The sequence below is a fragment of the Brienomyrus brachyistius genome, unplaced genomic scaffold (assembly GCF_023856365.1).
Source record: "Brienomyrus brachyistius isolate T26 unplaced genomic scaffold, BBRACH_0.4 scaffold123, whole genome shotgun sequence".
NCBI lineage: Eukaryota > Metazoa > Chordata > Actinopteri > Osteoglossiformes > Mormyridae > Brienomyrus > Brienomyrus brachyistius.
In genome coordinates, this window is record NW_026042398.1 from 31119 (window position 1) to 102389 (window position 71271).

General features: G+C 44.5%; 5 protein-coding genes across 7 annotated transcripts in view; all 5 read left to right on the forward strand.

Annotated features, from left to right (window-relative positions):
- Window positions 1-21533: 21533 nt before the first annotated feature.
- Window positions 21534-24039, forward strand: LOC125727869 (odorant receptor 131-2-like). 2 transcript variants are annotated; one of them, XM_049004852.1, is made up of 3 exons: window positions 21534-21606; window positions 21964-22131; window positions 22406-24039. In XM_049004852.1, the coding sequence occupies exon 3, from the start codon at window positions 22416-22418 to the stop codon at window positions 23400-23402; it is 987 nt and encodes a 328-aa protein (XP_048860809.1). In that variant the 5' UTR covers window positions 21534-21606; window positions 21964-22131; window positions 22406-22415; the 3' UTR covers window positions 23403-24039. The 2 variants fall into 2 exon arrangements, with proteins under 2 accessions (XP_048860809.1, XP_048860810.1); XM_049004853.1 differs by lacking the exon at window positions 21964-22131 and having other exon boundaries at window positions 21572-21606.
- A 6059-nt stretch (window positions 24040-30098) lies between these two features.
- LOC125727870 (odorant receptor 131-2-like) lies at window positions 30099-32605 on the forward strand. Its single transcript, XM_049004854.1, has 2 exons — window positions 30099-30133; window positions 30993-32605. Exon 2 carries the CDS (start codon window positions 31003-31005, stop codon window positions 31966-31968), a length of 966 nt encoding a protein of 321 aa, XP_048860811.1. The 5' UTR covers window positions 30099-30133; window positions 30993-31002; the 3' UTR covers window positions 31969-32605.
- Window positions 32606-37680: 5075 nt separating this feature from the next.
- On the forward strand, window positions 37681-40333 carry LOC125727872 (odorant receptor 131-2-like). The gene is made up of 2 exons (XM_049004855.1): window positions 37681-37712; window positions 38404-40333. The coding sequence occupies exon 2, from the start codon at window positions 38414-38416 to the stop codon at window positions 39392-39394; it is 981 nt and encodes a 326-aa protein (XP_048860812.1). The 5' UTR covers window positions 37681-37712; window positions 38404-38413; the 3' UTR covers window positions 39395-40333.
- A 4679-nt stretch (window positions 40334-45012) lies between these two features.
- LOC125727873 (diablo IAP-binding mitochondrial protein-like) lies at window positions 45013-51560 on the forward strand. 2 transcript variants are annotated; one of them, XM_049004856.1, is made up of 7 exons: window positions 45013-45170; window positions 45345-45496; window positions 46564-46693; window positions 47667-47795; window positions 48714-48824; window positions 49430-49526; window positions 50235-51560. In XM_049004856.1, the coding sequence occupies exons 2-7, from the start codon at window positions 45378-45380 to the stop codon at window positions 50426-50428; spliced, it is 780 nt and encodes a 259-aa protein (XP_048860813.1). In that variant the 5' UTR covers window positions 45013-45170; window positions 45345-45377; the 3' UTR covers window positions 50429-51560. The 2 variants fall into 2 exon arrangements, with proteins under 2 accessions (XP_048860813.1, XP_048860814.1); XM_049004857.1 differs by lacking the exons at window positions 45013-45170; window positions 48714-48824 and having other exon boundaries at window positions 45177-45496.
- Window positions 51561-61400: 9840 nt separating this feature from the next.
- Window positions 61401-71271, forward strand: part of LOC125727874 (nectin-3-like protein) — a 34366-nt gene continuing 24495 nt past the window's right edge. The window contains 1 exon segment of the mRNA XM_049004859.1: window positions 61401-61800. Within this exon segment, the coding sequence (XP_048860816.1) occupies window positions 61695-61800 (106 nt within the window). The 5' untranslated portion in view covers window positions 61401-61694.

The window sequence follows — 71271 nt, forward strand, 5'->3', positions numbered from 1 at the left end:
GAATGTCGACACTAGAAACAAAGTTCCTCAGATCAGAGTTGAGTAGAGTAAAGAAATAAAACTAGCATCAAAACAGGCAATGTACAAAAAACTACAATCATGCTAGCATATTAGCATCAAAACCAGAAGTGGGCGGAACACAGCCTAGGAATGTCGTCGACACTAGAAACAAAGTTCCTCAGATCAGAGTTGATGAGTAGAGTGAAGACATAAAACTAGCATCAAAACAGGCAATGTACAAAAAACTACAATCATGCTAGCATATTAGCATCAAAACCAGAAGTCGGCATCTCACAGCCTAGGAATACCCTAGAGATTAGAAAAGTTACTCAGATCCGGCTTGATGAGTAGAATCAAGTGAAGAAATTAGCGTCAAAATAGGCAATGTACAGAAAAAAAACTACAATCATGTTAGCATATTAGCAACAAAACCGGAAGTAGGCGTAACTCACCCTAGGAATGTCGTCGACACTAGAAACAAAGTTCCTCAGATCAGAGTAGATGAGTAGAGTAAAGACATTAAACTAGCATCAAAACAGGCAATGTACAGAAAAAACTACAATCATGTTAGCATCAAAACAGGAAGTGGGCGTAACACAGCCTAGGAATGTCGTCGACACTAGAAACAAAGTTCCTCAGATCAGAGTTGATGAGTAGAGTAAAGACCACTTCCGGTTATCTCACTGCTGATTTCCTGGAGCTGCTAGATTCCCTCAACCTACAACAACATGTTGATGTCCCCACACATTCCAGGGGTCACACACTTGACTTGGTGTCAAGTGAGGCCAAGCACAGAGCCCTGTGGGACACCACAGGTGACGTTGTGGATGTGAGATTTTGCGCTGCCAAGGGTGACATGTTCGGTTCTGCCAGTTAGGTATGACGTGAACCAGTTATGAACAGTTCCTGAGAGTCCCATGGTGCATTGCAGGCGGTGAAAGAGGATGTTATGGTCTATTGCGTCAAAAGCAGCTGTCAGGTCAAGGAGGATGAGTATAGAAGGGGAACCAGTATCTGCCGTCATCAGAAGATCATTGGTGACCCTGACCAGGGCTGTTTCTGTGCTATGGCCAGGGCGGAAACCGGACTGAAATTTTTCAAACAGGTTACTCAGTTTGAGGTGATCATGAAGTTGTGCTGCAACTGTTTTTTTCCAGAACTTTAGAGAGGCATGGAAGATTGGAGATGGGCCCATAGTTAGAGAGAACTTCAGAGTCCATGGTGGGTTTTTTCAATAGAGGTCTGATGACAGCAGTTTTTAAAGTAGAAGGAATATGGCCAGTCAGGAGGGATTGGTTTATGATCCGGGTGATGAGTGGAGAGACGGCAGAGATGTTGACCTTTAGCAGGGCTGAAGGGAAAGGGTCCAGGGAACTGGTAGATGGTTTCATTTTCCTGATGACGTTCTCCACCTCTTCCCGTGTGGTAGCAGAGAAGGAGCAAAGTGGCTGGACCTTCTCAGGTAGTAGGTCGACAGTTGGAGGAGGCAAGATATTCGTGATGGAGAGGTATGAACGGATATTATCAACTTTTTGTCTGAAGAAATTGATGTGCATGTTGCACCTCTGCTGTTGCACTGCTGACAGGTTCAGAGGAGAGAAATTTAAGGTCCAGGGCGAGGGCATCTGCATTGATGGTCTTCAGATTTCTGAAATGGATCTGACGTTTTGGTTTGATATGGGGGGAGAGAAAGGGCAGCTCCATTGACACTACTTTATGGTCCGAGATACCAAGATCATATACCTGTAGATTACTGATGGGGGCGAAGTTTGAAATGACCAAGTCAAGTGTGTGACCCCTGGAATGTGTGGGGACATCAACATGTTGTTATAGGTTGAGGGAATCTAGCCGCTCCAGGAAATCAGCAGTGAGATAACCGGAAGTGGGCGTAACTCAGCCTAGGAATGTCGTCGACACTAGAAACAAAGTTCCTCAGATCAGAGTAGATGAGTAGAGTGAAGACATTAAACTAGCATCAAAACAGGCAATGTACAGAAAAAACTACAATCATGTTAGCATCAAAACAGGAAGTGGGCGTAACAGCCTAGGAATACCGTACAGATTAGAAACAAAGTTCCTCAGATCCATCTTAATAAGTAGAGGCAAGTGAAGAAACTAGCATCAAAACAGGCAATGTACAGAAAAAACTACAATCATGCTAGCATATTAGCATCAAAACCAGAAGTCGGCATCTCACAGCCTAGGAATACCCTAGAGATTAGAAACAAAGTTCCTCAGATCCGGCTTGATGAGTAGAATCAAGTGAAGAAATTAGCGTCAAAATAGGCAATGTACAGAATGTAGCGTCCCCGGTTGAAATGACGGTCTCTCAAACTGATGGTTCACAATCCTTTATTTAACCTTGCCTTGTGAACTCACCGTAAGAGCTATAAAGTGTACAGAAAATAATCACCATTAGTAGCTCAGACAGCAAGTTACCTTTAACACCTTTCCTTATTCCAAAACATAAATGAATTCTTTCCTTTAAGTTCTAATATCCTTTTGTTAACGTTTTCTACATAGATTATCTTTTACACGTATATTCAATTAAACCATTTTAACAATGTGTAACAGACTGGGCCACAGCCTGCGTAGTAGGGGTCTAGGCTGCCCAATCCTCCGGACGGAGAAGGTACAGCAGGATCTAGGTCCCTGTACCCTCACCAATCGCCTCCCTAGTCTGCTACATGCACTATGTGAGCAGATCGGCTAAGGCTCCAGGACTTCCCTATCAGCGTCACGGTGCCAACCTGGAGTGTAGTACTGTTGGGGATAGCGTGATGTTTAAGTACCCACACCGTACCCCCACCCCCCGACCGAAGTACCCAGCAGTAGCAGGTGAGACGCCCCTACTCCGGAGAGAGCCTAAATAATCGAAGCAGGGTAACCACTGTACACCAGGATAGGGTAAATTGAACACATAGGCAGTTTATTCTCTGTAAGATTACTAAATTATTAGATGGAAAGAACCAAAGCTCACATAAAACAAAGGACTGCAATTACCAAATTGAGTTTCACCAACCACCTAACTCCCCTCTATTAATGAAACCCCAGCCCCAGTCACCCTACTGAGCGCTCAGTGTCTAACGGTGGAGGCTTCAAGCAAGAACTCCCGTTTACCTCCGACGGGATATTTTTTACCCTTCATATAACACGTTCGTAGTAACCTTACAACAGGACACATTCATATTAAACATGCACAACAACCTCATAACAGAAATGAACCTTATTCATTTAGCACTTTATACCACTGGCACATTGTAATAATCCGTCCGATAACATCAACACTCCCATGCGAAAGTCTGTTCAGTACATTTACTTCCAAAAATGACCGCCAGAGAAATCAGGCATCCGGGCATGCAGTTAGAACATAGCGGGCCTGCCCTGCCAGGTGGTAGCGTGCGCAGAAAATGGGGTGTGCAGCAGCGATCTTTTAAAACTCCGCTTAGTGTCCGTCACGTTAGCAGAATTCTTCTACTTCTTGGCCAAGTTGCTGATCACCCTGATGTACATTCGCCGAAATAAACTTTATTAAATATCACCTGCGTCGTTCTTGGTGCTGGAGCTGACGAGTCGTCTCTGTATAGCAGGGAAGCTACCGCGATTCCTCCAAGCTCCGGTTCCCTCTGCGCGGCACCGGGAGCAGCTCTCGTCTGTCGTTCTGGTAACACACAGCAATTTCCCTTCTCCGGAGCACCAACGTGGCTCGAACCTGCCTTCAGACTAATCTGGTCCTGTGTACCGGTTGACTACATTAAGGAATTCTCCCTACTTACTCTACATCACCCGAACGAACCAAAAAAAACCTCCTTTCCCCCTCTCTCTCCCGCCAACTCCACTGCCCTGCTATACGCAGCCACGTTACGTCGTGACGCACCGTCACACTTGCTTTTAAACACCTTCGAATCACGAAATAAACTAAAGTAAATCATTATCAAATTGTCCGTGACCTTACATGACAAATAAAACAAAGCAGCTTGTAAATTATAACCCTTTAACACGCTTAATTTATCCGTGCTCTTTAGCACCTTGTAGTGAGCAAAAACGTAGTCCATTTTACTCGGCAAAACACCTCACAACAGAAATATTAAACATATATACATTTACAAATCAACCTTCAAAACCCACCTTGTTCCTCATCAACCAGGAGCTAAAACCATCACTGGTATTTAAGAAATTAACCAAAAAAGAATCGTAATATAACTATTCCTTTTTCACGGAACACACCTTGCTTCGACTTCCATGAAGTTTTCCCGCTACTGTGCGGTTTGCAACACTGGTTTATAGCAGCTTGTTGCTCTATGTTCCTTCAAAATAAAAGCCGTTCTTTCACAATAAAAGGCATCACTCATCTTATATACACTGAACAAAAATATAAACGCAACACTTTTGTTTTTGCTCCCATTTTTCATGAGATGGACTTAAAGATCTACAATTCATTCCAGATACACAATATTACCATTTCTCTCAAACATTTCTCACAAATCAGTCTAAATGTGTGATAGTGAGCACTTCTGCTTTGCTGAGATAATCCATCCCACCTCACAGGTGTGCCACATCAAGATGCTGATCTGACATCATGGGTAGTGCACAGGTGTACCTTATACTGCCCACAATAAAAGGCCACCCTGGAATGTGCAGTTTTGTCTCACAGCAAAATGCCACAGATGCCACAAGCATTGAGGGAGCGTGCAATTGGCATGCTGACAGCAGGAATGTCAACCAGATCTGTTGCTCGTGCATTGAATGTTCATTTCTCAACCATAAGCCGTCTCCAAAGGCGTTTCAGAGAATATGGCAGTACATCCAACCGGCCTCACAACCGCAGACCACGTGTAACCACACCAGCCCAGGACCTCCACATCCAGCAGGTTCACCTCCAAGATCGTCTGAGACCAGCCACTCAGACAGATAATGCACGGCCCCATGTTGCAAGGATCTGTACACAGTTCTTGGAAGCTGAAAATGTCCCAGTTCTTGCATGGCCAGCATACTCACCGGACATGTCACCCGTTGAGCATGTTTGGGATGTGCTTGACCGGCGTATACGACAGCGTGTACCAGTTCCCACTAATATCCAACAACTTCGCACAGCCATTGAAGAGGAGTGGACCAACATTCCACAGGCCACAATTGACAATCTGATAAACTCTATGCGAAGAAGATGTGTTGCATTGCATGAGGCAAATGGTGGTCACACCAGATACTGACCGGTTCTGAGTCCCCAGACCCCCAATAAAGCAAAAAACTGCACATTCCAGGGTGGCCTTTTATTGTGGGCAGTATAAGGTACACCTGTGCACTACCCATGATGTCAGATCAGCATCTTGATGTGGCACACCTGTGAGGTGGGATGGATTATCTCAGCAAAGCAGAAGTGCTCACTATCACACATTTAGACTGATTTGTGAGAAATGTTTGAGAGAAATGGTAATATTGTGTATCTGGAATGAATTGTAGGTCTTTAAGTCCATCTCATGAAAAATGGGAGCAGAAACAAGAGTGTTGCGTTTATATTTTTGTTCAGTATAGTTAAACAAGGAATAACATTTGTAATCAATAAATGTAATAAACGAAATATTAATACGGTCATTTACACTCCCACCAAATCATTAGAGCTCAAATGGGAACCAAACGGAGTGATAATGATTTCCTAATGAAGAAATGACCTGTAACCGTTGACCTGTAAACATTACATTGTATGAAAACACAGTTTACATGACAGAATAAACCTTAAACTTCAGAATGTAATTAAACAGTCTCCAATAGCAAAACCAGTTTCTGCACTGGGCGTTCCACTACAGAAGGTTTACTGTAACATTGTCCTTTGTCCATCTTCCTTTCTCCAAAACGAAGCTTTACCTTTCTTACAAGTCCATCTTTGTCAGTTGTTGTGTCCATTACACGTGCTAATCTCCATTCATTGCGTGGCAAGTCATCCATTTTCTCCATCACAACATCTCCAACCTTCAAGTTTCTCCTTGGAGAGTGCCATTTCTGTCTTGTTGTGATGTTAGACAGATACTCCTTTTTCCAACGTGACCAAAACTGTTCTGATAAATACTGCACCTGCCGCCACCTTTTCTGTGCATAAATGTCCTCTTTAATGAATCTACCTGGCGGGGGCATAGATGACCTTGACTTCATCATTAGCAGGTGAGTGGGTGTTAATGGCTCGGGACTGTTTGGATCACTTAAGTTGTCCACTGTAAGAGGCCTGCTGTTGACAATCGCCATTGCCTCATAAAAGAATGTCCTTAATGATGTGTCGTCCATTCTGCCTGATGAAAGAGAAACTGTTGAGCGCAGAACATTTCGGACAGTCCTGATTTGCCTTTCCCACACACCTCCTGTGTGGCTTGAATGAGGAGCGTGCATTTTGAAGTCGCATTGTTTCTCAGCAAGAAACGCAGTAATGCGATCACAGTCCATTTGTTTCAATGCTTCTTGCAGCTCATTTTTTGCGCCAACAAAGTTACTTCCTTGATCACACCTTATCTCACTGACAGCTCCTCTGATGGCTATGAAACAGCGGAGGGCATTTATAAAGGCGTCCGTGGTCATGTCGTCTAACATTTCCATGTGCACTGCTCTGCAGCAAAAGCATGTAAAAATAAGTCCATAATGCTTGTTCACCTTACGAGCTTTCTTAGTTAGAAAAGGGCCAAAACAGTCCATTCCACAGAATGTGAATGGTGGAGCTGGATCTAAACGCTGGACTGGGAGATCAGCCATTTTCTGTTCCTCAGTACCCCTTCTGAGTCTGCGACACCTTACACATTTCTGTATAAAGTTTCTTACAGCTTTGTTGATGCTTGGAATCCAAAATCCATTTGATCTGATTTCATTGATTGTCAGTCCCTTTCCTTGGTGCTGCACTTTACTGTGGAAATGGCTGATTATTAGCTGAGTGACATGGTTACCCTTTGGAATTATCACTGGGTGTTTCAATATAGAGGAGAATGAAGCATCTTTAAGTCTTCCTCCCACCTTGAGGAGTCCATCACTATCAAGAAAGGTATCCATTTGATACAGTTTGCTTTTGTAGGGGAGTTCCTTTCCATTTTTAAGCAACTTTATCTCCACTGCATACTCCCTGGCTTGTATGTCTTTCAGAATAACATGTTGTGCGTTTTGTCTTTCTTGTACAGTACTGTGGCTTGTTGTTTTCTCTCTCTTAGCACAGCGAATGAGGCGAGCTAGGGCTTGAGTGGCCTTGTACCATGATGAAAATTTTGTTAACCTCTCTGATAAACCTTTCTTCTCTGCTTTGAGGGTGTTCAGTGTATGTACCGTTTTGACTTCTGGATCCCCGAGTAGTATGTTTTCGCCAATTCCTGAAGCTGGAGGAACTTCCTTCTCCCACAGAAACTGTGGCCCTTTGAACCAGACTGATGTTATAAGCTCACCCACACTGGAACCTCTGGAGGCGATGTCTGCAGGATTCTGGTCAGAAGGCACATATCTCCACTGCTGAGGGAAGCTGTTAGTCCTTATCTTTTGAATTCTGTTGGAGACAAATGTGTGAAACCGACGTGCTTCATTATTAATGTAGCCTAAAACTACCTTTGAGTCAGTCCAGAAGTACTCTTCACTCTGTGTCAATCCAAGCTCGTCCCTTAACATGTTACTTGCATTAATGGAGACAACCGCAGCTGTCAGTTCAAGATGTGGGATTGTTGTTATCTTGATAGGAGCCACTCTAGTCTTTGCTGTAACTAAAGCACAATGCACTTTATCATCTTGGTTTATATGTTTTAAATAAGAACACTGGCCATAGCCATGTGAGCTGGCATCAGAAAAATGATGCAACTCTCTTTTCACTATTTGCCCAAAGTCTGTAGGAACATAACAGCGTGGAATTGTGATTTTCTGTAAGTTCCTTAAGTCACTGTTCCAATTGTCCCACACTGGCCTTAATTCACTGGAGAGGGGGTCATCCCAGCCTGAGCCTTGTTTGCAGGTCTCCTGAAGCACCCGTTTGCCTGTGAGCACAAAGGGGGAGATGAATCCCAGTGGGTCGTAAAGAGATGCGACAGTAGATAGGATGCCACGCCGTGTAGCAGGTTGTTCGTTGGGTCGAAAGCGAAATCTGAGTGTGTCTGATTCAATATGCCAGTGAATGCCTAGCGCTCTTTCAAGTTTAGAGTCATTGAGTGTCAGATCACATGCCTGCTGTGAAGGAGCACGTTCAGATGGTGGGATGCTGTTTAACACAGTTTGGTCGTTGCTTACAAACTTGTGCAGTCTGAGGCCACCTGATGCGCAGATTGTCTGAGCATCTTGGGCGAGCTGAACAGCTTCTTTGATGCTTGCAGTGCTTGTCACCCCATCGTCCACATAAAAATCTTTCATTATGAACTGAGATGCAAGGGGGAACTGTGTCTCATTTTCTTTGGCAAGATACTTTAAACCGTAATTTGCACATCCTGGTGATGATGAAGCGCCGAAGAGGTGAACCTTCATTCGGAATTCTTGGGGCTCTGTGTTCATGTTGCCATTTTTCCACCATAAAAATCTTAAATAGTCTCTATCTGATTCATGCACAAAAAATTGGTGGAACATTTTCTTAATGTCGCACAACAATGCAACTTCATGCAGTCTAAATCTGATGAGAACTCCATTTAGATTATTTAGCAAATCTGGGCCAGACAGCAGATGGTCGTTCAGACTGGTACCTTTTTACTTAGCTGAGGCATCGAAGACTACCCTCAGTTTGTCTGGTTTCTGGGGATGATATATCCCGTGGTGGGGAATATACCACCTTTCTCCTTCCTTTGCTTCACTTTCCACTTCCTCTGCTTTTCCTCTTTCTAGGACTTCATTCATAAACTTCACATACTGCTCCTTATGCCTTTGGTCCTTTGACAGTTTGTTTTTGAGACTTTGAAGTCGCCCAATGGCCATTTGCTTGTTGTCCGGTAAGAGTGGTCGTTCTTTAAATGGAAGTGGCATTTCGTAATGTCCTTCAGTATTTTTATAAATTCCTTCCTTTAATGTCTTTAGAAAGAGAATGTCGTCTTGAGACACTGACCTGTTGTCCTTGACGTCATCCTTGAAGTCTGACTCGAGAACCTTAAGTGCATCAGCTGGAGTCACTAGGGGGAGCTCTTTTACTGTTATTTTGTGACACACAGTGCTGAAGGAGTCATTGTGAGATGATGTGGGGCCAACAATACTCCAGCCCAATGCTGTGCGGACTGCATAGGGTTCGTTCTCCTCTCCTAATATTACCTGCCTCGGAGCCAGAGCCTTTGAGCAATTGTAGCCAATTAAAAGGCCAACTTCACATCCTAGATGCAGGGGAATCTCATTCACTATCTCCTTGAGATGATTCCATCGTTTTGCTGTTTCATAAGTAGGAATGTGAGAGCGGTTAACTGGTATACAGTCTTTGGTGTAAGCTGGAGGGAGTTCAATTGTTTCCGTGGAGTTGTAGCCTCTCACCTTGAGACCTGAAACACGTTCGCTTGGTACAACAGCATCTTTACCCAGCATTGTAGTGAGCCTTAATCTTATTGGAGTGGACTTTGCCTTGAGATCATTGGACACATCTTGGTCTATGAACACTGTGTCACTCTGAGTATCTAAGAGTGCATAAACAAGCTTCTCTGTACCTGGAAGTTGCTCTGAAGAGACCCATACTGGTACAATTATGGAAGTGCTGACACATTGTTCATTGTTTTCAACATTGAGAGACAGGGTAGTTGCAGTATGCTCTGTGTTGATCTGAATTGAGTCTGTAGTTGAATTTTTCTTGTCGTAGTTGAAGTCGTGCAGACAGGTAGGGTGTTTTTTCTTGCACATTTCACACACAAGTCTGTAACGACATGCCTTTGCACTGTGTCCTGGTTTGAGACAACCATAACAGAGCCTTTTGTCCTTTATGTATTTCCTTCTCTCTTCAAGTGACTGGACCTTAAACCGTGGGCAAACATGAAGTTTGTGTCCATTGTCTTGACAGAGCATGCATGGTAGTTTAACATTCAATCTTTGTTTTGCATTTTCTGTCTCTGTTAACACCTGCGTGTGGAGGACACTTGAGGTAGGCCTTTTTTCCCTTTGTAAGTTCCTTGCAGTGGCTGTGGTGAAGTCTGTAGAATGGAGAGCCTGGAATGATGTGATTGGGTTGCATACAATCTCTGATTCAGAAGACATGAACTCAGCAAAGTGCTTTAAACCAGGAAATTTTCCAATATCTCTCATAAACTGAGTAGCTTGACGATTCCACCTTGCAGCAGCCCAATTTGGTAACTTTTGAACAAGTTTCTGGTTCTCCTCACAATCGTTGAGAATGTTTAGGCCTTCAATGTAAGGCATCGCCTCATGGCATGTTTGAATGAAATCAGCAAATGCCCTAAATCCTTTAGAGTCATTTGTTTGTATCTTTGGCCATTTTGACAGCTTTTCTCTAAACGCTTTCTGAACAATAAATGGATGTCCATACCTTTGATTGAGGCGTTCCCATGCATCCTTATACGCGTCGCTGTCATTCCTGTAGAAGATGCCATCAAGTGTTTGTCGCGCTGCACCTCCCACATATTTCTATACAAGTTGTATAGTTTGTCAGCAGATGAGATGTTCTTCTTGTCAATGAGGGCAGTAAATGAAGCTTTCCACTCAATGAACTGTAGTGGGTCACCTTTGAACATGAATGGCTCTGGTATTGGCAGCCTGTTCATGGAGATACTGTCTTGTACTGTTTGAGTTAAATAAATGACGTCTGCTTGAGGAGGTGGGGTGGAGACTACATTATTTGTAGGAGCTTGAACATAAGTGGAAACTGCGGGGGGCTTCTGATCCCTTCTGCTATGGTCAACAGAATGAACACTTCTCACCTTTGATTTCCCGGTCATAAGTCATTAATCTGACTCGTGCAGCCTTTACTTCCTTTTCAGCCTTTAATCTCTGTAACTCACGTTTCTGTATTTCAAGCTCCTTATTTTGCCTTTCCTCTAGGAGTTGAATCTTCTTTTGTTTTTCCTCTTCTAGTAGCACTTCATACTCTACTTCTTTGGCTGCTAATTCTGCTAATATACTCCTTTATTTAACCTTGCCTTGTGAACTCACCGTAAGAGCTATAAAGTGTACAGAAAATACTCACTATTAGTAGCTCAGACAGCAAGTTACCTTTAACATATTTCCTTATTTCAAAATATCTCACTGCTGATTTCCTGGAGCTGCTAGATTCCCTCAACCTACAACAACAACATGTTGATGTCCCCACACATTCCAGGGGTCACACACTTGACTTGGTGTCAAGTGAGGCCAAGCACAGAGCCCTGTGGGACACCACAGGTGACGTTGTGGATGTGAGATTTTGCGCTGCCAAGGGTGACATGTTCGGTTCTGCCAGTTAGGTATGACGTGAACCAGTTATGAACAGTTCCTGAGAGTCCAATGGTGCATTGCAGGCGGTGAAAGAGGATGTTATGGTCTATTGTGTCAAAAGCAGCTGTCAGGTCAAGGAGGATGAGTATAGAAGGGGAACCAGTATCTGCCGTCATCAGAAGATCATTGGTGACCCTGAACAGGGCTGGTTCGGTGCTATGGCCAGGGCGGAAACCGGACTGAAATTTTTCAAACAGGTTATTCAGTTTGAGGTGATCATGAAGTTGTGCTGCAACTGTTTTTTTCCAGAACTTTAGAGAGGCATGGAAGATTGGAGATGGGCCTATAGTTAGAGAGAACTTCAGAGTCCATGGTGGGTTTTTTCAATAGAGGTCTGATGACAGCAGTTTTTAAAGTAGAAGGAATATGGCCAGTCAGGAGGGATTGGTTTATGATCCTGGTGATGAGTGGAGAGACGGCAGAGATGTTGACCTTTAGCAGGGCTGAAGGGAAAGGGTCCAGGGAACTGGTAGATGGTTTCATTTTCCTGATGACGTTCTCCACCTCTTCCCGTGGTGGTAGCAGAGAAGGAGCAAAGTGGCTGGACCTTCTCAGGTAGTAGGTCAACAGTTGGAGGAGGCAAGATATTCGTGATGGAGAGGTATGAACGGATATTATCAACTTTTTGTCTGAAGAAATTGATGTGCATGTTGCACCTCTCCGCGGTAGCCTCAGAGTGGGCAGGTGAAGGAGGTTTGAGAAGGTGATTTATAGTTGAAAATAGTATCTTGGAGTTTCTGGAACTGTTGCTGATGATGGTGGAATAGAACCTTGACCGTGCAGCCTTCAGAGCTTATGCATACGCCCTCTTGTGTTCCCTGCAAGCCTGTTTGCGGACAGTCAACCCAGAGGGCTTGAGCCGCCGCTCAAGGACACTCCCAGCCGCCTTCATTTTTCGTAGCTCGCAGGTGTACCAAGGTGCTGAGCACGAGAATGAGACAGATCTAGATGTTAAGGGGGCGTGGAATTCCAGGAGACTGCTCAGGGACTGGTTGTAGAAATATACGAGGTCAGCAACAGAGAGGGAGCTGACAGGTTCAGAGGAGAGAAATTTAAGGTCCAGGGCCAGGGCATCTGCATTGATGGTCTTCAGATTTCTGAAATGGATCTGACGTTTTGGTTTGATATGGGGGGAGAAAAAGGGCAGCTCCATTGACACTACTTTACGGTCCGAGATACCAAGATCATATACCTGTAGATTACTGATGGGGGCGAAGTTTGAAATGACCAAGTCACGTGTGTGACCCCTGGAATGTGTGGGGACATCAACATGTTGTAGGTTAAGGGAATCTAGCCGCTCCAGGAAATCAGCAGTGAGATAACCGGAAGTGGGCGTAACTCACCCTAGGAATGTCGTCGACACTAGAAACAAAGTTCCTCAGATCAGAGCTGATGAGTAAAGAAATAAAACTAGCATCAAAACAGGCAATGTACAAAAAACTATAATCATGTTAGCATATTAGCATCAAAACCGGAAGTGGGCGTAACTCACCCTAGGAATGTCGTCGACACTAGAAACAAACTTCCTCAGATCCATCTTAATAAGTAGAGCCAAGTGAAGAAATTAGCGTCAAAACAAGCAATGTACCGAAAAAACTACAATCATGTTAGCATCAAAACCGGAAGTGGGCGTAACTCACCCTAGGAATGTCGTCAACACTAGAAACAAAGTTCCTCAGATCAGAGCTGATGAGTAAAGAAATAGAACTAGCGTCAAAACAGGCAATGTACAAAAAACTATAATCATGTTAGCATATTAGCATCAAAACCGGAAGTGGGCGTAACTCACCCTAGGAATGTCGTCGACACTAGAAACAAAGTTCCTCAGATCAGAGCTGATGAGTAAAGACATAAAACTAGCGTCAAAACAGGCAATGTACAAAAAACTACAATCATGTTAGCATATTAGCATCAAAACCGGAAGTGGGCGTAACTCACCCTAGGAATGTCGTCAACACAAGAAACAAAGTTCCTCAGATCAGAGCTGATGAGTAAAGAAATAAAACTAGCGTCAAAACAGGCAATGTACAAAAAACTATAATCATGTTAGCATATTAGCATCAAAACCGGAAGTGGGCGTAACTCACCCTAGGAATGTCGTCGACACTAGAAACAAAGTTCCTCAGATCAGAGTTGATGAGTAGAGTAAAGACATAAAACTAGCATAAAAACCGGCAATGTACAATAAACTACAATCATGTTAGCATCAAAACCAGAGGTGGGCGTAACTCACCCTAGGAATGTTGTCGACACTAGAAACGAAGTTCCTCAGATCAGAGCTGATGAGTAGAGTAAAGACATAAAACTAGCGTCAAAACAGGCAATGTACAGAAAAAACTACAATCATGTTAGCATCAAAACTGGAAGTGGGCGTAACAGCCTAGGAATGTCGTCGACACTAGAAACAAAGTTCCTCAGATCAGAGTTGATGAGTAGAGTAAAGACATAAAACTAGCATCAAAACAGGCAATGTACAAAAAACTACAATCATGCTAGCATATTAGCATCAAAACCGGAAGTGGGCGTAACTCACCCTAGGAATGTCGACGACACTAGAAACAAAGTTCCTCAGATCAGAGTTGATGAGTAGAGTAAAGACCACTTCCGGTTATCTCACTGCTGATTTCCTGGAGCTGCTAGATTCCCTCAACCTACAACAACATGTTGATGTCCCCACACATTCCAGGGGTCACACACTTGACTTGGTGTCAAGTGAGGCCAAGCACAGAGCCCTGTGGGACATCACAGGTGACGTTGTGGATGTGAGATTTTGCGCTGCCAAGGGTGACATGTTCGGTTCTGCCAGTTAGGTATGACGTGAACCAGTTATGAACAGTTCCTGAGAGTCCAATGGTGCATTGCAGGCGGTGAAAGAGGATGTTATGGTCTATTGTGTCAAAAGCAGCTGTCAGGTCAAGGAGGATGAGTATAGAAGGGGAACCAGTATCTGCCGTCATCAGAAGATCATTGGTGACCCTGAACAGGGCTGGTTCGGTGCTATGGCCAGGGCGGAAACCGGACTGAAATTTTTCAAACAGGTTATTCAGTTTGAGGTGATCATGAAGTTGTGCTGCAACTGTTTTTTTCCAGAACTTTAGAGAGGCATGGAAGATTGGAGATGGGCCTATAGTTAGAGAGAACTTCAGAGTCCATGGTGGGTTTTTTCAATAGAGGTCTGATGACAGCAGTTTTTAAAGTAGAAGGAATATGGCCAGTCAGGAGGGATTGGTTTATGATCCTGGTGATGAGTGGAGAGACGGCAGAGATGTTGACCTTTAGCAGGGCTGAAGGGAAAGGGTCCAGGGAACTGGTAGATGGTTTCATTTTCCTGATGACGTTCTCCACCTCTTCCCGTGGTGGTAGCAGAGAAGGAGCAAAGTGGCTGGACCTTCTCAGGTAGTAGGTCAACAGTTGGAGGAGGCAAGATATTCGTGATGGAGAGGTATGAACGGATATTATCAACTTTTTGTCTGAAGAAATTGATGTGCATGTTGCACCTCTCCGCGGTAGCCTCAGAGTTGGCAGGTGAAGGAGGTTTGAGAAGGTGATTTATAGTTGAAAATAGTATCTTGGAGTTTCTGGAACTGTTGCTGATGATGGTGGAATAGAACCTTGACCGTGCAGCCTTCAGAGCTTATGCATACGCCCTCTTGTGTTCCCTGCAAGCCTGTTTGCGGACAGTCAACCCAGAGGGCTTGAGCCGCCGCTCAAGGACACGCCCAGCCGCCTTCATTTTTCGTAGCTCGCAGGTGTACCAAGGTGCTGAGCACGAGAATGAGACAGATCTAGATGTTAAGGGGGCGTGGAATTCCAGGAGACTGCTCAGGGACTGGTTGTAGAAATATACGAGGTCAGCAACAGAGAGGGAGCTGACAGGTTCAGAGGAGAGAAATTTAAGGTCCAGGGCATCTGCATTGATGGTCTTCAGATTTCTGAAATGGATCTGACGTTTTGGTTTGATATGGGGGGAGAAAAAGGGCAGCTCCATTGACACTACTTTACGGTCCGAGATACCAAGATCATATACCTGTAGATTACTGATGGGGGCGAAGTTTGAAATGACCAAGTCACGTGTGTGACCCCTGGAATGTGTGGGGACATCAACATGTTGTTGTAGGTTAAGGGAATCTAGCCGCTCCAGGAAATCAGCAGTGAGATAACCGGAAGTGGGCGTAACTCACCCTAGGAATGTCGTCGACACTAGAAACAAAGTTCCTCAGATCAGAGTTGATGAGTAAAGAAATAAAACTAGCATCAAAACAGGCAATGTACAAAAAACTATAATCATGTTAGCATATTAGCATCAAAACCGGAAGTGGGCGTAACTCACCCTAGGAATGTCGTCGACACTAGAAACAAAGTTCCTCAGATCAGAGTTGATGAGTAGAGTAGACATGAAACTAGCATCAAAACCGGCAATGTACAAAAAACTACAATCATGTTAGCATATTAGCATCAAAACCGGAAGTGGGCGTAACTCACCCAAGGAATGTCGTCGACACTAGAAACAAAGTTCCTCAGATCAGAGCTGATGAGTAAAGACATAAAACTAGCGTCAAAACAGGCAATGTACAAAAAACTACAATCATGTTAGCATATTAGCATCAAAACCGGAAGTGGGCGTAACTCACCCTAGGAATGTCGTCGACACTAGAAACAAAGTTCCTCAGATCAGAGCTGATGAGTAAAGAAATAAAACTAGCGTCAAAACAGGCAATGTACAAAAAACTATAATCATGTTAGCATATTAGCATCAAAACCGGAAGTGGGCGTAACTCACCCTAGGAATGTCGTCGACACTAGAAACAAAGTTCCTCAGATCAGAGTTGATGAGTAGAGTAAAGACATAAAACTAGCATCAAAACAGGCAATGTACAAAAAACTACAATCATGCTAGCATATTAGCATCAAAACCAGAAGTGGGCGTAACTCAGCCTAGGAATGTCGTCGACACTAGAAACAAAGTTCCTCAGATCAGAGTTGATGAGTAGAGTAAAGACCACTTCCGCTTATCTCACTGCTGATTTCCTGGAGCTGCTAGATTCCCTCAACCTACAACATGTTGATGTCCCCACACATTCCAGGGGTCACACACTTGACTTGGTGTCAAGTGAGGCCAAGCACAGAGCCCTGTGGGACACCACAGGTGACGTTGTGGATGTGAGATTTTGCGCTGCCAATGGCGACATGTTCGGTTCTGCCAGTTAGGTATGACGTGAACCAGTTATGAACAGTTCCTGAGAGTCCAATGGTGCATTGCAGGCGGTGAAAGAGGATGTTATGGTCTATTGTGTCAAAAGCAGCTGTCAGGTCAAGGAGGATGAGTATAGAAGGGGAACCAGTATCTGCCGTCATCAGAAGATCATTGGTGACCCTGACCAGGGCTGGTTCGGTGCTATGGCCAGGGCGGAAACCGGACTGAAATTTTTCAAACAGGTTATTCAGTTTGAGGTGATCATGAAGTTGTGCTGCAACTGTTTTTTTCCAGAACTTTAGAGAGGCATGGAAGAATGGAGATGGGCCTATTGTTAGAGAGAACTTCAGAGTCCATGGTGGGTTTTTTCAATAGAGGTCTGATGATAGCAGTTTTTAAAGTAGAAGGAATATGGCCAGTCAGGAGGGATTGGTTTATGATCCTGGTGATGAGTGGAGAGACGGCAGAGATGTTGACCTTTAGCAGGGCTGAAGGGAAAGGGTCCAGGGAACTGGTAGATGGTTTCATTTTCCTGATGACGTTCTCCACCTCTTCCCGTGGTGGTAGCAGAGAAGGAGCAAAGTGGCTGGACCTTCTCAGGTAGTAGGTCAACAGTTGGAGGAGGCAAGATATTCGTGATGGAGAGGTATGAACGGATATTATCAACTTTTTGTCTGAAGAAATTGATGTGCATGTTGCACCTCTCCGCGGTAGCCTCAGAGTGGGCAGGTGAAGGAGGTTTGAGAAGGTGATTTATAGTTGAAAATAGTATCTTGGAGTTTCTGGAACTGTTGCTGATGATGGTGGAATAGAACCTTGACCGTGCAGCCTTCAGAGCTTATGCATATGCCCTCTTGTGTTCCCTGCAAGCCTGTTTGCGGACAGTCAACCCAGAGGGCTTGAGCCGCCGCTCAAGGACACGCCCAGCCGCCTTCATTTTTCGTAGCTCGCAGGTGTACCAAGGTGCTGAGCACGAGAATGAGACAGATCTAGATGTTAAGGGGGCGTGGAAGTCCAGGAGACTGCTCAGGGACTGGTTGTAGAAATCTACGAGGTCAGCAACAGAGAGGGAGCTGACAGGTTCAGAGGAGAGAAATTTCAGGTCCAGGGCCAGGGCATCTGCATTGATGGAAGGGAAATTTATCACAACATATCCAAAAAATACGAGTGAAATTTTTTAATTTTCAGAGTAAGTTTCCCCAAGTCTGGGTTAAGTGGGGCAAGGCAGGGAAAGGCTCCCAGGGTACCTGGGTGGATGTCCACACCAGTGAAGGTGCCTTAAACCCCAAATAACCTTCCCAAGACCCACAAGTGCCTACCTCCATGGGCCACCAGTCCTTTCCTTGACTTGGACCTATAGGGAAGGTACATCTAACATGAGGTAACTGTTAAGTTCCACTCTAGTTCCACTCCAAAAGGACACTCCAGGACAACTCTTGATTCACCTTTTTGATAACCTACAAAGCACAGATACAGAGGTTCACCGTGTCATTTTGTAAGATGTTCAAACAATACATGAGCTTTTTAGATTACATTAATTAAATTAAGGTAAACAATTGAACCATTGTAAGTACTTCAAATGAATTAATAAAATTAATCTAGTGAGTTAAGTTAAATAAAATAATAAATTTCATTAAATGCTCACTTCAAACAACAGAACAGTTAAACATCAAATGTAATAAAGACAATCAAACGTCTACAAGCTTTTTCATTTTAGTTAACTTTTTAACTAATAAAACCTAATAACATTTACCAACCATTGGTGTCTTTGGAGTAAACTCTTGAGTAGAGCTTGCTGTGCTGTTCCTTGGCTTGTTTGAAGACTAAGCTACTATTTCTGCTCAGGTGTTTTCATTTGTGATCAGCAGCCATTTTGCTGGTGCATTATGGGAAATGTAGTTCTCGACGGTGGTGGCAACCTTAGACCTACAACTGTTCAGTTATAACCCAACAGTAACTGTTCCAAAAAGCACCAGTACTTCCAACCCTAACTCTAACCCTAATTTGCGGCCTTATAGTAAAACAAAAAAATCTAAATTTGTTAGCTGCAATTCACCAGTGCATCCCAGAAATTTAACCTGCAAACTCTGAGGTAAAATATTCCACATGTTAGCTGCTGTACTCCCTGCAGCTGAGTCACACAAGCATTTTCATGAAATTAGAAAGGCAAAGATACAACTCAAAGCATGTTAAAAGGTGTTGGCAGACTCACAGATATCACTTCTTTAGCACTGCATGTGTAGGCAGCGGAGTGTATGTGATGTTTTGATTAGGCCAGACTAAGGCTGCAATCAGGCCTGTTGTTCAGAAGGCCCCAGAACTGACTAGGCCCAGGCTGAGAGCTGTGGGGTCCTGCACTGTCACAAGGCAGCTCATCTCCACAGGGAAGCCCTGTTTGCTCAGCAGCAGAACAAACAAGCCGTCCATCACAGGCCTGACATTAATAATTGATTAGCGTTAATGATAGCACAGGGGAGAGGTGTGGAGGCAGGACCAGCTCAGGCTCCCACATGATGGAGGTCCTTCCCCAGAGCAGGGAGCATGTTCAGCCTCTGTAATCATCACGCACCCGACAGCTCAGTAGGGAAATTCTGTTGTTCCATTAACTAGAGAATTAATTCCAAGGCCGGAAATCTCATAAAATGTTGTCTTCCTGTAGCACCATAACCCTAACTGTTATGTATAATGATTATAACATTTAATCATCTTGGGATGGGAGATGAGTAAATGTACTAATAAAGTAAAAGGCAAAGTAAAAAAATTCCTCTTACATGGCCAATAGGATGCAATGCAATGCAATTTTATTTATATAGCGCATTATCACAACATTACATTGTCTCAATGCGCTTTACATTTCTGCCACGTAAAGACCCCCCAGTGAGTAAGCCAAAGGCAACGGTGGCAAGGAAGGATGCATTTCCAGTTTGAATAACATAACACTCACCACACAAAGTATCTCCAAAGTATCATCATTCGAATCTCCAAAAGTCCAATGGTTGGTAAATGCTCTGCAAACATTTGCTGGAAATAACTTTTGAAAATTGCAAAGACAAGAATGAATTAAGCAGAAAAAACTTTTATTTTATACTTTTATTTGCTGTTTTCAAGACTGGGTGAGTCAGACATGGTGTGAGAAAAGCTGCTGATGTGTCTGCATTGCTGAAGCAATCAAGACAAGATTTATAATGATTATTCTAAGGTCTGAGCTTTCAAAATAATGTGTTTTATCGGGAACAAACGTGTCAAAAAATACTTATAATACACATTAACATATCTGTGAGCACGAGTTTATTTACAATTTGAGTTTGTTTATCCATATAAGTACTCTTTTGGGAATCATTTCTGTTTGGTTAGCACCTTGTGACTGTCAAGATTTAAAGAAGAACACGTTGTGGCATGTTTTGGAAGATTGTTTCATGGTGTTTAAAGCGCTTTATTTCAGGAAAGCCAAGTTTCTAGTGCTATTTTCAAATAGGCATGACAGGCTGCAGCTACAGTGATTTAAAGAATATAATTAGACCATTGAATTAATCATGGAACTATGCCATTAGTATTTTCATAATGCCAAAATTATACCCACCATACAGATACCATTTTAAGTGTCACAATTCCAAAACTGTGTGCTTCTCAGGATTGGATGGACCCAGTATTTTCTCTTTTTCCAGCTTAGAATAGAGAGAACCACAAAATCACTCACTATTTGGCAATTCCATTTTGCCTTGTATTGTGAATTTTTGCAATTATAAAATAAAATGCATCAGACTCAGCGTCCAAGGATTTTGTGCATAACGATATTTTCAGATGACTGATTAAAAACATGCACACTAAAAGTTCGGACTAGTGCGCAAAGGCCTATAAGGAGTATAAGGAAAGTATTGGGGCGATTCCTAATATGGCTTTTGAGAGGACAATGTGTTGCGAGTGAGCACCCAAAACTGTAAAATGTGTTTCTTCCTTTATCAAACTCATCACCATTACTCTCCACAGATAGTGAGATAAACACCCATAAAGGGTACAGCAGTTTCTTCTACTTTATTTCACTCATCTGCTCAATAATAATAATCATATAAAAAACTTCCAACGCAATGCACTATGCCTGATTATTTAACTGCTTAAAACACAGGGTAGCGTAATAACTTGTAAGTACAGATACTAGTTTGTCATGCTATTGTAGTCTATTTGTTATATGATTTTGCTATAAACCATTGACTTGAAGCTACAATTATATCTAACTAGCTGACATTATAGTAGCTGTCTTTATAGTAGTTATGTCTTTTTATGCAGAGCATAAATCAAATTTTCTAGTTTGCTGAAACAATATGCTATATGGAATGATGCATGCTATATAATTGACTTTCGGCAGTGGTTCACACCTATTGAGTCCATGGTTCTGATCCGATGGTTAGTGTTAATGAGATATAGCTTTAGCGATGCCTGTAAAACTAATTTGACTGGTATCCCATGCAACACTATATGCCATATCAGAATTGTGTCTGCTTCCTGTGTGATGTCCATTAAATACAGCAGAAGAACTGTACTTGCTATACTTGTACACTTGTTTGTCTGTCCTGTATTGTCTGTCCACTGTATTTTTTAGTGTTTAGAAAAAGCGTTTAGAATTTGGTATAACACAGGTTACGTTGTTGTTATGTTGTTGTTCTGTGCACTTTATAGTCGTCCCGTCCTGTATTGTTTGTCTAATGTACGCAAGGGACAGTGGGAAACGTAATCTCGATATCTTTATATGGCTAGTACATGTAAAGGAATTGACAATAAAACTCTCTGACTCTGACTCTGAAGAACGAAATACATATGTTTAATCACTAGATGGCACTATTTCCAGGCTACTGACATACAACCATCTCCACAGAGATCAGTGACATCATAGGTGTCCATCTATTCCTAGGTCACACCTGAGAAGTACGAATCCCTTGTCATTAAAGTCAGTGTATAAAAGCTTGACCAGGATACCTTTTTCTTACCAGTATTGTTCATTGCGGACCCTGCAAAGCACATAACAGGTAATGTAATGTTCATGGGTCAGGAAATGGAGTTTTCTTCTAACTGATTATTCTGAAATAAAAACAGGCACAGACTAATTCTTTTAGGGTCTTGCAATATTTTCCTCTCATGTTAATATTACATAGATAGTCAATTAGACTTTATGATACTTTATGCTTCATTCATAACAGATTGGCACATAAATTATATAATAACCAAGTATTTAAAGGGGTAATATCACCTTTTCATTTTTAGTTTCAACGTGAGAAATTAAATTACTAACAATGAATGTTTTAACGTTGACTTCTGGACTCTGTGTCAAAAATATGCAATGGAGAAGGCAGGTATATCCAAAAGGATGACTTGTATTCTTACAGGGCAAAGCATGGAATGCTACTGAATTTCTTGGACTAATGAGACATGGAGGTTTGGGCGGTTGTGTGAATTATAGTTCAACATGACAGATACAAAGACAGATACTCATAGGGATTTGGCTCATAAGGGAGATACTGAGGATCACGTCAGGCAGCCCATGGAGCATGAAGGTACATCGTGCCCATTGTCAGAATGCTCTCCTGTTCCTCAGGATGCCTGGCTGATGTTATTGTAGTTAATATTGATTTTTTTGGGAATCATTTCAGTTCCTATATATTGACTCAATTTTTATAATGCATTTGTCAAATAACTAGGAAATGGTCCTACTATTTTAAATGCTGAGTACATTTCAGAGGCCTTTCAACCTGACAGTTCAGTGGTGACATGGGGTTTCCCAAAAATAAGAACCAATTTGTAGATTTTATCATTTTTTTTTGTTCTCAGGACACTCAAGATGGTGGATAATATAACAGGAATCACCAATGGCAGCAAATCATCAGATACCATTTTATTCAGGCCAGTCACAGCAAATGTGAATGTGATCATCATACAGGTGCTGGTGGGTATCTTCTTATACATCAACAGCCTCATGATCCTCACCTTCTTCATGAAGGAGGCCTTTCGCACCGATACCCGCTATATCCTTTTTGTCCACATGCTCTTTGTGGATTCCTTTCTGATGATGGCGACCAACCTGACTCTGCTACTACTATACTACAGACTGGTGATCCCCTATGAGGCCTGCATAGTGCTCAACCTGGTCATGATCTGGTTGCAATTCTGCACACCTCTGACATTGGTGGCCATGTGCCTGGAGCGCTATGTGGCTGTGTGTAAGCCCCTGAGGCACGCTGCCATCTCCACGCCGAGGATTAGAGTGGTGGGCCTGCTCCTCATTTGGGGGCTGGGCTGTGTACCTGCCCTCGTCATCCTCCTTTCCTTCGCAGCCCTGGTCTCAGCTGAGCGGCTCACCATGAGAGTCTTGTGCTCCGTGGATGCCCTGATTGTGATTGAGTGGCAGAGGTACCTCCAAATTGCTGTGTTCAAGTTCTATTTCTTGGTCATGTCCGTGGTGATCGCTTTCACATACATCAAGGTGGCTGCAGCGGCCCGGTCTGCCTCTGGTGAAAACAGGAAGTCGAGCACCAAGGGCACGAGGACAGTGGCTCTCCATGCCATCCAGCTTCTCCTTTGCCTCATGCAGCTACTTACGCCTTTCGTGGAGATGGCTGCGCTACAGATCAGTGTGGTGGTCTACAACCAAATCCGTGTTGTCAATTTTGTCGTCTTTATGATAGCTCCGCGGTGCCTGAGCCCATTGATCTATGGTTTGAGGGACCAGAAGTTCTTCCAAACATTGAGAAACTATGCCGTTTTTGGCCTGGATAAGAAGATTCAGCCAGCTGCTTCTCAGTCTAGGAAGGTGAAACTGAGGCATTAATGTGAAGGAGGTCCTGGGAGACACACTGACTGGACTGCATATGATTCCATATATGAGTGATTCAATGTTTACCTATGTTATTATTTAATGTTGTTAATGCCATTTTTATCACTATTGTCTCTTTATTATGTATGTTAAACTACAGTACCTCATTTTATGCATCATATTGAAACTGTCACACACAAGCTCAGAGGACCCCCGTCAACCTCACCCAGTTCATGCAGGCACTCTGTGTCTCATTAACCACACCCCCTCGAGGAATTCCCTTCAGCAAACCCACCCACTTGGGGTAGCCCTGTTTACTGGCACCCTAACTTAACGGTGATTCTTATTTAGGGTCACGCCCCTTCGCAGCCACACAGCAGCCAAATGACAGATCTTATCCTTTTGCTGAGAGTTTGTTCCCCTGTTGGTTCTCATTCTCTCTGCCTGGTTTCTTGATGTAGTTTTTGTTCCCCGGACTCCAGGCCTTGTTTTGTCCTCTCACTGACCTTCACCCATTGCCTCACCTTCACCTGCCCAATGACCTAATGCCTTACCGGCTGCTTCGGATTCTGTTTTGCTCTTTCTGGCTCTGACCTGTACTGTTTGACTACGATTTTTGCCCATGTTAATAAACCCATTTCTCTGGACCCGATCTGCAGCAGTGTCCTCCTTACTGTTCACCATCACTGAAGCTAAATTACATATGTAGCTATTTATTATCACTATCATTATTATCATTATTATTATTACTATTATTATTACTGGCCCTTTATTATGCAACTAAGTAGTGCTATTTAATTGGTCTTCATACATGGTGGTGAGGGGGGACCTCGTGATGCAACAGTAGAGTGTCTGACATCAGATCATCAGTACAAATCAGAACGTCTGCATGTCCATGAGCCCTTAACCTCCAGCACTGTGACACCCCCCCCAAACCTTCTTCTCACCTGCATGTGTGTCTCATGGAGAGCATGGAGAGAACAGAAGGTAAAAAATGTCCTCATGGGGATTAATAAAGCATCACTATTCTATTCATTTTAATTCCACTGTCATGCTCAGACTTCATCTAATTTTTATTATAATATATCTATTTTTACACTGCTTTTCCAGTACAGGGTCACAGGGAATTTTCGTATTTCTCTGTTTATCTAATGTTTATCATAATAATCAACTATGATTCTATCAGCCCATGCATCTTTTTAATAACAATAATAATAATAATACATTTAATTTGTATTGCACTTTATATTTTAGCAATCTGAAAGTGCTTTTCAGAAATACCTGAAGTAGTACTCTGTATTCTTACTCAGCTCTTTTCCGTGTGTGTGTGTGTATGTGTACAAAAAAAAAATTATAAATAAATTTGTTGCACTTTCTCAACAGAGTGTTCGGATAGATGGTATTCATAGCCTGGGTCCTGGGATGAAAAATTCATCGCAGCGTCTTAAAGCACTTATGTAAGTCGCTCTGGCTAAGGGCGTCTGCCAAATACTGTAAATGTAAATGCTACAAAGTAAAAAAATAGTGTAATAAAAATACTATTAAATAAAAATACTAGACTATACTGTAAAATACTTAACTAAATGTCTTTCTAAAAAGATAGGTTTTTAGATTTTGTTTAAAAGCATCAGGCGACTGTGGGGCTCTCAGGCAGTCAGGAAGGGCGTTCCACAGCCTTGGCGCCACAGATGAAAAGGCCCTATCAGCCAAGCTACGGAGCTTGGTTCTGGGGACTTGGAGGGTGTTAGTGTGTACAGAGCGGAGGGTGAGTGAGGAGGTATGGGGGGTGAGGAGTTTTTAGGTTCCACGCCCAGCCGCCTTCATTTTTAATAACTCGCAGGTTTACCAAGGTGCTGAGCACGAGAATGAGACAGACCTGGATGTTAAGGGGGCGTGTAAGTCCAGGAGACTGCTCAAGGACTGGTTGTAGAAATCCACGAGGTCAGCAACAGAGAGGGAGCTGGTAGGTTCAGAGGAGAGAGATTTAAGATCCAGGGCCAGGGCATCTGCATTGATGTTCTTCAGATTTCTGAAATGGATCTGTGGTTTGATATGGGGGGAGAGAAAGGGCAGCTCCATTGACACTACTTTTCTATTACAGGGTGACAGGGAATTCTCAGTCAATAAACTTAACAGACCTGTAGAAACAAACCTGTGACATGACAATAATACAACTTTACTTTTACCCCAGATAAGTGATAATTTGAATGAGATAAGTACATCTGCTAATAAAACCTACTGTCAGGGTTAGCATTCTATAAATAAACCCGTTTTGCTGAGCCGTAAGTGGATTGTCACCACCTTCCTTTCCTGCCTGTACCATGCCCATAACAGAGTTCATAACAGAGTTCACTGAGTTCAGTGAATCTGTATTGTTACCTGCATAACTCATATCCGCCGGTATCATACAAGCAGAACATCTCACTATAGTATAAGCTCCTCAAGGGCATGCAGCACATGGTAACTTCCATATTCTGACTTTATTGAGCCAAGAAAACATGGACAAATCTTCCTTTAGCTGCAATTAAAAACACAGAACAGGTATTAGCCACTGCATTCACAGTCAGTATTGCAGGTGTAAGTACTGGATGTATGTGTATGTATGTGTACTGTATGTGATGTTTTGATTAGGCCAGACTAAGGCTGTAATCAGGCCTGTTCAGAAGGCCTCAGCACTGACTAGGAACAGGCTGAGAGCTGTGGGATCCTGGACTGTCACAAGCCTGCTCATCTCCACAGGGAAGCCCTGTTTACTCAGCAGCAGAACAAACAAGCCGTCCATCACAGGCCTGACATTAATAATTGATTAGCGTTAATGGCAGCACAGGGGAGAGGTGTGGAGGCAGGACCAGCTCAGGCACACACATGATGGACGTCCTTCCCCAGAGCAGGGAGCACGTTCAGCCTCTATAATCATCACACACTCGACAGCTCAGCAGGGAAATTCTAATTAACTAAAGACTGGAGATAATGCCTAGGCTTGAAATCTCATAAAATTTTGTACTCCTGTAGTATCATATCTGTAAGTACTATTTATATTGCCAATAACATTTAACTACAATGATTATCTGTGACCAAAGATTAGTAGTAATGAGATGAGTGGTTACGGGAGATGAGTAAATGTTCCACCAATATAAGAGGTTCACCTTACATCTAAAAGGAAGATATAGTTACGCTTTCACATTTGTAGGGTTAGGGGCAGACGAGCCTCACAAATGTGAACATTTGGAAATAATACTTAAGTCCATTATTAAACATGCATTATTAGTAACACTAAAAAGTCTAAACGTTACTGCGTGAAACCCAAGATTCCGCAGTCACAAATACAGCGATTACATGAGTGAGGCGGGTTGCTGAGACAAAGATGCATGGAATACCCAAGCCAAGATGCGTCGATCCCATACTTATTTTTGTTTCCCTCCAAAATAAATTTTAATATTAAGGATATAGTATGCATATTGAGTAACAAATAGCAAATAACACTAATATGTTTATGCATGATTTCATGTGATCCAAATCATTTTCAGTATTGTTTATATGCTTTTGGCTTACGCATCTTCCAAAATATTTGCATACAATTGTGCGCAGCTAACTTGCACAAATGTCACATTCACTAGTCTGGAGGGGCAACTGTATATGCAGTTTCATTCGCAGTTGCCCATAGCTTTACTGTAGCCACACCTTCATGGACCAAATCACCACTCCTCACCTCAGCACATTCATGTTGCCCATGACTGACAGTCATGAATGACAACCAATGTGAATTTCAAAGCTTCTTCTCTCTCATCACTACTGGTTCATTTGTGCTCCACACTGACCACTTCGTCGCAGCTAGAGATGTCGCCTCTCTCGTATTTTACAGAATCCCATTTCCAGGATCCAATCTCTAGTGCTATTTTCAAATAGGCACCACAGGCTGTAGCTACAGTAATTATAAAAATTGGATTACCCATGGAACTATGCCATTAGTGTTGTCACAATGTCAGAATTGTACCCTGGATACCGATACCACTTTAAATATCACAATACCGAAACTGCAATGATACCAACACAGAAAATTTTTTTAAATATTGTTCCTAGACAGTTATGCACTTATGTCACTGATTTTAAAGAGATATTTATCTCAAATGCATTTAAATTGATACTGATTCTTAATTCTAATAATTTAAGCTCCACTCTACTCCACCACCTAATATTGTGAAGCATGGCATTATGATTCATTCTTTTGCAAGGAGAGCAATAATACATTCTATTAAATCCGTAAAGGGTATATCCACCCCAAACTGATGGGCACTACTGCCTTATCGAATATTAATAGTATCTCATGTTGTGTCAATCACATACAAGAAAAAACTAAACCTGTTCTGAAAAGTTTTGGAATTGGTGTGTAAACGTGACTGACACAATGGGAGACTATTTATTTTTATATGTGTGACATTTTGGATGAATAACGGGTGTGGTGTGCAATGCCCTTCACACGCAAACTCCGAAACTTTCAGTGTCATTAATGTTTTCAGAACAGGTTCAGTTTTCTGTGTTTTTTGCATCTGTTAAAATCTCTCGAACTTGATCTTAGATGTATGTTACAGTGCTTTGAGGCTGTCCCCTGAATGTCTGCCGATCAGCTAGAGCACACTTTTCTGATGGCATCATTTGGATTGTCTGTTACACTCGTGATGTGTGTATGATTGTCCTTACGTTAGACATACTACCAACTGAACTATGCAAATTGGTGGTCTTCTTTTTAATATGTGGTTCCAGTATTGATAGAAGCTAATCGAACTGAACAAGAGACATCCTGAAATACACATTGAAACAATCGCGATAACTCCACAGTTCCTGTATCAGGAGGTGATATTCTCTCGGCTCTTCATGGCTTCCCAGGGTCAGACGGAACCAGTAGTTTCTGTTTTTTGTTTCCAGCTGAAAAGTGAGAGGACCACAAAATCAACCTCACTGGTTGATGACTCCATTTTGTCTCGTATTGCGTATTTTTGCAATTATAGAATAAAATCCATCAGTGTGCAAGGTTTTTGTGCAGAATGACTTTTATCGGATGACGCATTAAACAAACGCACTGAAAAAATTTGGACTGGTGTGGAAAGCCTTGAGTGTAAGGAGATTATTGGGTGATGTGATGCTGAGATAAGTGCCCATAAAGTGCTATATTTCAGGAAGGTTCAATATAAAAACTTCTAGCTACAGTACAGTATGCTTGATCATTTAACTGCTTAAAACATATTGTATCGTAATAAGCTACAAGTACAGATGCTAGTTTAATGAAGCCTGTTTGCTATAAGATCTTGCTATAAATCGTTGACTTGAAGGTATGAAGATCATATTTAACTTGCTGACATTATAGTAGCCTCCTGTCTTTTCATGCCAAGCTTTCAGAGCGGACAAATAAAATTTGCTTGTTTGCTGAAATGATATGCTGTACAGTGATACGTGCGATATAATTTATAGTATTCTATAGTTTCGGCAGTGGTTTGGACACATCTGACGTAGTCCATTGTTCTAATTCAATGAGCTACATATGTAATCTTCGCCTGAAATTAGTCTTCTATTTCCATTTAAAGAAATGTTTTGCCTTCATTGCTAGAAAAAGACTCGTACAGAGCACCTTCCTATCAGTATTAGGTTATGGTGATGTAATATACATGCAGGCTCCTTCATCTTATTTGAAGAAACTAGATGTTGTTTATCATGCAGCATTGAGGTTTATAACTGGTGCAACAGCAAGAACACATCACTGTAAGCTATATGTGATGGTGGAGTGGACATCATTACATCTTGGACAGAAAATGCATTGCCTGGTTTTTATTGCAAAGGCTTTAATGGACAAATTACCTCAGTACACATGTAGTTTGCTGACATTCTGCACTAATACATACAGAAGCTGCTCATCAGTTAAGCTTCTCCTTCAGCCTCCCACCACATGCACAGACCTGAGCAAATCTGGCTTTTGTTCTTATGCACCATATTACAAAATATAGTGAATTTAAACTACTTGCATTTTCTGAATGTGTTTAAAAATGTCAAACTCTGAGCTTAAAGAACAGTGTCATTGTTTCGTAAAATGAAATTTTATTCTATGTATAGTTTGGGTATTTGTATGTGTTTTAGTTTGTGTTCATATTAATCATCTCTCTATGTATGTATATGAAACTGTCATCTTGGCCAGGACTTCCTAGAAGAAGAGATAGTGTATCTCAGTAGTACCTTCCTGGTAAAATAAAGAATGAATGAATGAATGAATTAATGAATGAATAAATAAATAAATAAATAAATAAATAAATAAAGGGGGAAATGGTACCTTAAGTTCAATGTCAGTCCAAACCACATTGCAGAGTTTTAAATCCATCCTCCCAATTACAAACCTAGCTGCAGGGTCATTTGTTTCTACAGTCTTAAAGTTATTATAAAAACAGTAATATATCTTATCAGAATTGCTTCATATGTTGTTCAGCTCCCCCTTGTGGTGTTCACTGAACACTGCTGGAGAACAAAATGCAGATGTTTGATCATTAGATGGCGCTGTTTTTAGGTTACTGATATACATCCATATCCACAGAGTTGATTTTTGTTTTTTAAAATTTCAGTGACATCATTGTTGTGCTTCTATTCCCAGGTCACACCTGAGAAGTACGGATCCCTTGTCATTAAAGTCAGTGTATAAAGGCTTGACCAGGATACCTTTTTCTTACCAGTATTGTTCATTGCGGACCCTGCAAAGCACATAACAGGTAATGTAACGTTCATGGGTCAGGAGATGGAGTTTTGTTTTAATTTAGTTAGTTTTGTTTTTTCAATAAAAATGCAGAATAAGACATTTTAGGATTAAGCAATGTTCTCACATTGATATCCTCTGCTTTACTAAATGTAAAATATCATATACTTAGCTAATTATAGTCTGATAACATTTTATGCTTTATAGCACAATCCCACATATATTATATAATAACCAGGTAGTGAATAAGATAAAAATCACATACATTTGTAGGATGACTTCACATGCTTACAACCTTCAACGGAATGTGAAAAATTAAATTAGTAACATGGAATGTTTGGATGCTGACTCCTGAACGTCCTGTCAAATATCAATAATGCAGAATGCAAGTACATACAAAAGGATGACACTGACATTCTGACAGGGGAATGAAACAGTGGTGAAATTCTTGTAATCAGGACTTACCAAACGTGCAGGCTTTTGATGTTGTGTGAATCATAGTTCAATGTAATAGCTTTCTATAAAGGCAGAGACTCTTAGGGACTCAGCTCATGAAGGAGATACTGAGGATAATGTCAGGCATCACATGGAGCATGAAGGTACACCGTGCCCATTGTCAGAATGCTCTCCTGTTCCTCGGGGTGTCTCATGGATGTCAATATAGCGGACAATGATTTTACAAGGCTTTTGGTCACTATTTCAGTACCTATGCATATGACATTTATAAAATATGCAGGTAAATGGTCCTGTTTTTCAAGCTGTGCAAAAGATTTCAGAGAGTCTGCACAACCGGTCTATACAGTCCAGTGCTGACATGCTACTTAAAGAAAATTAAAAAATCAATTTGCACATTTTCTCCTTCCCTTTGCTCCCAGGTCACTGAAGATGGTGGACAATTCGACAGGAATAGAGAACGGCAGCCAATTGTCAGATGGTTTCTTACTCGGGCCTCTCATAATACAGGTGCTGGTGGGTATCTTCTTATACATCAATGGCCTCATGATCCTCACCTTCTTCATGAAGGAGGCCTTTCGCACTGATACCCGCTATATCCTTTTTGCCCACATGGTCTTTGTGGATTCGACAGTGATGGTGGCGACCAGCCTGGCTCTGCTTCTGATGCACCACAGAGTGACAGTCCCCTATGAGGCCTGCATAGTGCTCAACCTGGTCATGATGTGGTTGGAATTCTGCACACCTCTGACATTGGTGGCCATGTGCCTGGAGCGCTATGTGGCTGTGTGTAAGCCCCTGAGGCACGCTGCCATCTCCACGCCGAGGATTAGAGTGGTGGGCCTGCTCCTCATTTGGGGGCTGGGCTGTGTACCTGCCCTCGTCATCCTCCTTTCCTTCGCAGCCCTGGTCTCAGTAGAGCGGCTGACCATGAGAATCCTCTGTACTGTGGACTCACTGTTTGTGATTGAGTGGCAGAGGTACCTCCAAATTGCTGTGTTCAAATTGTATTTCTTGCTCATGTCCATGGTGATCGCTTTCACATACATCAAGGTGGCTGCAGCGGCCCGGTCTGCCTCTGGTGAAAACAGGAAGTCGAGCACCAAGGGCACGAGGACAGTGGCTCTCCATGCCACCCAGCTTCTCCTTTGCCTCATGCAACTACTTACGCCTTTATTGAACATAGCTGCTCTAAAGATTAACACAGTGATCTTCAACCAAATCCGTGTTGTCAATTTTGTCGTCTTTATGATAGCTCCACGGTGCCTGAGTCCATTGATCTATGGTTTGAGGGACCAGAAGTTCTTCCAGGGATTGAAACACTATGCTGTTTTTGGCCTGGATAAGAAGGTTCAGCCAGCTGCTTCTCATTCCAGGAAGGTGGAACTGAGGCATTAAAGTGAAGGAGCTCCTGGGAGACACACTGACTGGACTGCATATGATTCCATATATGAGTGATTCAATGTTTACCTATGTTATTATTTAATGTTGTTAATGCCATTTTTATCACTATTGTCTCTTTATTATGTATGTTAAACTACAGTACCTCATTTTATGCATCATATTGAAACTGTCACACACAAGCTCAGAGGACCCCCGTCAACCTCACCCAGTTCATGCAGGCACTCTGTGTCTCATTAACCACACCTCCTCGAGGAATTCCCTTCAGCAAACCCACCCACTTGGGGTAGCCCTGTTTACTGGCACCCTAACTTAACGGTGATTCTTATTTAGGGTCACGCCCCTTCGCAGCCACACAGCAGCCAAATGACAGATCTTATCCTTTTGCTGAGAGTTTGTTCCCCTGTTGGTTCTCATTCTCTCTGCCTGGTTTTTTGATGTAGTTTTTGTTCCCCGGACTCCAGGCCTTGTTTTGTCCTCTCACTGACCTTCACCCATTGCCTCACCTTCACCTGCCCAATGACCTAATGCCTTACCGGCTGCTTCGGATTCTGTTTTGCTCTTTCTGGCTCTGACCTGTACTGTTTGACTACGATTTTTGCCCATGTTAATAAACCCATTTCTCTGGACCCGATCTGCAGCAGTGTCCTCCTTACTGTTCACCATCACTGAAGCTAAATTACATATGTAGCTATTTATTATCACTATCATTATTATTATTCTTACTATTATTGCTGACCCTTTATTATGCAAGTTACTCTGCCCATTTCTTACTTCATATATCATAATGATATGTTAAATTTTAACAACTAAATAGTGCTGTTTAATTGGTCTTCATACATGATGGTGAGGGGGGACCTCATGATGCAACAGTATAGAATGATTTCAGATCAGAAGGTTGCATGTTCCTTTCACAGCAGGATCAGGTTTCTGAGCAGTCTGTGCCTCTGATCAGAAATATCGCTAGACCGGCATCTGCAGAATGTTCATGTGTCCATGAGACAAGGTCCTTAACCCCCAGGTTCTACAAAAAGCCTGAGCCTTCATTGTGACTCCAGCCCCCAAACTTTCTCTCACCTGCATGTGCGTCTGATGGAGAGCAAGAGAAGGGGAAAGGAATTTCCTCATGCTGACCCTCCGGGTGACTCAGATAAGAACATAAGAAATTTACAAAGGAAGGAAAAAGAAGGAAAAAGAAAAAAAATAGAAGAAAAAAAGGAGTAAGTGAGAAACTTGTTGAGTGGATAAATTCAGAAAGGAACAAACAAAATTAAAGAGTGAAGAAAGTAAGCAGAGGATATGTGAAGATCTATCAATTTGGTTTAATTGTCATATCCCAACCTCACCCACACTGTGCATTTTAGGAGATGCAAGTGAATTAGATATGGATGAAAATAAGGCACACATAATCCTTACTGCCTTAGGCATTGCAAAGAAAACTATCTTCATGAACTGGAAATCAAAAAATAATTTATATATTACTCAGTATAGAAATGTACTGTTAGACCACTTAAGTATGGAGAGAATATCTGCTCCCTTCCAAAATAAACAATTAGTCCATGTCGGGGCGTCCTGCCTGCACAGTATTGGGGGTGGCGTGTCTCGGGCCTGGGTAAGTCTGCCACATTTTTTGTCGTCGAGTGAGTGACTGCCTGAGTGTGGACTGCCCTTTGGGGTAGGGGGGGGGGTGGCTTTTGGCGCTGGCGGTGCCCTGGGGTGTGGTTGCCGGGGGGCTCAGGTCCGCTCCTTCCCGGACGGCTGTGGGGGGCTGGGGTGCCTACTGAGCCAGCTGGTTAGCTGGCTCTCTTTTGCCAGGGGGTGAACAATCTGCCCCCTGGCCTTATGAATCCCAGCCCCTCTCCCCCCTCATTCACAACATGCTATGCACACATGTAGGACCTCTTGGGGGGGGGGCGTATGCCGTGCATACTACGGTGGAGAGGGCCATTTACGTGGCCTTACCCACTGTGCTGCGCGGCCTTCTGCATCCCCCTGTTTTAATTGCACTTTAGTCATCACATACCAGTATACACACAGGGCCTTGGGGGACGGGGGCACTACTCAGAGGCTGGTGGTATCACTCGCCTCTGTGCTGTGTTCTCCCACACATCAGAGGGCAGTCTGGAGTGGATGGGCCTATGTCTTTGTGTCTCTGTGTGTGGGTGTCTGTGTATATTGTGGGGATGTGTGTATGGTCTATGTGTATGGCTGAGAGGTGTGTTTGCAGGGTGTCTGTGTGGATGGCGGGGACCTGGGTCCATGGCTTGCTCCGTCATGGGTGCAGTTGGTCTCCTGTGATTGGTTGCTGACCTCTTTTCTTGGGGTGCTGGCCCGGGGGGGGCTCAGGCCTCTCCGGCGTGGGTGGGGTTCTCTACTAGGGGTTGGTCGCATCTAGCCGCCTGGGGTCCTAGGGGCCCTGGCCTTGGCTCGTGCGGGAGCGGCCGCGCCTTTGTGGGGTCGGCTACCTGTTGCCTCAGGTTCTCTGGGGCTCATGCCCTTTTGGCGGCGGGGGCTATGTCTGGGACCTCCCCCCTCCCCCGGCTGGAGTGGAGGCGCGGCTGTTATTGGGACGTGGGGCCCTGGCTCTTCCATGCTCTTTGGGAGCAGCGGACGTCCTAGTCCTTCCGGGCCTGTCTCCGTCGACCTATGGCTCTTGTGGGGTGTGGTTGCGGCCTCCCACCCTTGCTATTTAGTACATTCCATGTTGAAAACACACGCACACAACACATACACACAGCACACGCATACAGCACACGCACACAACACACACACACAGCACACGCATACAGCACACACACACAGCACACGCACACAGCACACGCACACCAGCCTGCATCTCGCCTAAACAATTCAGCACACATGTACATAGACTTGCACGCACCTATCCAAGCATACACTAAGATTTTATATACTTGTATAGTTGTATTACTTTCTTCACTCTCATACCTGCAAGCTTTGAGGTGAAATATTCCGCATATTAGCTACAGATAGCATAGCAGCTGAGTCACACTCAGCGATTTTTATAAAATAAGAGAGACACAGATACAAGTCAAATCACATTAACAGGTATTAGCCACTGCAGTCACGGTTGTTACTTCCATAGCACTGCATGTGTAGGCAGCAGACTGTATGTGATGCTTCCATTAGGCCAGACTAAGGCTGCATTCAGGCCCATGTCAGGATTGTGAAAATCTGTACGTCCAATAATAAAATGTTTAGCTAACATAAATGAATGTTATCTAACAACTGACAGTTTAATTTACATAAGTCCTAGCCTTATGTCTCAATTTTTTTATTTCAAAAGTTGTTAAGGCAAGGCAGTAAAGGGAAATTTATCACAACATATCCAAAAAATATGAGTGAAATTTTGTAATTTTCAGGGTAAGTTTCCCCAAGTCAGTGTTAAGTGCAGCAAGGCAGGGCATGTCTCCCAGGGTACCTGGGTGGATGTCCACACCAGTGAAAGTACCTTAAACCCCAGATAACCTTCCCAAGACCCACAAGTGCCTACCTCCATGGGCCACCAGTCCTTTCCATGACTTGGACCTATAGGGAAGGTACATCTAACATGAGGTAACTGTTCCAAAAAGCACCAGTACTTCCAACCCTAACCCTAACCCTAATTTGCGGCCTTATAGTGAAACAAAAAAAATCTTCATTTGTCAGCTGCAATTCACCAGTGCATCCCAGAAATTTAACCTGCAAACTCTGAGGTAAAATATTCCACATGTTAGCTGCTGTACTCCCTGCAGCTGAGTCACACAAGCATTTTCATGAAATTAGAAAGGCAAAGACACAACTCAAAGCATGTTAAAAGGTGTTAGCCACTGTATTCACAGATATTACTTCTTCAGCACTGCATGTGCAGGCAGCGGAGTGTATGTGATGTATTAGGCCAGACTAAGGCTGCAATCAGGCTTGTTCAGAAGGCCTCTGCACTGACTAGGCCCAGGCTGAGAGCTGTGGGATCCTGCACTGTCACAAGGCAGCTCATCTCCACAGGGAAGCCCTGTTTACTCAGCAGCAGAACAAACAAGCCGTCCATCACAGGCCTGACATTAATAATTGATTAGCGTTAATGGCAGCACAGGGGAGAGGTGTGGAGGCAGGACCAGCTCAGGCTCCCACATGATGGACGTCCTTCCCCAGAGCAGGGAGCACGTTCAGCCTCTATAATCATCACACACTCGACAGCTCAGCAGGGAAATTCTGTTGTTCCATTAACTAGAGACTGAAGTTTGTGCCTAAGCCTGAAATCTCATAAAATTTAGTCAACCTGTAGTACCATAACCCTAACTTATGTTTATTGATTATTGCAGTTAACTTCCCCAATCATCTATGACGTTGGATTAGTGGTTATGGATAAGTAACTGTGGGAGATAAGGGTTAGGGTTTAGGGTTAGGGTTAGGGATGATACTGGGAAAACTAATGGCCAAACTACCACACTAAGCAGAGGTGCAGATAGAGAGCAGGAACCTACACACAACACTAACAACTACAATGTTCTTTCATAGTTCGTTCTTGATTAGTACATATATTTAAATTTCTTTCCTTCATGTAGATATTACCATCTTTTTTTCTGTAAATTAGTGTTCTGTTTACTTGACTCAGAGATTTCCGCACAAGAATTTGAATGTGCCTGGAATATTGGTTTCATGCACAAATTTTAAAATCTCGTATCTCAATTACCAATGAGGAAATAGGGCAAGAGAAGGCACACAAATACACATATTTTAAAAATAAAGTCATCCTGAAAATACTTAATATGCAAGCAAAACAAATTTAGAATATCTAGCTGTAATTTCATTCATCTGTAAAATTATGTTGGCCTCTTATTGAGCACTTTTGAAAAAACTGGCCTGCGGTTGACACCAGTTGCCGAACCCTGATCTGGAGGGTGGTTCACGTCGTCAGAATATTAAAATTGGTGGTCTACCAGAGAAAATGACAAATGGTCACCATACCCAGTTAGTGTTGGAATTTCAGTTCAGGTGTGACACTTTTCCATATGGGGTCAAGACTGATTACATGCATTTCCAAGAAATGGGGCACCTCACCTGCCCGGGCAATTTTAGGCTGGTCTGGCCTCATAATGCAACATAGTAATGGGATGCAGGTAACAGTTCAACATGGGATGGTGGTCGCTAGAAAAATTATTTTAAGCTAATGGAAAAAAAGACAAGGCCCCTCTTTACAACGTGATCAACAGACCCAATGCTGACTCTCCATATGTAGATAATCAGATACTGTTTGTCATGCAATAGCTAAATTTTACAAAGTTTATAATTTTTTTTTACACCACTTGTCAAGTGTTAATGAGCCAATATTCAATTTCTTTTACGAACAGGTCACTGGCTGTTCCTCTGGCATTCCTTAAATGCTACTCTTTTGCTTTGTATTATTACTCTGGCATACGGATAGTGATTGACACCTGGAATTTTCATAATACATGTATTAAGGGGCTTTCTGGCTGTTTTTACATGTGTTTGTTGCTGCTGAAGAACGTCATGTAGATGTTTCATCATTAGATGGCGCTGATTTTACGTTACACCCATCTCCACAGAGCCCATTTTTGTTTTTTACATTTCAGTGACATCACTGTTGTGCGTCTTTTCCCAAGTTACACCTGAGCCTGAGAAGTTAGGATCCCGTATCATTAAAGTCAGACTATAAAGGGTTGGCCATGATACCTTTTTCTTGCGGGTTTTGTTCACTGAGGACCCCTCAAAGCACTTAAGAGGTAATGTAATGATCATGGATCAGGAGAGAGAGTTTTGTTCTAACTAATTTTCTGAACTAAAAACAGGCACATCCTAATCGTTTTAGGGTTTTACAATGTCCACTGATTCATAGAGTCAGCTTTATTATATATAAAGTATAAGATTTAGATCGTTTGATAACTTCTGGGCTGCCTGTCAAAAATATACAAGGCCAAAAGAACAAAAGGATGACTCTGATACTCTGATAGGGAAAAGCACAGGAAAGTGCTGAATTTCTTGGAATCAGGACTAATGAGACATGGAGGTTTGGGCGGTTGTGTGAATTATAGTTCAACATGACAGATACAAAGACAGATACTCATAGGGATTTGGCTCATAAGGGAGATACTGAGGATCACGTCAGGCAGCCCATGGAGCATGAAGGTACATCGTGCCCATTGTCAGAATGCTCTCCTGTTCCTCAGGATGCCTGGCTGATGTTATTGTAGTTAATATTGATTTTCCCAGGCTTATGGGCATCAGTTCTGTACCTATGCATTGATTTAATTTTTATGATGCATTTGTCAAATAACCTGGAAAAGGTCCCATTACTCAACCTGTTCGATACACTTCAGGGGGTCTTTTGAGCCTTACAGTCCTGTGGTGACACAGTGTTTATGGAAAATAAAAATACAAATAAAAATACAATTTTATCCTTTTCTTTGTTCTTAGGATACTTGAGATGTTAGACAATATGACAGCGGCTGCCAACAGCAACAAATCATCAGACACCAGCTTCCTCAGGCCATACGCTGCCAATGTGATCATTACAGAGGTGCTGGTGGGCATCTTCTTATACATCAATGGCCTCATGATCTTCACCTTCTTCATGAAGGAGGCCTTTCGCACTGATACCCGCTATATCCTTTTTGCCCACATGCTCTTTGTGGATTCATCACTGCTGATGGGGTCCAGCCTGGCTGTCCTGCTGCATTACTACAGTGTGGTGATCCCCTATGAGGCCTGCATAGTGCTCAACCTGGTTTTGGTCTGGCTAGAATTCTGCACACCTCTGACCTTGGTGGCCATGTGCCTGGAACGCTTTGTGGCTGTGTGTAAGCCCCTGAGGCACGCTGCCATCTCCACGCCGAGGATTAGAGTGGTGGGCCTGCTCCTCATTTGGGGGCTGGGCTGTGTACCTGCCCTCGTCATCCTCCTTTCCTTCGCAGCCCTGGTCTCAGCTGAGCGGCTCACCATGAGAGTCTTGTGTACTGTGGATGCACTGTTTGTGATTGAGTGGCAGAGGTACCTCCAAATTGCTGTGTTTAAATTCTACTTCTTGCTCATGTCCATGGTGATCGCTTTCACATACATCAAGGTGGCTGCAGCGGCCCGGTCTGCCTCTGGTGAAAACAGGAAGTCAAGCGCCAAGGGCACGAGGACAGTGGCTCTCCATGCCATCCAGCTTCTCCTTTGCCTGATACAGCTACTTACGCCTTTCGTGGACATGGCTCTGCTAAAGATCAGTGTAGTGATCTACGTCTATATCCGTTTTGTCAATTTCATAATGTTTGTGATAGCACCGCGTTGCCTAAGCTCATTGATCTATGGTTTGAGGGACCAGAATTTCCTCCAGGCATTGAAACACTATGCTGTTTGTGGCCTGGATAAGAAGGTTCAGCCAGCTGCTTCTCATTCCTGGAAGGTGGAACTGAGGCATTAATGTGAAGGAGGTCCTGGGAGATACACTGAGTGGACTGGGAAAGACTAGATGTAACTAGAAGTTATTTAATGGTTACATATCTTACTGTGCATTATTATTATTATTATTATTATTACTCTGGCTTCCCCCCCCCACAGTGCTAAAACATGCTGAAGTTAATGGGACTTACAACATTACCCATAGGTGTGTGAGTGCCTGGTGTGTGTCTGTACACCCTGTGATGGGTTAGCGCCCCATCCTGGGTTGTTCCCTGCCTTGTGTCCTGCGATGGGTTGGACCCCCATCCTGGGTTGTTCCCTGCCTTGTGCCCTGTGATGGGTTGGACCCCATCCTGGGTTGTTCCCTGCCTTGTGCCCTGCGATGGCTTGGACCCCCATCCTGGGCTGTTCCCGGCCTCGTGCCCTGCGATGGGTTGGACCCCCATCCTGGGCTGTTCCCGGCCTCGTGCCCTGCGATGGGTTGGACCCCCATCCTGGGCTGTTCCCGGCCTCGTGCCCTGCGATGGGTTGGACCCCCATCCTGGGCTGTTCCCGGCCTCGTGCCCTGCGATGGGTTGGACCCCCATCCTGGGCTGTTCCCTGCCTCGTGCCCTGCGATGGGTTGGACCCCCATCCTGGGCTATTCCCGGCCTCGTGCCCTGCCATGGGTTGGACCCCCATCCTGGGCTGTTCCCTGCCTTGTGCCCTGCCATGGGTTGGACCCCCATCCTGGGCTGTTCCCGGCCTCATGCCCTGCCATGGGTTGGACCCCCATCCTGGGCTGTTCCCTGCCCTGCACCTGTAGCCTCTGGAATGGACTCTGGACCTTTCAGAAATTTATGTTTTTTTTATTATCATGGTCCCTTTATTATGCAGGTTATGTCCAGTCTTCATTTTGTACATCATGAATAAAATGTTATGCTTTCTAAAGGGTGTGAGTATGTGGATGTGATTTAACTTTAAATTTCCACTTATTTTGAGGTTTTCTCTAATGTTTATCATAATTCAATCAACTAAGATTCTATCAGCCCGTCCATCTTTTTACTGCTTTTTCAGTTCAGTCTCAGTTCGGGTTCGGATTTCCCGATGCTGTTAGATGGGCTTGAGGTTAGGGCTCAAGCTCAAATTCTTCCGCCCCAAACTCACTCATGTCTTTATGGGCCTTGCTTCCCTGGAAAAAGAACCCCACACCATTATCCCTCCTCAACCAAACTTTACAGTTGGCACAATGCAGTCAGGCAGGTAACATTCTCCTGGCATCCGCCAAACCCAGATTTGTCCATCAGACTGCCTGACAGAGAAGCGTAAGTCGTCATTCTGCAGAAGGGGTTTCCCCCGGGTACTCCAGTTTCCCCCCACAGTCCAAAAACATGCTTAGGCTAATTGGAGTTACTGAATTGCCCGTAGGCGTGCATGTGTGAGTGAATGGTGTGTGAGTGTGCCATGCGATGGGCTGCCCCCCCGTCCTGGGTTGTTCCCTGCCTCATGCCCATTGCTTTCGGGATAGGCTCCGGACCCCCGCGACCCAGTAGGATAAGCGGTTTGGAAGATGGATGGATGGATGGACTTATTGTGAAAGTGGCATCCTATGACAGTACCAGGCTTGAATTCAGTGAGATCGTCAGAACGACTCACGACTTGTTTGTAAACCTGACTGCATGGCTGGGTGTTTGATTTTCATACAACTGTGGCAATGGGTCTGAATGAAACACCTAAATTAAATTATTAAGACGTTTGTCCCAGTACTTGTGTCCATATAGTGTATTTTCCCAAAATAAAACTTAAAGCACATTAACAGGTATTAGCCACTCCAGCCACGGTTGTTACTTCCATAGCACTGCATGTGTAGGAAGCAGACTGTATGTGATGCTTCCATTAGGCCAGACTAAGGCTGCATTCAGGCCGTGAGCTGTGGGGTCCTGCACTGTCACAAGGGTGCTCATCTCCACAGGGAAGCTCTGTTTGCTCAGTACTGGAACAAACAAGCCATCAGCCAGAGGGCTGATGTTAATAATTGATGAGCACTAATGACAGAACATGGGAGATTGTGTAACAAGAGGACATGCGCAGATGCTCATTGGCCAGGCACCCATCCCTCTTTTACAAAATGGCATTGAAAGTTACCGGCCTTTTGGCCGATAGGAGAGACCTTTTTGCTTCATTTCATATTATATGGATCATTATGACTGCTTCAGAGAAAGGGCAGGCACTCTGCAAAATATGTACATAGGCCTGAAGCCCAGTGGTCAGGCCAGCAGTGTGGTTATGCAGTGACTAATGGATGGGGCTAATTCATGGCTGTTTATACATTGAATACCAAACAACCTTTGACATTGTATTGACCAATTTGGTTAAACAACACCAGTCAAGCAGTCAAAACAAATGATAGATCTCAAGAGGCTCAGTCATTAGCTGATGATATATATTTTTTTTCATGTGGCAAATGAGGAATTTTACGTAGCTGTTTCTTGAGGGGTTCTAATTCTCCCTTATCTCAGCTCTTAATCACCTCACTAAAATAATTCATCAGAAGGAAAAGTACGTCACCTGGACGTTCAGATGTAGAGCATGCAACAATTGAAATGTTATCACCAACTGGGCTGCAATTCATCCCTAATAGGCCACAGCTGTCCCACTTACTCCAGAATGTTGGCTGGGCCTGAATTCAGGGGCTCTGTCCAAATTCAGGTGTTGCGTCCTTGTAAGGTGCATTTACAGACCAGACGTGTCACAGAAGCACGACAAGGCTGTCCCATTTCGAAGGCCCCTTCAAATGCAGCCTTGAACTGTATCCTTCTTTTGTCAAATATCCATTTGATGGATTCTTGCATCCCAACATTTCCCAGGATTCATTGCACGAATCGTTGAAGAACGCACTCTACAAAATCTACATAGACTGCATCCTTTGAAGGATGTAGCACCTGAATTCGGACACAGCCACAGAGAGCTCAAACCTGGGAGCAGAGTGATACTGTGGCAGAGTTGTATAGGAACTCACATGTGGAATCACATGTCCATTAAAATAAGAATATAGATCCACCTTGATATACATGGAAAGGGATTAATCAGTCAGTGAGGTCATTAAAGAGCAGCAATCAGTATAGATTTGGAGAGTACTGTGGTAATAGAGAAATTTGGAGTATGTTGGATACTGATGTCCAAATGGTTTAACCTGCAGGAGTGAACATCTGTACAGTGTATGGGGTATTATAGTGGGTGTCTGAATTCAGGGGCTGCATCCTTCAAATGTTTGCACAATGAATCTTGGGATCTCGGCAAAGGAATACTGGATTTCTAGGCTGAATTTGAAGGAGCCTTCGAAACGGGACGCCGGGAGCCTTGTCACGCTGCTGTCACACATTCGGTCTTTGAATGCAGCATTAGAAGGATGCGCCCCCCAAATTCCGATACAGCCAATGTCTTCATGTTGGTGATATATGGACTGTATGACTTATATTCAACTATACTTCAACCAAATTCAACTTTTAAAATTGTAAGAAAACACTTAATACTGCATTTATCTGTTTTTAGACTAAATTCAGAAAAGTGTCAAAGATTAAGAAGATGGAAATAAATTGGTCTTCAAATTCACACCTGTGGACCTATATCACTCTCTACTTAGGAGAACACCAGGATTTCCCTGCTGAACTGCTGAGTGCGTGATAATTGGACAAACTGCTCCAGGGACGGATGTCCATCATGTGGGTGCCTTCAAATAGCCCTCCTGTGCTCTCATTAATAGTCATCAATTATTAACGACAAACCTTTGTGATAGGGTTGAGCAAACAAGTCTTCGCTGGGGAGACGAGATGCCTTGCGACGGTGCTAAAGCCCATATTTCTCAGACTAGACTACAACAGGCCTGACTGTAGCCTTAACGAGGCTTAATGAAAAAATCTCTATTGTCTGCATATGCAGTGCTAAAGTCTTCAAGCCAGTTCAAACTATGTACAGACATGTTAACACCTACTAGCTTGCAATGTTTCATTGAGGATACCCAAGTATCTGCCCATTTCCCGTAGCTATTTAAAGCTACTGGGTGTCCCTTTTTTAACCTGGCAAGGGCGAGATGGGCAGCTGCCCAGAGTGACACCTTCTGAGGGGCACCGATTTAGCCATCCTCTGTCATCACCCCCACCCCACCCAGGCTGACAATCATTACTAACACCCTAGATGATAATCTTTTCTTTTGCCAACACCACCCCCCTTCCCTTGGACAGATAACATCTTTTATCAGTCACCAACCACCCCATGTCAGTTGGCATGTATGTGTTTGAGTCAAAGTGAGGTTGGGTAGTGAATTTTCCCGGGGGGCAGGAGTGCCTTGCCTAGGGTGAAATGCTTCTGCCTGTGAGTATCTGGCCCTCAAAAAGTCTCTGCATGACCCTGTTCTAGAACTTTTTTTCTGATTGAGATATATAGACAAAATACGAAAATGAAATTAAGACTAGGCAAACGTATTTGAAAAAAATGCATGTAATGAGTGTAATGAGTACTTCCTCTACCAATCCGCATTTGTCATTGACCGTGAAGCTCATCTCTCTATGTTACGTGGCATTAGCACCATCTTGTGGCCGAATTGGGACATGCCTTCTATAAGGCAACGGCTAAGCTTCCTAACATTGAAAACAAGAAAAATTTCCATGGATCCATTTTCCGTAACTGCTTATCCTACTCAGGGTCACAGGGACAACAAAAACTTATTAATCATCATTCAATGGGCTATTTAATATAAGAAGATTTGGCCTAATTTTTCAACAACAGTAAACTTTGCAAATAGACCATCTTTGTTCCCCTTTTGTTGAAGAACTTGACCTTTTCCCACCACGTCAGCGGCAGTGAGTGAGATTTCCCTGAGATAAAACTGAACTTTGATCAGACGTCTTGATGGAAGGGAGTGTTGTTCTTGTTGTGGCTTTTCCTGACCTCTACCCTCCTTCAGCCTAAGACGAAGGATGACATCATATTATCTTTCTATTTTATCCTACATTATTCAGGCATCACTAGAACATTACAGAAACCACTACGAGCTTCAGAGGAAAGTCAAAAGCATGCTTGGATAATTCATCTATTATGCCATCGACTTATTTTTGCTGTACAGACATTGCATTCAATACATTGGGTTTGAATTGTGATATATGGAAATATTAATGAGGTTCTTTTTATAGTAATTTGTAATGGCTCCATTTCTGATCTGGATTCTGCAGTTACCCTGTTGAATTGAAGCTATTGGTAAATTATTATTATTATTATTAATAACACCACCAACAACAATAATAATAATATTTGCACGATTTATACACTAACATGACTGTTGTCTCTATTTCCGATCTGATATTTAGATCTATATATAGTATCTTTAAATACAGTATTATGTATATAACTGTAATAAATTTTTGTAATTTTATGACTATTTTTATATGTTGTGTGTAAAGTGGGTACCTATATATGCGCCAGAACAAATTCTTCGGACTTGTAACTGCCCTTGACGAAATAGTGACTCTGGATTTTTACTTCTCGCTTACGTAAAGCCTGGGAAGTGTTTTGAGTCTGGTGGCAGGGGCCAGGCCCGCGTGATCAATAACGGGGTCGGCGAAGTTCAGCTCAGTGCATAAATACACGCTTGGAATTCAGTGCCCACGGTTGCAAACACCCCGATAAAATACGTCTATAATATGCTGCATTAAAAAATAACGTTCAACCTAAAGTAATATAAATCCTCCTGTTTTTTTTTTTTCGTTGAACTTCTTAGGAAAAGCTGTTTATCGTTATTGGACAATCTTCTGCAAGTTACACTGGTATGAATATCATTACAAATTTTTCATAAAACATTTATAATAAGTATTAAATATATCGGAAAGGCTTGATTTCAATAGCGGCAACATAATACAGCCGACAGCAAGTCCTGATCCGAAGGATCGTCCCAGTAAGGATCATTATAAGTAAATTCGCTCAGGCCGCGATCTTTACAGAGGAGCGAGCGGTGACCAAGCCTGGGCAGCATCATGCCGCTGCTGGGGTGCCTTGGGACCCGGAGCCTTTCACAAGGCAGCGCCTATTTCCTGCTGCTGCCCTCCAACATGGCGGCGTACAGGCGCGGCTTGGCGGTGATGAGCTTTCTCAGGTTACACATGCATTTTATACTGACATTTCCTTTGCTATCTATGGACTTTCCACTCTGTGTCTTGCCTTTTGCGATCGCTGTTTAGTACAGTGGTAAATGAGTTTATAGAGTTTTTCAGTCTGGTATAAGATGTAAGGAATAATTGACGACGGGCCGTTGAATTATTAGAAAATAATGCACACCCGAGGTGGTAATGCGGCCACGACGCGAAGCGGAGTCGTCCGGTTTTTCTACTTAAATCGCTATTGTGAGTAGGATTATTTCTTCCGCATCTCATCTAACGACTCTTTTGCTAGTTCCAAAACGTCATTTTAAAGCTGGCAATGGAGGCTTGAGCCGTTGACAGAGAAAGAGAAACAGAGAGAGAGAGAGCTTGTATGAATTAGGCTACCTCTGTGTGTCCCTCAACAGTGTTCTGAAGCACCGACTCTAAACTGTAAGTCTGCTTTAAGATGCAGCGATGTTATTACCTCGCTAGTGAGAAATGTCATGTGTAGCCTTTAAGTTGGTACACTAGGCTAACTAATACTGCTGCAGCCCAGTTGTTGAAAGTTTCATATTCACCGTAAATATTAAAATTTACTTTCGGAAAATCGTCTATCATGTTGTTGTTTTTGTTAGTTCTGTGTGCTGTATAGGTACTGTATGCTAATTTCCGTTATTACAGTTAACTATGCGAAGTGATATGGAACTGTAATGCGGTCAAGAGAGCTACCTGGAACTACGTTCGCCGTGCGTTTATCTGAAAATAATTGCACACCTCAGAACGTTCGTCAGCCAATCAGATTCAAGCATTCAACGGTCCCGTAGTATAAGCATGAAATAAACCACGAGTGCGTGAGGTTCATGTAGTTTCACTATGGCCTAATGGTAAATGCATGGAATGAAGTGAAGCTGACAGAACAAGGGCATTACGTAGTTTAAAGACGGTGCAGTGTGGCATGCAAGAAGAAAAAGTTAAATACTACAGTTATAATACGAAATGTAAGAAATAGAGGCAGACTGCGCCGCTGGCGTCTGTCCGCCGTACGGCGCGGTCTGCAGTGAAGCTGTCCCTGTCCCCCCAGATGCAGCATCGGGGCAGTGGTTGGCGGCAGCTCGTCGCCCCGGCGCCTTGCGAAGCTACCCGCGGCGGTGCGTCGGACCTGCGTCTCCCTTTGCGCGGCTGGTGGGCTCTGCGCTCTACCTTTCTCACAGGTAGGACTAGGATACCTGACGTTTTGTTTACAAGACCTTTCCATTACCAGCTGGGTTTTGGTCTGCCTTACCCACCAGCAGGATGGCCAGCTCTCACGCATCTGGCGTGACACTCATGCAAGAAATTTAACGGCTATATTAAATTTATATTATTTCATTATAAACCTAAAATTAGCTACATCAAAAGCATTGGGGTAGTTTGCAAACCCTACCGATTATTTACAAGGTACTAAAACTGTTACATACATGTAAATACGTGTGCATGTGTGCGCAAATTAGTCTGGAATTGAAAATCTCATTCCAACCAGCTGAGCAAAGTTGGCAACCCCCACCAGAACTCATCTTGCACTGGAACTAGTCGGGTACCACAAGTCACAGGTGGTTTTTTCCGGGGGTGAAACTACACCCCCTACTGGTCAGATAAAAATGCTATTTGAACATAGTACGTTCAATAGAATTAAATTATACTGTATTGTGAAGTTGTGTTGCAAAATATGGATTGTGTTAAGTCATATCAATGTGTGATGATAATTTAATACAAGTGTTTGCTTTATATATTTTTTTGTCTTTAATATGGAGGAATAACATCTTGGACTCTCACCTTGCACCCCTGGCGGGAAAAGCCTAGAGTCACCTTTGGCTGTAGCTCAGTGCAGTAATGGGTGTTGCTGTGCAGTCAGCACCTACTTCCATGTATTCCTCTGTATAAGTTGGTAAACTGTTTTGGACCAGCTCTGGCCTACTTAGGACCTATGACAGCTGTCTGATTTCAGTGCTGCTGGCTCTTAAGTTCAGTCTCTGTGACTCTACTGCTGTGAGATGATATCAAGGTGCAGAACTTATCTGTTGGTTCATCTGATGGATTTGTAATTGCTGTCCCCATCACAAGGAGATATTTTCTGTATAAGCCATCTTTTGGTGTCTTGTGTCATTGCGGTTGGTTGTATTGGTTTCCCATCGCCCACCCCCCCAGAAAGAGACAGCAGTACTCTCCCACGAGGCCCTGATCCGTCGAGCCTCATCACTGATGACGGACGGTGCCAACACCTACCTGTCCCAGACCACCTTGGCCCTAGTGGAGTCTCTTACAAACTATGTTAAGGTGAGACCCCCACAGCCTTATGGTGACCCTGTAGCTCTACAAGTAGGGCATTGTGCTCGTTATGCAAAATTCGAGGGTTCAAATCCCAGGGAGCGCACAGAGACAAATGTAGCCTTCCCTCTTCTGTAAGTTGCTATGGATAAAAGTGTCAGATAACTTTTTTCTCTCTTCATTTTGAAAACTTTATTAAAGCAAACTATTTGAAGTGTAATAACTTATTGCACAATGTCAAGTGTTTGCATTGCACACAATTAACAAAATCTATCTTCCATATCCAGTGATTCAGTATAGGATCTTGGTAAACCTAGAGCCTATGTGTAGGACACAAAACAGGGGGCACGGGGGGCACTTTGGATTCGATGCTGGGCCATTACAGCGCACACACGCTTACAACATGAGCAAATAAGTCACGTCGATTCACTGAACTGCATGTTTTTGGAGGGAACCTGGGAAATGGAGGGGGCACAGAATCCACCCGCAGAGTCAAAGGTGGGAATCAAACCTTTCATTCCTGGAGGTCAGAGGCTAATCACTGAGCCACAGTCATTTATTACTTAGATTATTTGGTAGTTAAAAGTTTAACCAACATGCCATTTTAATATCAAAGTTAAGTCCTGCGTTCTTTAGTGCAGTGAGAGACGTTTCCTTGCCATTAATATTTACAAACTCACATACACACAGACATAAGCCAAATGCTCTGATTAGATGTTTTGTTCCCCTGTTGTTTTGACCCATTCAGCAGAAATGTCCGGTTCAGTGCTGGTACTACTTACCACTCTGACTGGCCTTATCTGATAAGGCCAGGGTAGATAACCTGTGGGTTCTGGTTGGGGAGGGACAGTGGAGGAGTTAAGCGAGGTCTCTGTTGACCATTGAGTCTGGCCTTGTATCTCGCCCTTGGGTCCACCCCCCAATCAGGCGATGCACACGCTTTTGGCTCTGCAGCAGCGATATGTGACCTCTGTCAGCAAGCTGAACCCCACAGAGGAGGACACCGTTTGGCAAGTGATCATTCGCCAGCGCCAGGAGGTGGGCCGTCATCCAGTCATCAGGGTGGCATAAGAGGTCAAGAGGTCAAGGGTCTCTGTTTGAGTTTATGTGTTGGGATTTCGACTTATTGTCTGTTGTAGTTGTATATGTCAGTAGTTCTCAAACTTTCTGTCTGGCAACTGCAACTACCCTAAAAAAAACAAACAAATCTTGCTACCCTTTCGATATGGGGGGAGCCCCCATGATGAATTCCCCCGAGGTATGGATTATAAAATTTGCTTGGGTGGGGTGCCGAAAAAAAATTGTATATATATTCAGGAAATATATGATCTTGCGACCCCACATAATTTGTTGGTCGCAACCCACAGTTTGAGAGTCACTGGTATATGTTGCATGTTTTGTCAAAATTGATATCCACCTTTCTGATAACACTACTCAGACTTATTGAAAAGCAATACACAAGATAAAATAAATGATAGATATGAGTAAGTGGTTGTAGTGGGCTACAGACTGCACGAGTTTGACATGAATAGGTAATTGCAGGGTGGTGGCGATCGAGGCCCGACAGCTGTTAAACAGTCATGACTAGTGAGCTGTATGAGCTCGATTTGAGAAGAACGAATCACCTCTGTTCTTTTCTCTAGGTGACAGACAGACGGGAGGAGTGCAGGCGGTTCGAGATGAATTGGATGAATGCGATCAATCTGTCTGAGCTGGCAGCTGAGGCAGCGTTCAATGCAGGTATGTGCTTGCCCACCCCCCCCCCCCCCCACGCTGCCGTGTTCTGGTTACTTAGATAAACCTGTCCTTCCTGTAACTGACACTTTGGCACCACCCTGGATTCGTAGGAATGGGAGAGGGAGGGGGCGACAGGAACCACACTGGGAAGGATGTTGGGACTACTTTTCGGGTGTGTTTGTGTGGCACTCTGCTGGATTACCTCGGTACCATGATGTCTCAGCCGACCCACGATGCAATGGGAGTGGGCACACAGACAAATGTACAGCCGGCTTTACACAGGAACTGCTCGTCTTTCATGACTAGAGGCATTATGATAAACAAAGACAATGCAGACGGACCATCTTGTTTGCCTCCTACGAGATCAGATGCTCAGATCTGGATTTGAGTCCAAGTAGCTTGACATCATGTTTCTATAGAGTTTCCTGCTGATTTCTGTTAGTCTTTCAGAAATGTCTCCTGTTTAAATCTCAGCTGTTTTTTTTCCTTTTTTGAAATCTGTCACCATCCCGTTTATTATTATGGATTCTGAATTCTTAGATAAAATCATAAATCCTTTTTATTTGCCAGTTGCAGTATGAGTATGAGTACAGGTACACTGGAATTCGGCGAGAGCTGAACGCAGAGCCTGTGAAGAAGTATCTGGCTCTCTTTCTTGTGTAAGCCTGAAAGATCTGTGCTATCCAACAGTCTGTGGGTATGTCCATCCAGGGGCAGACCAGGCCTCGGTCACAGCGCGGACGAACCTGCAGGTGGCGCAGGAGCACGTGGAGCAGGTGCGGCAGCTGTCGCTGGAGGCTGAGCAGAAGCTGGTGGACACCAAGGCAGAGAACATGGAAAGGATGTCTGCTGGCAGGAATGAGGAAGAAGAGGATATTCCTGATGCATACCTCCGGGAAGATTAGGCACGTACACTTGTAGTAAAATGCACCATAACACCTCAAAGTACAATAATAGACTCCCTATGCTACCAAGCAATCTTATCCAGGGGTTGGGGTCCTCAACTGACCTTTGACCTATAGGTGTCCTCCAAGTTGCCTGTTGCTGTAAAAATTTGAAATGTGAAGACCAGGGGGAATTGGAGGATGTCAGCAGTCCTGCTTTTATCACTAATGCTCTTCCATGTACTTTGGTTGCACATTTGATATATATAATGTGTGTGTCTGTGCGTGCGTGCGTGTGTGTATGTGGACGTGTGTGTGTAATTTTAAGCTCCAACTTCACTGTGTAATCCAGAACCTGCACCTCCCCCACTGCCACTCTTCAGACCCAGAATAAGATGCACCATTAACTGGTGTAACAGGAGGAGCAGCCATTTTTCGTGGTGGAGTTGTGAGGCATTATGGGAGCAGATTGGTTACTATGGATACTATGGAATAACAGCCTCATTTTACAGCCCCATACAAAATGTAAGCTGGAGTTTTAGCACTTAGCTTACCCAAATTTACATGCTTATATGCTTTTTTGCTGTAATTTAGGTGATTTCTGATGTTTCTGACGACAGGGAAGAAATGTAAGTGCAACGTTAACGTCGTTAATTCAGTGTGTGACATTTTTCACGCCAAAATGTTGACTTTTTTTGTTGCTTAAGCCCCAGTTTGTTCTGGGTTCTAAATTATATTTTTCCATAATGTTGATATAAAAAGTATTTAAACATGAAATTAGTAGATAAAGAAGCAAGTAATGCAAAGACTTTAGAGAGGGGAATCAAGGGATTTATGAGATAATCTGTTTAATTTAATGGGACATTAAGATTTTTCCTGCTTGTTGGATGAATATAAATTCATTCCACTCTGCTTGGTTGTGGGTGCAGTGTTCAAGTTTCGATTTTTTTTGTCCCATTTTCTGAAATGGTGAAATTCTCATGGTACAGTTGCAGGGTTAGGGCATGGAGGGTTAGGGTTAGGTTAGGGTTGGGTTAGGGTTAGAGCATGGAGGACAGGAGCAACAGCAGTGCAATGCAAGACCAGTGAGTGCAGGAAAACGGTGCGATGTAATGAGTAAACAATAAGTAATAAAGTTTTACACGTGAAGGTACATGTGGGAGAATCTCATGCCTGTGTTTCCATCTCGACTGTGCTGTTGCTATGAGCCCTGACCACTTTGTCTAGCCTCTGGGCCCTGGAGATCTCATATACTTTAATTTTGTATTATTATTATTATCATCATCATCATCATCAACATTATTATTATTATTATTATTAGTACTTTTCCTACAAACCCCTTGCTGGTCGTCTCCTCTCACAGCACCACCCTCCGGTGCTCCCCCCTCAGCCCGCCCTCTTTTTCTCACCATTTTTTTTCTGCAAGTCCCTCATCATGCTCATTCCCCACCCCCACTCTCACTGCACTGTGGAGTTAGCCATCCCTTAGGAGACTATATTTAAGAGTCCTGTGCAAGAAATTGGAAAGGTTTATTTTGAATGATTTGTTTCCCATCTGTTTTGGAGAAAAGATGAAATGTTTTATCAAACCAACTGTATTTTATAGCTCTACACTAACAAGGTTTATTACCCTTTTGCTTTTTTGATGTTTATCGTTACGTTCGCAAAGCAGATTTTATTCTGTTTCATTCAGACATAAAACTGTTATGCAGTTTGTAATTTAATGCTCACAGTGACAAGTTGAGTTCCCAGGGGTGATGGTTAACGTTTGGCACTATAGTCAGCTGGGATAGTTCAATATAAAACATAGCCCAACACGACATTTTTAACTAGCCAGTGGGCTGGTGGTCAGCTTTTTGTTCTCAGCCTTCATCGAAATGACTTGCCTCAGGCGTATGTGTGAACTTCGCTTCTATCTTTGGGAGTCACGTTTCAAAATGGATTTTAAATTTATCTATACCAGGGGTGTCAGACTCCAGTCCTGGGGGGCCAGAGCCCTGTGTAGTTTAGTTCTTTCCCTGTTCCATCACAAATTATTCAGCTTATGACCTGTGCGGTAATTAGCGCAGGGAGTCAAATCAGGTGTGTTAAACAAGGGTAAACACAAAAAATGTGCAGGGCTACGCCCCCCCAGGACTGGAGTTTGACACCCGTGAATCTATACAGAGTGGAATTGCAAAATATCAGAGGTGGAAAGTTCAGATTCAGAAAGTACAAATCCAGACCAAGGTTTTGTTTCAACCAGCCAGTCAAAGAGTCACAGTCACAGAGGACTCAACTGGTTGGTTGAAACAAAATCTTGGTCTGGATTTTTCACCTCTGCAAATGATCCTTGAAAAAGTCAGTTAATGGAGGTGATCTGACCAGCAGGCTGATTGACGAGCAAATGGGGTACAGACAGGCACCACACCTGAAGCGGGGGGGGGGGGGGGGTCATAGAGTGTCATGGATGCGTTCAGAGCACATTCTCAGTCACGGATCATTAATATGGAAAGGTCAGACAAACTGACCTGACACCTGGCTTTGGATTGTGGATTGATTGTTGAGTGACAGTCACCTCAGGTCAGATAATGCCTCATTTTCTCTGTTCACCTTTCCTTAACGTTCTGTGATTAAGTTTTCGTAGAGCTATCTAAATAGAAAATGCACTGCTCACTTCAGCCAGCAGATGGCACATTGAGCCCATAATACAAAAAACACCCGACAAGGAATTCAGGAATAAGAGAAATAATTGGCGCCTCAAAAAAAACCCCAGCAATGACACAGCATACAACCTCCAGATTAAAAAAACAGACATTTCAAGGTTATTTCCATAAATTAATAGTTAATCAGGTTAAGTTTGCAGACCACTGGAGAGTTAACACTATGCATAGAGATGTATTTGAATAAACAAGTTTACAAATGCATGTCCTCCTGTGGATCCTCAGAAGCACGTGCATCATCTCTTATGTATGATGTCAGCAGAGACAAAGCACCTCATCTGCCACAAGAAAAGGAGAGGCCACCACTGATGCTATATAAACATTGGGGAAGTGTATTAATGTCTGTATGGTCACACCAACACACCGACAAAAGACTAACATGGCTGCAGACCCAAAAATGTCTACGGAAGCACAGAAGGGTATGAGAACGAGGTCGTGGGCTTCTTTAGCAGAGAGGACCCCCCAACCCCCCCTTTGCTGATTGGGCAATTAATTGTATGATTAGTTCTGAGTCGCACACACTGCAGGACTTGGCGTAACGGCCAATTAGCATCACGCAGGGAGAAGATGAAGGCAGGAGAGGTGGCGGCCAGCACGCTACGAGGGCCTGATTTACCAGCCCCTTATTTTTTGTTTGGTTACTTATGGTTACGGTTAGGGCTGGAGTTAAGGGTGTTGTGACTGGGATTAGGGTTCTTCCCATAGAAATGAATGGAGGGTCCCTACAAACATTATGAGTGTGTATGTGTATGCTGAAAAGATTGGCCAGTGTCTTCACATGCAGTGTGCTCATGCACCTCTGTGAGGCGCTGTGCTCTGTCAGTCGTATGATTTAGGGACTCAAACAGGATTAAAAAGCTAAAGGAACATGCAGGTAGTTTTTACATTTTGTTTTAAATGAATGATGTGGTGTTAAATATAGGGAGGGAGATGTGTGGGGTGTGACTGTCTGCCGGTGGGGGGGGGGGGCGCACTCTGAGGCGCTCTGCTCCTCTCGCTGTATCATTCCATTTACGGGCTTGGGCATAATGGAAGAGAGGAGTCATCTGGCTACGAACTGGAGCTAAGCCAGCCGGCGAGAAGAGAGGGAGAGAAAAAGAGGATGGGTAACAGAGCTATGGAGAGCATAGGGAGGTGTGTAGTACACAGCAGAGTGGGGGTCAGGTATGGACATATGTGACCCGTCGCCACGAAATGAGTCTTAAGTCGCACTGGTAGAACTGCACCCATAAGACTCATTTTGTGGTGATGGGTCACATATTTTAAGGGCCTGGATCCCCTCTATCCAGGTAGCGATTTACCTCCACAGCCAAGCCAGCTAAGGGACAGCAAAGGGCCTGAACCTGTAGCCTGGCCCTGTCATCTCAGGCAAGAATACAAAGTAAACACATCACTGTTGTGATATAGGTGGGTGTCCCTGGGGGGTGGGGGTCACATTGCCAGGCCGGCTCATAATCTCAGCTCAAAAACTGCTGCCGCTGTTGTCGGAGGAGGTAGTTTTCCAAAATGTTCCCAATTTGTTTCCAACCTACTCCACCCTCCCAACTCCCTCTAAAACAAACCACTCGCATGCACCACTGGCCGTGCAGTGTGTCACAAACAACTCCTTTACCTCCCCTCCTGGGAACAAACAACCAGTCTCTTCAGTGCCCCCCCCAAGCCATCCCACGTCTGAAGAGTACTTGAGGTTCCTCACTGCGGCTTGAAACATTCCCTTGTGCGATAAAATCCCAACAACGGCAGGACCACTGACCACCCTTTTCACAGACACATCAACACAAACACGGTTTCCACAAGCAGCCTTTTCTCACGCCTGTTTCTGAACTTAATTTGTTTTCATGGCCCATTGTATCCTTGAATGAAATGGGAGAGTCTATGAAAGTGGGGGTGTGGGCAGGCTTTGGGAGCAGGGGGGCAATAAGGTAAAGGGTCCATCATTTGACATCACAGGTCAATAAGCTTCGCACATCCCTACAGGCGCACCAGACTGTTGGAGGAATGAGGTCTTGACCACACCTATGGGCTCTGTTTTGGTCTGGTGCAGGAGGCCCAGTGTGTGTGTGTGTGGGGGGGGGTCTTTTAGTTCATGATCTCAAATTCTGTTTTCTTTGTGCAGCAGGGATTACACACAATAATTGGGCTTCTGTGTCTGTTGCCAGTTCAAATCCTATCCTTTCCTTAGCAGAATAGTCACATGGCCCTTGAGCAAGGTACCCAACCCCCCCTCCCAAAATGCCCCAGGGGTGCCAGACAAGTGGCTAACCCTGTGCTCATTTCCCAACCTTAACTCTATGTTTTGTGTGTGTGTGTGTGTGTGTGTGTCTCAAAGTAGAAAAGATGGGATGTGCAAAAACAAGCATTTCAATGTACTTGTGCAAATGTCCAATAAAGCATCATTTCATTTTTAGAAAGAGAACTTCACCACTGCTGAAATTATGAGTCATTTTTAGAAAAAGAAACAGAATAAAAAGGATGGAGAAAACATCATTAGCTTAACTGATCATGTATGAGAAACCAAAGTCAGAGCTTTGGTGCCTTAAGAGGGGCCTGCCCTGTGGCTGGCCGATGCATGTGGCCACGGCTCCTAAGTAAAGTTTGACGGACATTTCACAGCCCCCGTCATTCTCCTGGTGCTGACGCCATCACAGCCTGGTACCTGTTAGCTGAGGAAGTGAAGGTGACACAAGAACTATAGTGTACATGCGTGTGTGTGTGTGTGTGTGCAATCAGTCACCCATTTATGCTGATTCGCCACTGGCATAAATGGCGGTAGATGCTGAGTAATCATTGGGGTTCCATTAATCAGGTGGTTGCCACATCGTCAGTGTGTCATGGATGACAGGCCAGCATCTCTGCTCAGCAGTGATGTCATCTGGGGAGGCTCATAAATCCCCCTCCAAGCTGGAAGTGAATATACACCGATTAGTCTCTGGTGGTTTACCTGAAAAGGGGGGGCTGCGTTCCCATCCTCACGTCGAAAACATGTTGGACCCAGAGTTTGAACTGAGGGGAAACTAAGGTTCTGTAGGACCTGAAGAGTCCACCATAAGCGACGATATATAGTGCCACTCCCCCCCTCCAAAAACCTTTTCCATAGCAACCACTCCTGCTATACCCGTCGACAACTTTTATGTCATGGTCAGACCCCCAAAGACCAGGGTCGGATCTGTGCATGGGCAAGCTAGTGCCCAATCTGCACAAGGGGGCCCAGACAGTTCCTGGTTCATAAAATGACACAATTCGAGTAATGATCAGATCCTTGCCTTCTCTTTATTCATCTGTTGAACTTTCTCAGGAAGTCAGAGTAGTCGGATCTCACCACTCAATGAAGGATCCCTTCAGGAACATGAACCAACAACCTTCGGTCAGCTTCCTCCAAAGCTACCCAGCCTACAGCCCCCAATGAGCAGGGCCACTGCGCAGAGCAGCAGAACTGTTCTCTAGCATTATGACATATACATAAACAGTCAGCGCTTCCTTCTGTAAACCAGCAGTGCTATTACCGGATATGTGCGCAGCAGCCCACATGAGGCATGGGGTGGAGGTGGGTGGGTGGCGGTGGGGGGGGCGTTGGGCTCCAGGGCCGAGGATGACAGACAGGTATAAAAAACAGGGACGCGAGGCAGACAGAAACAAGGAGACAGGGACAGACGGATGAAACTGAGTGAGAAAAACAAAACGAAACCGTCGTGTGGAAAGAGATACGAAGAAGCACAAAGGGACAGTGAGCACAAAGGGACAGTGAGCACAAAGGAAGAGGAATAAGTCTGAATTTCTCGGCCTCCTTTTTTTTTACTGTGCTCTTGTCAATTTTGTTAGCTGAGTTATTTTTTTTTTCCTAGACACTACATTTGTCATGACAATAGGGAGACTGAATTTAATTAAATTCACAATGAGGACAGGGAAATGTTAAGGGAAAAGAACAAAGGATGACAGGAAAGATTATGGTGGGGGGGTTGGGGGGATAGTAAACCCACCATAAATGAGTGCATGCCTTAACTGGTGGAATGGCTCACTGGGTCACTGGGCCAGTATATGAGCACACTGTTGACAGGTGACCACTGCTCCATGCTGGGGGAGGGAGTCACGAAGGACACCTCCAGTATAAGTTATGGCCTGCTTTTGTTTCATTCTTGGGAAAAAAACACCCCCTCCCCCTTTCTTGGACCAGGGAGATGGCAGGAACCAGGAAGAGAAGACGGTTCAACCAGCATACCAGCATTTCTCCAGACAATAGGTGTGCTGACGTGACTGGAATTCACGGTTCAAGGTCTAGTCTTCATGAGCACTAGGGTATTAGGGGGCTTTGCCCTCCCCAGATAAATGTACACTTATTAGTTTAAATAGTGCGCTTTCATTCATTTTCATTAAAATCAGACCCCCCTCTAGTAAAAGCTTTGTCCCCATTTTCATATATCTCTAGTGGCGCTCTGGGGGGGGGGGGGCATTGTTTCTGTAGGTCCTCTGGTTTTACATGTGTATAGATTCCCAATAGCAGATAGTATTACTTGGGAAATTGTTGGCTGTTACCCACATGATACCTTTCCATAGCTTAGGATCCCCCCCACTAAGTCTGCTTCTAAATCAAGACACAAAAGTTCTTTATTGTCAATACAATTATGCACAAGTACACAGTGCATTGAAATGCCATTTGCCAACGGCCCTCTGTGGTGCCACTCATGGATACAAACATAAGAAGTGTATGACACCCACAAAACAATACAATAATAATAACAAATAATACATATAAACAGTGTAGAGAACCATGTTAGGTTTTGTATGTGTGTGCAGTGCAGTCCGAATAATGTGCAAATGTAATTGAAATAAAGACAACAAATAGCATCACTGGAGGGTACACTGGAGGGCAGACCTTGAGGTTGGGGGGCTTCTACTAGTGGGAGCTTGGTTACTTTAAAAATGTCAGATAAAATGGCCCTCAATCCATACCCTTCCCCTAAGTCAGTGCTGTTTCTGCCCCTCTGTCTTACGTTAGCCTCCCTAGACGTGTGAACAAAGCACATGTGTGCTCGAGAACGTACGTAGGACAGCAGAGTTCCCCCTTAATTAAAAGTAAAGTGTCTTGGGCCTGTGGCCGTTTACACCCTCAGGGCTCCTCTTTAGCAGAATAATTTGCGCACCCCCTCCCAGTGTGGTTGAGGACCAATGACCCATCTCTCAGATTGGCGTTCGGGGATTACATGGGTTCTGTAAAGTGGTTTGGGGTAGGATTACCGGGGGGGAGGGTGGGGGGGGGGGGGGGGGCTGGATTAGACTGAAACTGGCCTGAAATACATACCCTTCCAGAATCCCCCCCAAAACAAAACACAATGATGACCACCACAGTTGACAGCTTATGCTCCTTCCTGTCACAATCTGCTGGGGACAGAAAAGGTTTAGACACAAAAGGGCAGGAAATAATCCTTGGACCTTTGTCTTTGGGAATGTTTTTATTTAAGGTGCCAGGGAACACATCATTTCACATTCTTTTACGCTCAAAATCAGAGAATCAAAAACATTCCTGAAATTTGCTCATCTCTTGGTTTACTTTGTTAATCAGCTTTGACAGAGTTAAAATGATTTGCCCCCTTCAGGACCAGTCTGTTGAAAACCACTGTGGTTTAAAGATCCTGATGTTCCAGTTTTCGACCGACATTCCTGGATATGGGAGAATAGCTTCAGCCATTTCTGATAGACGTTGTTACATTTTAGTAAAACAACTGAATGAGAAATACAGCTTAGGTTTTTGGTTGAAGCCCAGGATATGTAGACCCAGTTCTATTTTAAAAAAGATATTATCTAATTGGAATAAGTGGTTGAATTTCATTAGTCCTCTAACTTGCGAAGCAGAAGACATGGCTGAGTGATTGCGCAGTAACCTAGCAACGAAAGTGTGCAATATAAGGCTTGGTTGCAGGGGGTTACTGCTGATGTTGTATAGTCACCTACCCCACTGGTCCCCATTGTCCGGAAAATGCTGTAAAACCACAGGACCACAGGTATGCTACAGGGAATATTTACTTTGGAAAAACACTGTATCACTGCTGGATGCCATGAAGCTTCCCCTAAAGTTGGTAGAAGGACAGCCGGAGCTGAATCACAAAGCCACCGCCTTCTAGGGCAGGGCCAGGCCACTTCAATGGCAAATGCGCAAAGAAGAATCACAGGTTTGATGAACCACACCAAAGACTTTGTGGCAGCATAATGTAATATTGCAATATAACATGAAAAACATTTCTACCTGACATACCACAGGGCTATACCTACAATAAAACACCCATTATTATAATAATACAGTATCTGTCAGACTAACTGCTTAATATGCCATCAACATCAATGTCACAGACTCGCAAAGAGCCTACAGTGGGTCTATATTCAGAAATGTGAAACAGACATACAGTAAATCAGTATTCAGATTAACAATAATTATAATACCAAGAGTATTATAAGAGTTCCAAGCAGACATTTTAAAACAAGTCCCTACCCATCAATACTAACACAATAAAACAGTAGCCACCCAACTAAGAATAACTGTACCTATTCAAAATACTATCAACAATAATACCAAGCAGGCAAAAGATGACAGCAACGCCTGTATGTTACTTTTCATTCCTCAGACCCCTTAGGAAAAGGAGCCACCGTCTCACACATAGTGCCTCGTCACGTTGCATCCTTTTATCACAGCGATGCATTCGGTGCAGAATAAGCATATCGGTTTATCTCTTCTTGCAGCTGGCAAAGAAAATGAATATTCGTCAGTCCATTTTCTTCCGGAACTTGCGATTTTCACAATCAACCTCATGTCTTTTAGGCTTGCAGAGGGACGATGTAAACCCTGCCAGCTCGAATTCCTCAAAGAAAGCTAGCTTACCAGTCGAGGCACCGCAGTCTGCAGAGCGATGACAGTGCAGATGCAATCATGCTGCACTCAATCACAGCAAATTAATTAATAAAATGTTAACTTTGTTTATTTATCATATTACATAAGTGCTTGAACTACTGGCAGCTTCTTGTGGGTCATGGAGAATTTCAAAAAGGCCCCATACGGTCTTAGGACCGCTAGCTGCTTCAGGGTACAGTGACCCCAGTGAGGCTAAGTAAATCATGGGCTCCCCTTGGCTTCACTTATGTGTTACATCCCGTTCAGCTGGTTCACATGGCGCGTACCTCTGTGCCCATGATCAGGTCGTCGGTTCAAATCCCATGGCCGGCAGTGTGATCAGATCACCGTCAAGGTGCAAAATCCCTAAAAACTGCTCCAGAGATTCCAGAAAAAAGGGCTAACCTGTTCTTTGAGCCCACTTCTCCTCTCACCTGTGTCTGTATACCTCATATGAGAGTGAGATGGAATATGTGAAAACTAACAAGATCCTCTGTATCAGCACTTGTAATAATGACAAAATAACAAGAATCATTGTTATATATGCTGCTAGACACATTTATGGCTGTAGCAGGAATGCAGTATGTGCGTGTGGATACTGCCTGATTACCAAAACTATACATGTAACTGCGATTAGCCTTAAATACAGCAACAGGACTTATAAAACTTAAAAACAAGATGTATGCTGCACCCCAAGCCTATAACTACACCTTGCTTAAGTTTAAGTCACATGCAGCAGACCTTTGTTTTTGAGCTTGTCCTTTGGCATTTTATGTGTTTAAAGAAACCTCTTAATACCTCCAAAATATTTGATTTTCTTCCATTGTTTTGCAGCAAGATTGGGTTATCACCACATCCTTATAATGAGGTATCGGTTACATCAATCTACCAGGAATTACATCATAATTGCTTCTGTACTGGAATATGTTATCATTAGAAGTGACCCATACTGCATCTCGAACTAATAGCATCATTGGAAGAGTGCTGGCCGACACCGTCGTACCTGCATTCAAAACTTACGGCAAAGTCTGGAATGCATAGACAACCGCAGGTACTCTGTCATTTCTAAGATAACATCCCTCCTCCCCAACATTTCAACAAAAGCAAAAGAAAATATATGGACGCTACCAGCAAAGCGCCCGCAACGTGGTTTTATTTGATCATTTTCGTTTATAAGAGCGTCAAAATTACCCTGGTATGTAATTTTAAACATCAACCACGCGACTTTCTTTCTTGCTCAAGAACAACACTACTCTGAAAGGCAGGATGAAAAAAGAAACCACCGATCAGGCATGAAAGTATCCCAGGCTGGTTTATAATTGTTCGTAATGAATGAAAGACACGCTGCCTGCTCCATGTTTCCTATCAACTGGGGCTGAGAGGCAGACGGCTGCGCCAACGCTCTGAATTCCAGACAAACCAACTTCAAAAACTGCACCGCTGGCTCCGCGGATCGGGCGAAATGCCGCTTCGTTGGGGACGTAAAAGTGCCACAGTTAACGGGGTCTGGCACACGGCTTACGTAACGGCACAGACGCACGACTTCGCCTGTGGCTGTTTGAGAATCCTTTATTAATTTTTGACAGCAGTTTGAAGTCAGGCTTTCCCTTCCACCCCCCCGCCTTGCGCCGGTGTTGGTACAGCCAGACACTCCGGTCCTTATGGAGTAGCTGCTGAGGAGGCTCTGGAGTTTGGAGAGAGTGTGCTGATGAGTTTTGCGCCAGGAAGTCATGGCGGTGGGAAGGTGTCTTTGTTGCTCCGGATTAGTCTGCTGCTGAAGCTCGCGTTTCTTCTCCTCGTCTGCATGCTAACAGGTAGGCCGTCCCGCAGTCTTGCGGAGAATCGGGAGTTACCGGCTGCGGAGCGTAAGCGGAGACGCCGCGATCGCAGGCGCTGTCCGTGATGTCTGCGTGTTCAGGGGGCGTGAGGTCTGATGCGCAGCTCAAGGCTCCCGACCGGGGGGATGTCCCGATGCAAAGCAGTGAAAAGTTTTGGGCAAACTCAGAAGTAGCCATTAAAAGTTACAACAAAAGCGCTTTAATAATCCATTTAAGCGGATTTTGGAGTAGTTGCTTTAGGCAGTGATTGACGGCCGTCGCAGTAGGCTCGATGTTAATTAACACTGCCCGTAACGCGCCTTAAATTGTGTGACGATCTCATCCTGCTGGTGGGGCGACCTGCGGCAGCCATGGTAACCTTCTTTACACAGAAGGCATCTGGAGGACACTACAGAAGGAGCCTGGCATTTCACTCGGTGCCAGCCGCGGGCTGGTATTTAAAAGCCCCAAGGACTGAGGAGGCGGACCGGCAAGGTGCTGAACGCCACGCTGGCTGCACGCTTTATGTGCGGTAACGGTTCTAGCCGATCAGGCGCCCTAGGCGAGCATCAACGCTGGCGCCCCTCCCTTCTAGTCATAGGGAAACCGGCTGGCAAGTCGGCGTCCCCTAAGAAGTTGGAGCCCTAGGCGGCCGCCTATGTCTCCAATAAGATCGACCGGCATTAGTCTTGTGCGACACGTGTTCCCAAGGTTACCAATTAAGCAATTAACATTAGTAGTTAAGATCATCGATTACTAACCGATTCCGTTATTTCGGGGAACCACGTTAGGTAGAACCAGGCTAGTTTGAATAGTAGTTCACTTGATTGGACAATGACTGGGGGGTAAGGAGTTATTAAACTGTGTAGTTGATTGAAATTTTATGTTTGGGGGCGATAAGTGATCATCAGTTTTGAGAATGACTCTTATTTTCAGCGTCTTGATTTGCCAGTTTCATTTATAATCTCTCGCCTTTAATGCCGCCTAATTAGCGGTTCATTATCTTTGCAATCCCTTGTTCCATTAACTGCTGATTTTGTTTCTGATGTGGGCCATTAAAATAACTTTTCAATTATGGCACTTTGATAGCTTAAATTAGAATCAATTACTTGTGAGTCGGTAAGAGGGGAGCGTCCTGCGGCGGTCCCTGTGACAGCTGTTCATGGGAGCGACGAGCCCTGTAATTTTACCTTCCATCCCTCATATCTGAGCGCTGGAGAGTTTGTCAGTGTAATAGACAACAAGTTTATATTTCCGAAGAAGAGAATGCGAAGACATGGGTGTCCAGTATTTTGATCTTGCTTTGTCTCGCTTGTTTGGAGGGGATTTGGGGTTTGCGAGAACTGACCGATCTGTTTCTTGGTGGACTTTTTGAGGGGGTTGGCTCGCTAACCTTGATTTTTTTCATGATGTCCTCTAACCCAGTCCTTGAGTGTTTTAAGATTCGTGGCACTGTGTTTAATATGTATTATGTAATCTTACTAGATTAGGAATCATGTAGTCATATGTTCCATATATAGTTTTGCGTAGACTTGTCTCAGGCGTCCTGATTTCAGCAGCAGTATTTGGGTAAATTAAAATTGTTTCCATGCAGCAATGCGTGATGGATAATTAATTCCTCGGAGACTTTGTGTTGAGGATCTTTAAAAGCCGTGTAGGAGGAGACCTTGAGTTGGGCGAGGGGAGGGGACAGCAAGGGGGCACTGAGGCACCTGTCGTGCCCGTCATTGTCGTTTGATGGTGCTGAAACATAGGCTACTGAATCCTTGTTGAAACAGTTGCCATCGACAGGGGAGTGCCGATGTTCCCCCCCCCCCCCGGTAATGGGATTCCCGTTATGCTTTCTTCCTCGTTTTAGTCCTGTGACTACGCGATGCCCTTGCCTTTAAAGTATAACCCAGGTCCGGCATGACTCTTCAGGAGTTTAATTCGCAGCAGCTATGGAAGCGCCCGCTGATGCGCCATCCGACCTTGCGTTTCACCTATTCCCGAGGCGCATACCTACTTCTGCATGGCGAGTAATGCGAGAAACGGCCCCTACCCTTTGCCCCGATGCTGCCCTGCCAAGTAAATTGACGTTAGTCATCGGTCAGATAGTCTTGCATGGCTACAATCTAAAGTGATATCTGAACACTGAGCTCCTTATTTATTTTTTTCTTTCCTTTCCCCCGGTCTGTCGTCCTTATCATATGCGCCGAGTGCTTTTTACCATCCGGCTGCTGGAACACCGTGCGCTTAGCGCTGTCATTTCTCCCCCCCCCCCCCCCCGAAAATAGTGCTATAAAAGACACAAAAAAATCTTAGCATGGTGACAGGTAAGGAATACCCTCGTCTGCGACCGCACATTAAACGTGCGGGAAAGTTATGCTGCGTTTCGTTCTAAGGAAAGGTCCTCACTTCGCGTTTAATTTATTTTTTTTTTTTTTTTGAAAACTTTGTCTTGCATCTGCCACTGGCAGCAGTGACTTCCATACTCTCCCTTAGTCCTAAGTTGGAAAGGAGTATTTAAAGCGGAAGTAGCAAAATGTACTGGGGTTGTTGACACGCTCTTAAAGCTGAATATGGCTTTGGGGGGGGTGTGTAGTCCTGTTTCCAACCTGGTTAAGATTCTGATTATATCAAGCAGCTGCCCTAGTACTTTTGCATGTATAAGGTTTGGGTTAAGATGTTGACCAGCCCGCACTGTGACAGATGATGCTTGAGCCAAGGTGGGGGTGGGGATGTCCCTCCACACACAGACGTGCCCCACAGGAATATGACCTTTTACTGTGTCCCCCCCTCCCCCCCAGGTAGTTCAGAGGAGGTTGTAAACTGCACTCTGATTGGCAGCAGCGGCTGTGAGGATCTGGAGGAAAAGCAGCTCGCTGCCACCCTGTGAAATGTTATTTTTCCTGTTTGTGCATGAGATCACTGGAGATCCAGAGGGCGGCCGTTTTAATGGCACGACTGATCGGTGTCGGCCCAGAACGTATGCAAGTTCATGAGTGGTTTTTTTTTTGGTGATCTCAGTGGGCTTTCAAGATGGACCACTGATCTACAAACAGCTGACATTTCACTGCTATTAAATCAGTCCTTCAAGATTCCAGTATTTATTTGTCATGTCCTACTGCTTAACACAAATTAACATAAAATACAGATCAAAGGTGTCTGTATTTATGGGGAAAATGTTGACATGCTGACAGGCTGTCATCCTGTCCAGTAAGAGAGAACATGCAGATTGTGCTTGTAAAATGCCTTGTGACTTATTTGAATCTGGAAACGGCACCCCCCTTTTGGACCGGAGGCCAATGCTCCCCTTTTGAAATGGAATGATGTGGGGCTCTGGGGGTTAGAACTGTCTTTGGTCAGAAGGGTCAAATGGTGCGGCTGGCAGGGTGATGTTACCTTTAAGCCCTGAACCCCAGTTGCTCCAGGCACCGTACCTAACCCTAACCCTACTCACTGATCCTCACGTGTACATTGCTTCACACACACACCTACTGATTAAATGTCTGTTAGCCACACATCTCCTTGTGACCAGTTTCCTGCTACTGAGATGTTTTTCCACCCTGTCATCTTTCTCATCCCTTCTCATCCCCTGTCACTCTACCCCATCCTTTTCTCTTGTCTGTTTCTGTATGGTCTCCTTTTTACACTCCTTTATCGTAGTCATGCTTCTGCGTTCTCGCCTCTCTTGTTCCACTGCCTTCATTCACTTCCCTCTTCCATTCTCTCTCGCTCTCTCCCCTCAGTCAATGGAAACCTCCAATCACATGGGAACTGAAACATTAGTAGACTAATGTGAGGTTAACTCAATCCGGGCCTGATGCCGGTACATCGTCACTGTGCTGCTGCCCTTACTGGCGTTTCTCCTTTTTTTTTTTTTTTTTTAATGGCGCTTTTATTGCCTTAATGGAAGTGAAGGGGTCCTGATGGCCTGTTCTTGTTGGGGGGGGGGGATGATAGTCAGCTTAAGGAAGTGGGGGTGGGGTGGGGGGGGTTAATTCTGCCTGTCATACTGAAGGGCAGCAGGGCTGGGGATTACTGAACCCCACAGAGAGCATGTGAGGCTCTCCTTTTGATGTTGTTACCCTCCTGCCCTGACCCCCCCTCCTCCCGATGTAGTTCCAAATCCCTGGAGTTGTTGGCAGAATAGCCCATGCCGCTGGTCTTCCCTCCCGAGTAGCATCGCATCTGCCTTTCAGCATCAAAGTGGAGAGGCTGGTGTTGGCTTATTGAGAGAGACGTCTTCCGGAACCCTCCGGAACGTTCTGGGTAAGGGCTTGTGGCTCCTGTGTGTTACCAGCTGGCAGATCGTCCACTGCGAGCACGTTTGTGTTCCGCACGCGTATGCTACTTGGCAGCCCCACCGCGTTGGTGTAAATCTCTCAGCTTTGTACGGGTGCCTGGTGCTCTGGTGAGAGTCAGGTAGTTAAATACGGGGGGCTGGATAGGAACATGGAGGAGCGAATCCGAACTCTGGAAACATTCCTTCTGTAAATGGCTGGTGGGGGGGGGGGGGGGGTTTGAATTGATACTCAACAGACCCTGATTTTGTCTTTGAGATGTGTTGGACTTCCAATCCCCCCTCCCCTCCCCAACACGAAATGTTTCGCCATTAATCCTATTTCATTTACTTTTTTTTTTTTTTAAGACGGCAGCTTAATCCTCAGACAAACAACCCTAATTATTCCATCTCTTCTGTGAGCAAGTGCTGTTTCTTTGTAAAGACCCTCTGTGTATTTTTATCAATATGAAAAATGTTCTACTCTGGCGTGTGGCAAAGGGCGATAAGGAGAGGAGTTTTTCTGATGCCTGTTTGTTGTGGTGTTTTGTGTGGGCTGCGTCGCGGTGACATTTCAGGTTTACTAACAAAGGCCTTAACTGCTGGGCTTTGAGATTTTTGTCCTGGAGGTGACGGGCATGCTGGGAAAACCGGCTGCGTGTTCCGAGGGATTGAGATGCCGGCCAGCTCCTGTGGGATTTGCCGGGGACTTTGCTCCCTCCTGAGCTCAATTGGCAGTGTGGCAGCTGCTCTTGCATCGGGCCTCGCTGAGCCCTGTTCTACCTGATCACGGCTGGTCCTGACTCTTAATCCTGTGGTTGGCCAGGAGGGTGGTGCCCTCGTTTCATACCCCCTCTACCCCCCCCAGTCTTGCATTCCTTGTAAATCATTGCACAGGCCTGTGTGTGTGTGTGTGTGTGTGGGCATGTGTGTTTGTATACTTGAGCTGTTAATTGATTGGCCCCCCTCCCCCCTTATTAAAATGCATCCTGATGCAGAAGCGGCGGTCACCCTCGTGTTAATCATGGTGCAGGAATTCAGTGGAGGTGCTCTCTTCCCCCCCCCCCCCCCCCCCCGCTCTTGTCCCAGGTAGAGCGCGAGGCTGGAGGCTGGTCTTAAACCTCGCCAGATAAGCGGAGTTTATGCGGGAAAAGCTGGAGGGTGAAGCGACTGTCCTGCTTGACCTGGCAGCAGTGAGGAAATGCTACCCATTGCCCCTATGGCGCCGGTTCTCCTGTTACTGGACCCGGGCTCCTGTTTCAATGGGCCCCGTCAGTAGAGGTGATAATGCAATTAATGAACAGTAAATATCTTCTTGGTTTGATTGGTTGCAGCTTGATGCATCAGATCTCCAATTAGTAACTTGTGCCAAAATGGGGGGGGGGGGGGGGGGGTTAACTCTTAAGGAACGTGAGATGAATCTGGGGGGGGATTAGAGCAGCTAGGTTTTAAGTGTTGTAGAGCATGGGGGCGGAGCGGTGGAGGTCACCACCTGTCAAGAAATTTAGGACAGTCTGTGCATGTTGGGGGGGAAGGGGGCTGCAAGTCTGTAAATCCATCATCGGGGGGTGCCCCCTTGGTATGCTCAAAGGAATATTCTATGACTTCCCCTCCCATCCCCCCTGGGTTGGATGAGAGATGGACTGAAAGCAATTGAGCAAAGACCTAAATTTCCGTGGGGTGCCCAAGACCCCTGAGTATATGGAAAAAGGAACAGAGCTAATGCACTTGGAGTGAAACTCTTCTGATAACTGATCAATGCAGGTGGAGTAATCCTCCTCCACCAGCTGGTCAGTTTTTGTTTACTTGTTCCCTCTTTACCCTCATATAACCCTTTTGTTTGCTTGATCCTTTGTGTTGTACGGTGTAAGCATGTAAGACTAGGCAGCTGGATAAAGAATATGCCAGTGAAAACTGGCTGGGATCTCATGCCTTTTTGTTGCCTGTCCTGGGGTCTGATTCTGGTCTTGCTAACTCCGCTTGTAGGACTTCCTGTGGGTGTGTCTCTGACTAGCAGACTTACTGGGTTGGGGTGGGGGCTCTTTGGAAGAGGAAGCACACATTTTGCGGGTTCCCTGGGACATGCATGTACATATGTCACCACTCATCGCAGACTGTACATGTTGCGTCAACCGAATTCTCCGATGCAGGATGCGGGCAGTAGGCTGTGAAGTGCATTGTGGGCAACGTTCTTAAAGTGCCTAGTGAATGGTGTTTGTGGAAATTGGAGACTGGCTGTGTTAGTGTGTGCTTGTGTGTGATTTTTTATTTATTATTTATTTATTTTTATTTTGTCAGTTTTGTTGTGAGGGCCGATCATCTTCGCAACCTCCATCCTGTGCATGTACACATGCAGGGTCACTCGCTCACTATCCTGCTGCTGTTTCGGCTCTTGAAGTCTCCCCCCCCCCCACCCCCCCCAGGATAAGCATGTAAGCTTGACCTAATGGACCATCGAGCTGAACAAATGAAAATGTGCTCCTGAAAAATAGACTTCCATTCTAGTACCTTCATTGAGAGACAGGTTGTGCAGCTGGGTTGTGGGACTGTACCATGTCAGGGAGGCGGGGGAGTGCCTGCATAATCTTAACGTTTTGGTTGGACCTGGTCTGCTTATGGCTGCTTCCTAACCCAGGCTGTTCTGGTAGCTTCCAGTGGTCACAAAGATCTGTAAATACAAGTCTTGTATTTAGTTTGGTTACTTATGGTTAAGGTTAGGACTGGATATGGGTTAAGGTTGTGATGTTGGGATTAGGCTTTTCCCTATTGAAATGAATGGAGTCCCCACAAAGGTATAATTACAAACCTGTGTGTGTGGTTACAGTGGTTACCTGCCATCCAATCCATACATCCATGTTTGTTCCCTAAAGAGTAGCACTGATGCAGGGCAGTCCCTGCATGGTGACTGACTTCCCTCTCCTTGGGATTCACTGTGCAGATGCAGGCTGGCGTTTGGCCCACAGGGAGCCAGTGCTCGCTGGCCACCTCCGCGTCCCCTAAATGGCCCAGAGGTGCAATCTGATTATATTATTCATGGCGAGCTCGGTCCCGGGGGGGGGGGGGGGCTGGTGTGTTCGTCCTGTTAGCCTGCATCTTACCGCTGCCACATGATTGGGAGGATTAAGATGACCCTCTCTGAGCTGCCACTTTCATTGGCTGGCTGGGGTTCTTGCAGGTAGTGTTGCTTCTTGGAGGGGGGGAAGCGGAGGTCAGTGGGCTCAATCGGCTTCCATTGATAGTTACCATTGTCTTCTTTCCTAAGGGACCACATGATCTTCACAGGCAATCTAGGGGCAGGAGCCCTCGGAGCTTTTAGCAGAATGAAGCTTCCAGTGCTGATTGCTGTGTGGGGGGGGCTCACTTTGGTGCTTTCAGCTAAAGGGCCATTGCATGCTGCTTCTAACTAAGGCTGGGGGTGTCCCCCAGGGTGTCCTGCACACCTTCACTCATCCTCTGACCTATTCCTAACATCTAATGGCTGACAGCCGCTTATATTTTAATTTTTTCCATGTTACAGGTCCAGAGGGCTGTGTGGGGTTAGGGTAGTATAAACAATGTTTGCTTGTTTGTGCCCCCCTTCATCAACAATCCACCTTACTTTGTGCTTGTTTGTTGTCCTGGAAGTTTTTAATAATGCTTGTCAATGGGACTTATCGGGGGGGGGGGGGATTTATATTGGGGGGGGGGTGATGGTGCCGTGGAGCTGATCAGGCTGCGTCATGATGGGAAATTCGGTGGCTTTGGTCAGGGTTTTTTCTGGAAGGGGGCTCCGTCCTAAGATAATGTGGTAACTGTTGTCTGAACTGGAGTCATTTAGGCCTCTCAGGGGGGTGGGGTTTGCGATGCTGTGGTCCTGCAGAAGTAACGGTGGGGAGTTTGACTTGAGGAAACCCGATTTCAGGGTAACTTACACACACACACACGCCTCGCGTCCTTGTGCTTTTGCTCACACTCCTCTCATAAGCCAGAAGGATTCATAACGGAGGTGGGGCTGACCTACTTTTCCTCCCTCTCCCTGCGCGCTGTGACTCGCCCGTGTCGCGACCCCTCTTCGTGTTCCCCACACTGTCCGCCCGCCCCTCCCTCGCCGCATGTTCCCATATTTCTGAACAGACCGGCAGCATGAAGGGCCTCCTTTACCAGTGCTAGGGGGGAGTTGCTCCCCCGCCCCGCCACCCAGCCTTACTGCGGCAGGAACTGCGACTTTGGAGAGTAACGCAGCAGATTGCCCGAGCTGCGAGGGAGGGTCCTCGCAGGCTGGTAGCAGCCCTGCTTGGAGTGGAGGGTCTGGCCTTTTTTGGTTAGAATAACTAGCTTATTACCTGGGAGTCTCTCACAGCAGCCTGAGCCAAATTAATGTAAAGCCAAGTCCTTTTTCTTTTAATTATGTTCTTGACCTCCAGAGATTCTGGTTGCCAAAGAATGACCTCCCTGCCTTTAAGAGAAGGAGAGTGTGGTGTTGGGAATGGGGAGTCAGGACCTTAAAGGGAGGTGTGTCCCTCAGTGACTGAGGGTGAGATTCCCTCGAAACTGCCCCCCCCCCCCCCCCCCCCCCCCCCAGTTTCAGTGTCTCAGTTTCCTGATGGTTTCTGTGGTGCAGTGTCATGTGATCCCAAGGGGAGGACTGGGGCGTGCAGGTCCATGGGGAGTTTGGGTCACTCATCAAGCCTGGAGACGCACTAAAATCAAAACATCAAGACAACGTCAAAATAGCAGGTTTATTGTTGGTCCCTACGCTGTAGTGTCTGTCTGGTGCGCGCACACACAAGGGCCGAGTTCTGTCATTGCCCCCAATCTATACTTGCACATTGTGTGGCTCAGCAGGTTAGGGCAGTGTGCTTGTGGTCAGAGGTGTTGGTTCGAATGCTACCCTGCTTACTCAGAAATGTATGTCGCTTTGGGGGGTAAAATGTGTCAAATGTAATATGAAATGAATGCAGTAAAGATGCACATGCTTATGCCAGCGGTCCTGGAGACCCGTGCATGTGGACGGCCCCAGTGCCGACACGGTGATCACACACCTGCCGTCAGCATTTTCTGGGGAGGGCGGCTTCTTCCCCGTGACTAAGCATGTCCTTCCTTCCTCTTTCCTGTCCCATTCTGCCCTTTTTTTTTCTATCCTTTAAATTAACCGGCTCCCAAAAATTAAAAACGGTCCCGTTTATCCTTGGCCGACCTCTGCACACCCCCAAACTACCATTATT

What these genes read in the sequence shown, in the direction of transcription:
- LOC125727869 (XM_049004852.1), top strand. Translation starts at nt 22,416, where the DNA reads ATGGTGGATAATATAACAGGAATCACCAATGGCAGCAAATCATCAGAT.
- LOC125727870 (XM_049004854.1), top strand. Translation starts at nt 31,003, where the DNA reads ATGGTGGACAATTCGACAGGAATAGAGAACGGCAGCCAATTGTCAGAT.
- LOC125727872 (XM_049004855.1), top strand. Translation starts at nt 38,414, where the DNA reads ATGTTAGACAATATGACAGCGGCTGCCAACAGCAACAAATCATCAGAC.
- LOC125727873 (XM_049004856.1), top strand. Translation starts at nt 45,378, where the DNA reads ATGCCGCTGCTGGGGTGCCTTGGGACCCGGAGCCTTTCACAAGGCAGC. An exon ending in GCGCTCTACCTTTCTCACAG is followed by an intron (nt 46,694 to 47,666) that starts GTAGGACTAGGA and finishes CCACCCCCCCAG; the next exon opens with AAAGAGACAGCAGTACTCTC. An exon ending in CTCTTACAAACTATGTTAAG is followed by an intron (nt 47,796 to 48,713) that starts GTGAGACCCCCA and finishes CCCCCCAATCAG; the next exon opens with GCGATGCACACGCTTTTGGC.